General features: G+C 41.2%; 1 protein-coding gene across 2 annotated transcripts; it reads right to left on the bottom strand.

The window, feature by feature from the left end:
- Positions 1 to 39,812: 39,812 nt before the first annotated feature.
- FGFR4 (fibroblast growth factor receptor 4) lies at positions 39,813 to 66,313 on the bottom strand. 2 transcript variants are annotated; one of them, XM_077265727.1, is made up of 18 exons: positions 65,828 to 66,313; positions 62,734 to 62,885; positions 57,312 to 57,563; positions 56,554 to 56,646; positions 56,080 to 56,246; positions 55,865 to 55,988; positions 55,126 to 55,316; positions 54,258 to 54,396; positions 53,770 to 53,963; positions 53,409 to 53,554; positions 52,829 to 52,950; positions 49,650 to 49,760; positions 49,339 to 49,529; positions 47,649 to 47,771; positions 47,491 to 47,561; positions 42,115 to 42,252; positions 41,620 to 41,725; positions 39,813 to 40,904 (listed from the first exon to the last, which is right to left on the bottom strand). In XM_077265727.1, the coding sequence occupies exons 1-18, from the start codon at positions 65,923 to 65,925 to the stop codon at positions 40,743 to 40,745; spliced, it is 2,580 nt and encodes an 859-aa protein (XP_077121842.1). In that variant the 5' UTR covers positions 65,926 to 66,313; the 3' UTR covers positions 39,813 to 40,742. The 2 variants fall into 2 exon arrangements, with proteins under 2 accessions (XP_077121842.1, XP_077121843.1); XM_077265728.1 differs by lacking the exon at positions 65,828 to 66,313 and adding an exon at positions 64,049 to 65,094 and having other exon boundaries at positions 39,930 to 40,904.
- Between the last annotated feature and the right edge of the window lie 5,776 nt (positions 66,314 to 72,089).

Genomic DNA, 72,089 nt, shown 5'->3' with positions numbered 1-72,089 from the left:
CCTGTCGACCACCTCTATCCACTGCACACAAGCAGTGGGCCAAACGATACATGAAGACTGACTTCCAAACTGTTTTGTTCACCGATGAGTGCCGTGCAACGCTCGATGGTCCAGATGGATGGAGTGGAGGATGGCTGGTTGATGGACACCCCATGAAATCACGGCTAAGGCGCCAACAAGGAGGAGGTGGAGTAATGTTTTGAGCTGGAATCATGAGGAGAGAGATTGTCGGCCCCTTTATGATCTCTGAAGGGGTAAAGATGAACTCCATAATCTATGTGGAGTTTCTAAAACAACACTTCCTGCCATGGTTCAAGAGGAAGAACCATGCTTTCCGCTGCAAGATCATTTTCATGCATGATAATGCACCGTCTCATGCTGCAAAAAACACATCTGTATCTCTGGCTGCTATGGGCATAAAAGAGGACAAACTTATGGTGTGGCCACCATCTTCTCCTGACCTCAACCCCATTTAGAACCTCTGGAGCATCATCAAAAGGAGTGTCTATGATGGCGGGAGGCAGTTCACATCTAAGCAACAGCTCTGGGAGGGTATTCTGTCCACATGCAAAACAATTGAAGCAGAAACCAACCAAAAACTGACAAATTCAATGGATGAGAGAGTTCAGAAGCTTCTTTCGAACAAGGGGTCCTATGTGCAAATGTAACATCACCTAGAATAAAGTTTTCACTTGAAAACTGTTTGATTTCATTTTGTAATAAGCTGATAATGCTTATAACTTCACAATTGACAATTTTTTTGTTCAAAATTTAAAAAAAAGGTTGAAAACTCTGCTGTGCATAATAATTTGGAACATGCATTTTGAGTGTTTATTTCTTTTTAAAAAGATACTGTTTTCATAGGCAGTTTGTTCCAAAACATTGCAATTATACTAGAATAGTAGATGACTGGAAAATAACAATGACTGCAATTCAGATAGGTAATGTAGAGAAAATATGAGGAAATATTATTTGCATAATAATTTGGAACACAGTGTAAATAAGAGGAAAAAAAAGGAGCAACGCACTTGTGGAAAATTGCAAATGATAACTAAAATTTGACTAATCATGTCATACACATCTAATTTTAGCTAGCCATGGATTACATTTTCCAACATCATAGATCATATTAATGGCCGATGCAAATCTGCCGCCAGCCATTGTGAATGACAGTTCATCAACTTTGCACCCCAAAAATACTGTGGTGCCAGAAAAATGGCAATGATACATAACAATGCCAGTAAAGAATGCCTTATAATCCATGGTGATCTTTGGCAGTAAAATAACTAATAGGCATATTATTGGTCAAATTATTGTACCATCATGGGTATTCACAGGACTATGTTTATATACAGATGCTTCTCACAAAATTAGAATATCATCAAAAAGTTAATTTATTTAAGTTCTTCAATACAAAAAGTGAAACTTATATATTATATAGAGTCATTACAAACAGGGTGATCTATTTCAAGTGTCTATTTTTGTTAATGTTGATGATTATGGCTTACAGCCAACGAAAACTCAAAAGTCATTATCTCAGTAAATTAGAACACTTTATAACACCAGCTGAAATTTTCTTTTAAAATCTGAAATGTTAGCATACTGAAATGTATGTTCAGCAAACGCACATAATACTTAGTTGGGGCTCCTTTTGCATCAATTACTGCATCAATGTGGCGTGGCACAGAGGCGATCAGCCTGTGGCACTGCTGAGGTGTTATGGAAGCCCAGGTTGCTTTGATTGCAGCCTTCAGGTCGTCTGCATTGTTGGGTTTGGTATCTCTTATCATCTTCTTGACAATACCCCAAAGATTTTCTATGGGGTTAAGGTCAGGCGAGTTTGCTGGCCAATCAAGCACAGTGATGCGGTTGTTTTTAAACCAGGTATTGGTACTTTTGGCAGTGTGGACAGGTGCTAAGTCCTGCTGGAGAATTAAATTTCCATTTGCAAAAAGCTTGATGTCAGAGGGAAACATGAAGTGCTCTAAAATTTCCTGGTAGACGGCTGTGCTGACTTTGGCCTTGATAAAACAGAGTGGACCTACACTAGCAGAAGACATGACTCCAAAAAACATCACTGATTGTGGAAACTTCACACTAGACCTCAAGCAACTTGGATTGTGTGCCTCTCCTCTCTTCCTCCAAACTTTGGGACCTTGATTTCCAACAAAGTGCAAAATTCACTTTCATCCGAAAACAGCACCTTGGAGCTCTGAGCAACAGTCCAGTTCTTTTTCTCCTTGGCCCAGGTAAGACGCTTCTGACAATTTCTATTGGTCATGAGTGGCTTGATACAAGGAATGCAAAACTTGCAGCCCATGTCCTGGATATGTCTGTGTGTGGTGGCTCTTGAAGCAATGACTCCAGCAGCAGTCCACTTCTTGTGAATCTCCGACAAATTTTTTAATGGCCTTTTCTTAACAATCCTTTCAAGGCTGTGGTTATCTCTCTGTTTTTTGCCACACTTTTTCCTTCCACTCAACTTATTAATACAGTGCCTTGCGAAAGTATTCGCCCCCCCCTGGAACTTTTCAACCTTTTCCCACATATCATGCTTCAAACATACAGATACCAAATGTAAATTTTTGGTAAAGAATCAATAACAAGTGGAGCACAATTGTGAAGTTGAATGAAATTTATTGGTTATTTTAAATTTTTGTGGAAATTCAAAAACTGAAAAGTGATGAGTGCAATATTATTCGGCCCCTTTAACTTAAAGGGAACCTGTCACCCCCAAAATCGATGGTGAGGCAAGCTCACCGTCATCAGGGGCTTATCTACAGCATTCTGTAATGCTGTAGATAAGCCCCAATGTTACCAGAAAGAGGAGAAAAAGAGGTTAGATTATACTCACCCAGGGGCGGTCCCGCTGCGGTCCGGTCAAATGGGTGTCTCAGGTCCGCTCCGGCACCTCCTATCTTCATTCCATGACATCCTCTTCTGGTCTTCACGCCGCGGCTCCAGCGCAGGCGTACTTTGTCTGCCCTGATGAGGGCAGAGCAAAGTACTGCATTGTGCAGGCGCCGGGCCTCTCTGACCTTTCCGGCGCCTGCGCACTGCAGTACTTTGCTCCGCCTTCAACAGGGCAAAGTACGCCTGCGCCGGAGCCGCGGCGCGAAGACCAGAAGAGGATGTCATGGAATGAAGATGGGAGGTGCTGTACCGGACCTGAGACACCCATCGGAGCGGGACCGCCCCTGGGTGAGTATAATCTAATGTCTTTTTCTCATCTTTTATGTAACATCGGCGGCTTATCTACAGCATTACAGAATGCTGTAGCTAAGCCCCTGATGAGGTGAGCTTACCTCACCATTGATTTTGGGGGTGACAGGTTCCCTTTAATACTTTGTTGCGCCACCTTTTGCTATGATTACAGTTGCAAGTCGCTTGGGGTATGTCTCTATCAGTTTTGTACATCGAGAGACTGAAATTCTTGACCATTCTTCCTTGGCAAACAGCTCGAGCTCAGTGAGGTTTGATGGAGATCGTTTGTGAACCGCAGTTTTCAGCTCTTTCCACAGATTCTCAATTGGATTAAGGTCTGGACTTTGACTTGGCCATTCTAACACCTGGATATGTTTATTTGTGAACCATTCCACTGTAGATTTTGCTTTATGTTTGGGATCATTGTCTTGTTGGAAGACAAATCTCTGTCCCAGTCTCAGGTCTTTTGCAGACTCCAACAGGTTTTCTTCAAGAATGGTCCTGTATTTTGCTCCATCCATTTTCCCATCAATTTTAATCATCCTCCCTGTCCCTGCTGAAGAAAAGCAGGCCCAAACCATGATGCTGCCACCACCATGTTTGACAGTGGGGATGGTGTGTTCAGGGTGAGGAGCTGTGTTGCCTTTACGCCAAACATTTCGTTTGGAATTGTTGCCAAAATTTTCGAGTTTCATCTGACCAGAGCACCTTCTTCCACATGTTTGGTGTGTCTCCCAGGTGGCTTGTTGCAAACTTTAAATGACACTTTTTATGGATATCTTTGAGAAATGGCTTTCTTCTTGCCCCTCTTCCATAAAGACCAGATTTGTGCAGTGTATGACTGATTGTTGTCCTATGGACAGACTGTCCCACCTCAGCTGTAGATCTCTGCAGTTCATCCAGAGTGATCATGGGCCTCTTGGCTGCATCTCCTTTTTTGAGATAAAAGTTTAGAGGGCCGACCGGGTCTTGGTAGATTTGCAGTGGTATGATACTCCTTCCATTTCAATATGATCACTTGCACAGTGTTCCTTGGGATGTTTAAAGTTTTGGAAATCATTTTGTATCCAAATCCGGCTTTAAACTTCTCCACAACAGTATCAAGGACCTGCCTGTTGTGTTCCTTGGTCTTCATGATGCTCTCTGTGCTTCAAACAGAACCCCGAGACTATCACAGAGCAGGTGCATATATAAGGATACTTGATTACACACAGGTGGATTATATTTATCATCATTAGGCATTTAGGACAACATTGGATCATTCAGAGATCCACAATGAACTTCTGGAGTGAGTTTGCTGCACTGAAAGTAAAGGGGCCAAATAATATTGCAGGCCCCACTTTTCAGTTTTTGAATTTCCACAAAAATTTAAAACAACCAATAAATTTCGTTCAACTTCACAGTTATGTTCCACTTGTTGTTGATTCTTCACCAAAAATTTACATTTCGTATCTTTATGCTTGAAGCATGATATGTGGAAAAAGGTTGAAAAGTTCCAGGGGGGGGCAAATACTTTTGCAAGGCACTGTATGCTTGTATACAGCACTCTGTGAACAGCCAGGATTTTTAGCAATGACCTTTTGTGGTTTTCCCTCCTTGTGGAGTGTGTCAATGACTGCCTTCTAGACATCTGTCAAGTCAGCAGTCTTCCCGCATGATTGTGGAGCCTATTGGAATAGTCTAGGGGACCTTTTTAAATGCTTAGGAAGCCTTTGCAGGTGTTTATTGGTAATTATTCTAATTTATTGAGATAATGACTTTTGAGTTTTCATTGGCTGTAAGCCATAATCATCAACATTAACAGAAATAAACACTTGAAATAGATCACTCTGCTTATAATGACTCTATATAATATATGAGTTTTACTTTTTGTATTGAAAAACTGAAATAAATCAACTTTTTGATGATATTCCAATTTGTGAGAAGCACCTGTATCTCCCATCAGAAGAACATCTAGTTTTTCTGGCACCTGGGGCAAAAATTCAATTTGGCTTTCCCTCCTATGCACAGCTTTAGCACTTTCAGTAGTCATCATGTGACTGCTCATTTGCAATTTGCACTGTTAGACATGTGCCGACTAGCTGCTGTTCATAATTCTATCAATGTTCATTAAAATACTACAGCCACTGCTTCATTCAGAGAAGCAGGAAGAGAAGCTAGTTAGTTCCACAATAACAAAAAAGGAACCACTAGTAGCTGCCACCACCAATCATTTATAGAGGTCAATTGGACACCCCATTACACATAGCGTATGACTTCCAGGGTGCAGTTTACAAAGCAAAAGGAACAGAGCTATTACATTTTATATATTTAATCCAGAAATGTAGGCAGTGCTTATAAAAATGCACAAAGATGATAAAACTGGGAAAAAAACAATACAATATATACAATTACATAAAATAAAAAGGAATAGCAAAAGAGAATTACTAAACCTGATGTCACATAAATGGCTATTGTCCTCTCCTCCATCCCCTTCACTGTCCTCTCCCCCACATCCCTCATTGTCATCTTCCCACTCCCATCACTGCCCTTTCCCCATTCCCATCATTGTCCTCTCCCCACTCCCATCATTGTTCTCTCCTCTGCTCCCATCATTGTCAACCCCCCACTCCCATCACTGTCCTATCACCCACCCCATCATTGTCCTCTCCCCACTCCCACCATTATTATGGAATTCTTACCAAGAATATGTCCCTGTGTTAATACAAAGGTTGAGGGAGAATTCTTTGCTTGATAAATTGGAGAAATGTATTTTTCTGTTCAGGAAATTTAATTCCTGGGGTTTATTTTATTAGCTGATGGGTTTAAGATGGATCCTGGAAAGGTGCAAGCCATACTAGATTGGGTCCAACCTAGTGACCTTAAAGCGTTGCAACATTTTCTAGGATTCGCTAATTATAGAAAATTGTTATGGAGTTTTTCTCAGATTGCTAATCCTCTTACTGACCTCACACCTAAGGGGGCGGATCTCAAGGTTTGGTCACTGAACACTATTAGAATTTTGAAAAATTTAAAGAGTGTTTTATGTCTGCTCCTGTTCTAATCCAACATGATCTTCAAGAACAATTCACTGTGGAGATGGATGCTTCAGAGGTCGGGGTAAGGGCCGTTTTATCTCAGGGTTCCAAATCTCTGACCAACTTTCAGCACATGTGCATTTTTTTTCGAGAAAATTTTTGTCTGCTAGAAGAAATTATGATATTGGGAATTAGTTACTCACTGTTAAACTAACCTTTGAGGAAGGGAGGCATTTTTTGGAGGGGGTGGTTCATCAAGTCACTGTGGTCACTGACCTTATTAATTTAGCTTACATTGAATCAGCTAAATGGCTAACTCCTAGACAGACCAGATTTTTTTTTTCTCTAGATTCAATTTCTCTATCACATTCTGGTCAGGGTCCAAAAATGTGAAAGCTGGCACATTTTCTTGCAGTCATAATTCAGTTTCTTCTCCAGAACCTCCATTCTCCATTCACTTTCAGGGCATTGTGGTTTCTGTGGTATCCTCAGAGATGAAAGCAGAGATCTGTAAAGTCCAGTCGTTGGCCCCTTCCACTACTCGAGGGTCTAAATTATTTGTACCTGTATACCTAAGATTACATCTATTGCAGGAGTTTCATGATTCCGTCTTATGTGGTGATCCTGGGGTTACAGCTATGCATAAAGCTATTGCTAGGCTCTTTTGATGGATGTCCAATGATATTGAAGATTTTTTATCTGCTTGTAAAGTCTGTCATAATAGGGCTGGGGAATTGGCTCCATTGCCAATTTATAGATAGTAAGCTTGCAAGAAGGGACCGCACTCCTTTTGGTATCTGTTGAGTTATGTGTTATTGTCTGTACAAGTCCCCTATAAAATGTAATAATGTAATGCGCTGCAGAATATATTGGTGACATGGAAACAAAAATTATTATTATTATTATTATTATTATTAATTCCAGAAAGTCCGTGGACTCGTCAGTCCATAGATAACATCACGGATTTGTCTCTGGTGACAATTTGTCTCCAAACTCTGGAGAACTTTTTGTAATAAACTGGGTATTGACTTGCCATTTTCCTCTGCCTACCACCATAAAATCAGCAGCCAGATAGCAAAGACAATTCAATCTTTGGAACAAATTGTAAGGTGTTTTGTTGTGGCTCAGCAGGATGACTGGTCCGCTCTAGTACCTCTGACTGAGTTCTTTTTTAATAGTCAAGTCAATTCACTGGAACCTAGCCTGTTTTTAAATTATGAGTTTCATCTCCATTTTTGATGAATTCTCTAGGATATGTTCTGAGTTTCCTCGGGTGGAGTTCACCATACAGAAATTCAGGGATGTTTGGAGTGAGGTTCAAAAGAATTTGTGTGACACTCGGCATGAAAAACTGTATAAGAAACAGGCCATAGGAAAGGGAAGTCAGGCCCACTACTTGTTTTGGGACAGATGTGTAACAACATACACTGGTTTGCATCAGGAAACCCAGTTTAATGACTCCTTCTGTTGTTGTTTACCAGCTGTATTCCGTGACATGGTTCAATGTTTGGAAAGGTAAGATGTTGGGCTTCATTTTGACTTGATGTAACTCAAAACAGCAGCCTGGCTCGTGACTACCCACGGGGCACTTGAGTGCTTATTTCCATTTGTGATTAAAGGTTGTGTTCTTGAGTCAAGAACACAACCTTTAATCACAAATGGAAATAAGCACTCAAGTGAATCTTGACAGTTATAGCTCAATGACAAAGAGATGTTTTAATATATTTTAAAGTGCATTTTCAGATAACTTTTCAGAATAAGTTGATAGGTGTGTGTATATGAGGAATAACACTACTTCTAGCTATTTTATAACCTATAATTCTTTTACTCCCTTAAAAAGAACCTGACAGCTCATATATGCTGCTGATCCTTGGGCAGCAAGTATAAGACACTAGCTATATGATCTCAGGCAGGTATGCTTGACTCTAAACTGCTGCAACATTTCAGAGAAATATACACTCACTGGCCACTTTATTAGGTACACCTGTCCAACTTCTTGTTAACACTTAATTTCTAATCAGCCAATCACATGGCGGCAACTCAGTGCATTTAGGCATGTAGACATGGTCAAGACAATCTCCTGCAGTTCAAACCGAGCATCAGTATGGGGAAGAAAGGTGATTTGAGTGCCTTTGAACGTGGCATGGTTGTTGGTGCCAGAAGGGCTGGTCTGAGTATTTCAGAAACTGCTGATCTACTGGGATTTTCACGCACAACCATCTCTAGGGTTTACAGAGAATGGTCCGAAAAAGAAAAAAAATCCAGTGAGCGGCAGTTCTGTGGGCGGAAATGCCTTGTTGATGCCAGAGGTCAGAGGAGAATGGGCAGACTGGTTCGAGCTGATAGAAAGGCAACAGTGACTCAAATCGCCACCCGTTACAACCAAGGTAGGCCTAAGAGCATCTCTGAACGCACAGTGCGTCGAACTTTGAGGCAGATGGGCTACAGCAGCAGAAGACCACACCGGGTACCACTCCTTTCAGCTAAGAACAGGAAACTGAGGCTACAATTTGTACAAGCTCATCGAAATTGGACAGTAGAAGATTGGAAAAACGTTGCTTGGTCTGATGAGTCTCGATTTCTGCTGCGACATTCGGATGGTAGGGTCAGAATTTGGCGTAAACAACATGAAAGCATGAATCCATCCTGCCTTGTATGGAGCATCTTTGGGATGTGCAGCCGACAAATCTGCGGCAACTGTGTGATGCCATCATGTCAATATGGACCAAAATCTCTGAGGAATGCTTCCAGCACCTTGTTGAATCTATGCCACGAAGAATTGAGGCAGTTCTGAAGGCAAAAGGGGGTCCAACCCGTTACTAGCATGGTGTACCTAATAAAGTGGCCGGTGAGTGTATACTTTAAAAGCCACCAGAAACTGAGAAGTACTGGAGACTAGTCAAAGATGTCTGTCCCTATACACGCACGTATTCACAAACCTGTCAAACGAGGGCCACTGGGGACCCGCCTGCTGGATTAGTCTTCAGCGCCAATCAGTCCCCAGTGGCTCATAAAGTATGCTTCTCTCTGAAACGCCACAGCCTTTCAGAGTAAGACATACCTGTCTGAGTTCATGCAGCCAGTGCCTGATACATGCTGCCCGTGGATTGGGCTGCATGTATCAGATGTTATGCTCTCTTTTTTAAAGATATAAAATTCCAATGGTGACATTTCAACATTAAAATGCTTTATTTGTATTTTGGATTTGTCTTTTAAGTGGGGCTGATAACTAATCATAGTTACAGGGCATATTCAGTCTGCACTCTATAGATGATTTGGGTCTGTCAACACCCAGCAACTCTTACAGCCTCCAAGCACCCGGAAATCGCGTGATCACTTGGACGGGATTGGGACATGCTATCTAGAACACTTTTTTGTGCTTTGTATAAAAACAATAAGGAAGGTATAGATGGTAATAAATCATTTATCGTTTCTCTATAGCGACTCTGATTTTCTCTGAGAGATAGTTCCATACTCCAGCAGCTACAGGATTTCCGACAGCTCCCTACTCTGCAGGACATTTTAACATTTTCTTGCAAAACTGCTTTAAAATGTTGGAAAGTAGATATGCTATCTTAAATCTCACATTTAGTCTAAAAATTGCATGCTAAATAATTTATTAATACATCGTTATACTGGATGAAGCTTTGCATTTCTAACACAGAGGGCGGGATCCAAGGGATAGCGTTTCTCCTTGCAGAAAGTGATATGTCAAGCCTGACATGCCAAGGTGAGGAAACTTTTAAGCCTTGCAATGCTCCTGTAAGAAATGAAATAAGTTAATTGTCTCTTCAGAGAGGAAGAGGACTAGAACGCTAATGCACCTATTGGAAGCAGCAATCCTAAAAGTCAATATCAACCAGTCAATATGACTTAGTATAAAAGCCATATCATAATCTAAAATTCCAAGTATAGCAGCTGCCAGTAGAGGGGCCATTAGAGGATATTATATACTGGGGTCATACAGGATCATGGGGTGCATTACAGGATCATGGGGTTCATTAAAAGAGGTCTGGATACACATGATGAGCGCATTATACTGCCTCTGTACAAATCCCTAGTTAGACCGCACATGGAGTACTGTGTCCAGTTTTGGGCACCGGTGCTCAAGAAGGATATAATGGAACTAGAGAGAGTACAAAGGAGGGCAACAAAATTAATAAAGGGGATGGGAGAACTACAATACCCAGATAGATTAGCGAAATTAGGATTATTTAGTCTAGAAAAAAGACGACTGAGGGGCGATCTAATAACCATGTATAAGTATATAAGGGGACAATACAAATATCTCGCTGAGGATCTGTTTATACCAAGGAAGGTGACGGGCACAAGGGGGCATTCCTTGCGTCTGGAGGAGAGAAGGTTTTTCCACCAAAATAGAAGAGGATTCTTTACTGTTAGGGCAGTGAGAATCTGGAATTGCTTGCCTGAGGAGGTGGTGATGGCGAACTCAGTTGAGGGGTTCAAGAGAGGCCTGGATGTCTTCCTGGAGCAGAACAATATTGTATCATACAATTATTAGGTTCTGTAGAAGGACGTAGATCTGGGGATTTATTATGATGGAATATAGGCTGAACTGGATGGACAAATGTCTTTTTTCGGCCTTAAGGTACCGTCACACTAAGCAACGTCGCCAGCGATCTGTGACGTTGCAGCGTCCTAGGGAGCGATATCGCTGTATTTGACACGCAGCAGCGATCAGAATCCCGCTGTGAAATTGCTGGTCGCTGCTAGAAGGTCTGCACATTATTTGGTCGCTAGGTCGCCGTGTATCGCCGTGTTTGACAGCAAAAGCAACCATACCAGCGATATTTTACACTGGTAACCAGGGTAAACATCGGGTTACTAAGCGCAGGGCCGCGCTTAGTAACCCGATGTTTACCCTGGTTACCAGCGTAAAAGTTAAAAAAACAAACAGCACATACTCACCAGCGCGTCCCCCAGCCTCTGCTTCCTGACACTGACTGAGCGCCGGCCCTAAACTGAAAGTGAAAGCACAGCGGTGACGTCACCGCTGTGCTGTTAGGGCCGGAGCTCAGTCAGTGTCAGGAAGCAGAGGCTGGGGGACGCGCAGGTGAGCATGTACTGTTTGTTTTTTTAACTTTTACGCTGGTAACCAGGGTAAACATCGGGTTACTAAGCGCGGCCGTGCACTTAGCAACCCGATGTTTACCCTGGTTACCCGGGGACCTCGGCATCGTTGGTCGCTGGAGAGCTGTCTGTGTGACAGCTCTCCAGCGACCAAACAGCGACGCTGCAGCGATCGGCATCGCTGTCGCTATCGCTGCAGCGTCGCTTAATGTGACGGTACCTTTACTAACTATGTAACTATGTAACTATGTAACTATATACTGTGTTTTATTGAGCTACTTTAAACATAAAACATATACTGTACAGTATAGTAGGGTCTACTCATATGCTCTGTTTGGTGGTGGTTTGCTAGCAGCCAGCATGTTACACACAATGCTTTTACAAAAACAGCATAATGTGGGACTTTTGTGGCTTTAGCTTCCTAACCTATGGGCTGTAACACTGAGAACATTGATTTTTTTAGGTTAGAAGTTAACTAGTCCAAATCAGGAATAATGTTGCCCTTTGTTGACTGGGATTTCTAAAGGCAATAGATTTCTAGTGCTCAGATTTGTTCCATAATAGATATTGTAAACTCATGTCTAACTGCAAGCATGCAATCTGAATTTGTCTGCATGGTCATCTTCTCTGTTCTTTATTCTAAATCCCTTTGTAAAAACAAGTGTCCCATCCAAGGCTTGGATAGAAAGTCTCATGTTTGTTGAAGAACTTCTCATGGCGTCTCCTTGTTATGACAACTGATGGAAGGGCAAGAAAACTCCATCAGTGAGATTAACTGTTCTAAACACTGTTCAATCCTTCTTAATATTTGTCGTTCAGTATTCGTAGTATTTCGCTATATATAGAATTACTGATTTGGATTCCAATAGAATATAAATAGATAAGATTGTTTTACTGATTGATTTAATCTTTAAAAATTGCAAGAATGTTAATGACTTTAGAAGAATTTTTAAACTCTCATCAATGTATCTTCAATTCTTACAATGAGTGGCCATACACATTCAATGATCCAACAGATATTCCTCCTGATCCACTCCCACATACATGTAAGCTCAGTGCAGGCAAGCATGAGTATGTTCTGAATAAAGGGAGGAAAGTAAGAGCCTAACGGGCACCATTGACAACAGATTATTTCTTCTACTTATTGCCACATTACAAAAATTGTTCAATTATTATTTTAGGAACATGACGAAGAATTTAAGTTTTTGACTTAAACTAATCAGGAGTCCTCTATCAGAACTTACTATTGTTGCCGTAATATAAATGCTGAAGTGCACCCATTTTACTGTTATTTGAGCCTAAAATGAAACAAATAATGGCCCAGATGTAGTGGCATGTAAAAGTTTGGGCACCTGTGGTCAAAATTGTTATGGTGAACAGTTCAGCAAGTTGAAGATGAAATGATCTCTACAACATGTAAAGTTAAAAATTACACGTTCCCTTTGTATTTTAGGCAAAAAAATAAAAATTATATATATATATATATATATATATATATATAATATATATATGTATATATATATGTATATATATATATATATATATATATATATATATATATATATATATATATATATATATATATATATATATATATATATACACACAAACACTACCACTATGGTTTCAAAGTTTAGAGTCACCCAGACAATTTTGTGTTTTCCATGAAAACTCTTACTTTTATTAATCAAAAGAGTTGCCAAATGAATTGAAAATCTAGTCCAGATTTTGACAAGGTTCGAAAAAAAGATTTATATTTGAAATAGTTTTCTACTTCAAACTTTGCTTTCATCAAAGAGTGCTCCCTTTGCAGCAATTACAGCATTGCAGACCTTTGGCATTCTAGTAGTTATTTTGCTGAGGTAATCTGGAGAAATTTCACCCCATGCTTCCAGAAGGCCCTCCCACAAGTTGGTTTGGCTTGATGGGCATTTTTTGCGTACCATACGGTCAAGCTGCTCCCACAACAGATTAATGGGGTTGAGATCTGGTGACTGCACTGGCCACTCCATTACAGATAGAATACCAGCTGCCTGCTTCTTCCCTAAATAGTTCTTGCATAATTTGGAAGTATGCTTTGGGTCATTGTCCTGTTGTAGGATGAAATTGGCTCCAATAAAGCGCTGTCCACAGGGTATGGCATGGCATTGCAAAATGGAGTGATAGCCTTCCTTATTCAAAATCAATCTTACCTTGTACAAATCTCCCACTTTACCAGCACCAAAGCAACCCCAGACCATCACATTACCTCCACTACGCTTGACAGATGGCATCCGGCACTCTTCCAGCATCTTTTCAGTTGTTCTGCGTCTCACAAATGTTCTTCTGTGTGATCCAAACACCTCAAACTTGGATTCGTCTGTCCATAACACTGTTTTCCAATCTTTCTCTGTCCAATGTCTGTGTTCTTTTGCCCATATTAATCTTTTCCTTTTATTAGCCAGTCTCAGATATGGCTTTTTCTTTGCCACACTGCCCTGAAGGCCAGCATTCCGGAGTCGCCTCTTCACTGTAGACGTTGACACTGGCGTTTTGTGTGTACTATTTAATGAAGCTGCCAGTTGAGCACCTGTGAGGCGCCAATTTCTCAAACTACAGACTGTAATTTACTTGTCTTGTTGCGCAGTTGTGCAGCGGGGTCTCCCACTTATCTTTCTACTCTGGTAAGAACCTTTTAACAGGAGAAAAAATGAGTAATAAATATACCAAAAACCATAATTTAAATTTCATAAATATTTTTTATTATTTAATACCATGAATTTGTTTTTACAATCAATACATAGGTCTTTTTAGTACAAAAAAGTGAATAAAACTAAAGTGTCAGACAAGACCCAGAGTGGAGTATATTGGACTAAAAAGCACTTAATAGAGTGATAAGGGTTCGCTATAGTGCCCATATACAAGTATGATCAAATGTGCATGTGCACTTCACCATCTATAGGCACCTTCCTTCCACTCATATGTGTGTACTATATGCTGCGGATATCCATGGGTAATTCCTCCTTTGAGATCATAGTCCCTCTCCTATATAACAAAATATCCACATCATAAGTTACAAACAGTCAATCCCTCATTGGTGTGCAGAAAAAAGATAGTTTTAATTAATTACCCATGATAAGGTGAACCGTCCAACTCCAATCTGCGTCCTGGATCCCCAACGCACGTTTCGCATACAATTTGTGTTGCTTCCTCAGGGGGCGTGGTTTCAAGTGGTTACTAGTCCAGATTAAATAGTGCGCCGTTGTATCCTAGACAGAGGAATAAAGACAGCAAAGATGAGACCGTTCGCTTTATATCAACTTTTAATGGGGAGTGGGCATCTATGAGAGATTGCCTCAGTAGACATTGGGATGTCCTAAAAACAGATCCCACATTATTCAAAATTTTGTCAGAATATCCCATGATGACATCACGAAGAAGCAAAAATCTGAAAGATATTTTGGTGTCTAGCCATTATATGCCTCGGATCAGTAGAAATGTGTTTGGTTCAAGTGGTTGCCCTTTAGGATGTTTCCCATGTGGCGGCTGCATCTCTTGTAGAAATATATGTCGGGCAGTGGATTTTCAATCCACGGACGGAAAAAAAGAATTTCGGATACGACAGCACATTACGTGCAATACAACACAAGTTATATACTATGCGAAATGCAGCTGCCCCAAAGTGTACATAGGCCTTACTTCTAGACGCCTGGGTACACGAACAAGGGAACACGTCCGTGACATTATGGCGGCAGAAGGGGAGAAGGATCTCTCACAATTAAAAACTATCCCACGCCATTTCAAACAATACCACAAATGTAACCCCAAGTTTCTGCTGGTTAGAGGCATTGAACACATACAATGTGGCATTAGGGGAGGCAATATTCAGCGTCTCCTGGCACAAAAAGAATGCCGATGGATAACTCTCCTTGGTACTATGACCCCTGCAGGTCTGAATGAAAGTCAAGGGTTTTCGTCTTTCCTCTGAGTCTTCTTTTTGGATTAAATTGTCTCCAGATCCGGTCTATTAGCTTAGTCATATATCTACCAGATTTTAAGTGTGGTTTTCATATGTGTTTTTTATAATAAATGATTTTAATTGTTCCATTATAGAGTAATTACCTGTGTCCGTGATGTGGTGATGGGATGGGAGTGGGCAGTTGGTCGCTGTCTCCTACAGTCTGGGAGGAATATCCTGAACTGGATTCAAGCTTCTGGAGGTGAAAATGAATAAACATAAAACATAAACAGAAGAACATAGTTTGAAAATTGAAGGATGGATCACCTCTAATTATAGTATAACCAGAATTTGGAGCTTACTGTATGTGAAACTTGAGGACTTATATTTAGCCCCCCCCCCCCCCCCTTTTTTTGTGGGTAGGCTATGACTGCTGCTTTCTCTTTTTCCCTCATTACTATTTTTGTAATGTTATATTTATATAGGTATTTTTAATATATCATGTACATATGCGATGCGTAAGGTCTTTTTATTTATTTAATTAATGAAATTAATGTCACATATGTATGTAAAATTATAATGTTTAGCACATTGCACTTAGTTATAATAATGGCTGTAGATGCCTAGTATTTATAATTAATATGCACTGGACACTTTAATAATCTAATCTGCACATTTGTCAATGCAATTAATTTTGATATACTTTCTATTAAATAACGCGTTCTGTGCCCCTGGTAACCATTCTCCTGGCCTCTGTGCGGCTACCCATTCAGTGTGAGCGAGGTGCGAGGCCCGGCGCCGGTCCGCCCACGTGATCACTGAGGGGCGTCTGCTCGGGGCTTCAGTTGCTATGGTGATGGGACGCTGTGCGCGTGGACACTTTATCAATTTAAGTTGCACAATTGTTAATTAATTGCGATATATTTTCTATTAAATAACGCGTTCTGTGCCCCTGGTAACCGTTCTCCTGACCTCTGTGCAGCTGCCCATTCAGTGTGAGCGAGGTGCGAGGCCCGGCGCTGGTCCGCCCACGTGATCACTGAGGGGCGTCTGCTCGGGGCTTCAGTTGTTATGGTGATGGGACGCTGTGCGCGTGCGCACAATAGGTAATTTATGATAGGCGGCCGCCCGGTCATGTGACCGGAACGGCGCACTATTTAATCTGGACTAGTAACCACTTGAAACCACGCCCCCTGAGGAAGCAACACAAATTGTATGCGAAACGTGCGTTGGGGATCCAGGACGCAGATTGGAGTTGGACGGTTCACCTTATCATGGGTAATTAATTAAAACTATCTTTTTTCTGCACACCAATGAGGGATTGACTGTTTGTAACTTATGATGTGGATATTTTGTTATATAGGAGAGGGACTATGATCTCAAAGGAGGAATTACCCATGGATATCCGCAGCATATAGTACACACATATGAGTGGAAGGAAGGTGCCTATAGATGGTGAAGTGCACATGCACATTTGATCATACTTGTATATGGGCACTATAGCGAACCCTTATCACTCTATTAAGTGCTTTTTAGTCCAATATACTCCACTCTGGGTCTTGTCTGACACTTTAGTTTTATTCACTTTTTTGTACTAAAAAGACCTATGTATTGATTGTAAAAACAAATTCATGGTATTAAATAATAAAAAATATTTATGAAATTTAAATTATGGTTTTTGGTATATTTATTACTCATTTTTTCTCCTGTTAAATGATTAACTTATGAGTTATTATACCTACATGGGTCCGCATTAAATGCCTGGTACCGTATAGAATAATCTGTTTATTCTGTGTCTTTTCACAGCGTTTAAAACCAGTGTAAATATGGACTTCAGAGCCCGGGAGCAGTCGTGGCTAACACAATTGAATGATGTATTTTGTGATGATCCTAAAGTGTCTCTGGTAGGAAATGACAGAGACAGGCAAGAACTTTTTAAGAAATTAAAGGAGATTTTGAATAAAAGGATGAGAACCTGGTGGAACCGGGCATTTTTAAATAAATATTTGGAAAGAGGATTAATACCCCGTGGACTGAGAGTCCAAGTATTCCCCTCTTTCGAGATAGATGATGAGGTTTTTCGAAAGAGATGGGAGGAACTGGCAGATACATGCTCGAGGGGTTTTATGGGGCTATTATCACAGCTAAACCAAGTAGCCATTGAGGGGATGGACAAAGAAATAGATGAAATCCAGACTAAATTACAACAGGATGTACCAAGTGAGATGCTATCGGCATTCAACACCGAATTAGAACAAGAATTTACTAAATGGGAAAAGAACATAAGTGAAAATAAAGCAAAAAAATTTCAGCGGGATATCGGAGACTTACAAACCAATACAGTGTACAAATGGAACAGAAAAACGTATCGTTCTCGTGGATCCTCCCGCGCCAGATCAGCCTCCACTATTTCTTTGGCCTCCAGTGAGGAATCAATAAAGACTAGGCCGAGATATTATGATTTACGTAATTCTGGTCTCAATCGGGAGAAAAAGAGCGAGAGGCCAAAGAATACTAATAATTACCAGCAGAACAACAAAAAAAGTAAAAAAGGCCTAGAGGTAATTAATTTATCTGAACATACTCTCACTGGGGATCAAATAACAGTCCTCCAAAAGGGACTTACATTCTCTCCGACTAATAACTTTGATATTTTTACAGCTACCAAAGATGTCTACTTGTTTGCAAGGAAACTAATTTTGAAAAAGCTGTATGCTAAAGATGGATATGAGTCCACCAGTGATAAAGTGGAGAGGGAGGCACAACAGGCGCTGGAGGATCTTCTGAGTGAACAAATGGTTAAATCCACAGGTACGTTTCCCAGTAACTGCTATCCTAGGTCAACGAGGTTTCCCCCCTTGTCCCTGTGTCCAGCAGTGGAAATATTCACCAGATTGGTGATAGAGGATTTTCAAAAGATACCTATTAGACGCCAATTTGACAACTTGACGTCAAAACAGAGGCAAGCTCTTGATGAATTGAAAAATTATGATGACATAGTAATCAAGCCAGCGGACAAGGGGGGAAACATCGTATTATGGCCAAAAACTCTTTACGAAAAGGAGGCAATGAGACATCTCCGAGATAGGGTAACTTATGAGAAGTTAGATTATAATCCATTACATAAGTTTACCCTTGAGTTGGAGGCCATCCTAGAGGATGCCTTCGAACAAGGGATTATCCCGAAGAAAGTTTATGAGGGTTTACTTACTAAATTTCCCAAAATACCAACGTTGTATTTTATCCCTAAAATACATAAGAATCCCATTGATCCCCCCGGGCGTCCGATTGTGTCCGGCATGGGGGGACTCAATGACCCGGTATGTAAATTTGTGGATTTCTACTTAAAACCCTTGGTAGAGTCACTTCCATCATATGCACGCGACACATCGGACGTCCTGAGCAGGATCAATGGGATTCAATTGGATGAGGACATGATTCTTGTCACTGCAGACATAGAATCATTGTACACCTGTATACGTCATGATGACGGATTGGAGGCGGTCCGCTTCTTCCTGGGGTCCGGCAACCTGGATGGCCCTATGTGCGGATTGGTTATGGATCTGTTGTCATTTATCCTTACAAAGAATTTTTTTGTGTTTAAGGATATTTTTTACTTGCAGCAGCGCGGCACTGCCATGGGCGCGGCCTGTGCGCCCTCCTTTGCTAATCTCTTCCTCGGATACTGGGAGAGGGAGATTTTTGGCGGGGGGGGTGTCCGGGCCGCGGACCATGTGCAGTGCTGGCTGCGTTACATAGATGATTTATTTATAATTTGGCAGGGGTCTGAAAAAGACCTGCGTGAATTTATGCAGCAGTTAAATGACAACAGGTTCAATATTAGATTGACATATAACATGAGTAGGACAGAGGTTGACTTCCTGGACATTAAAGTGGAAGTGGACACAAATGGCTATTTGCAGACGGATGTGTACAGGAAGTCTACCTCTGTCAATTCTTTACTTCATGCTAGTTCTAGCCATCCATACAGCACTATCAGGGCCATCCCGGTTGGGCAGCACCTCAGGATGAGGCGGATCTGTTCCTCTGAATCCAAATTTGAAAAACAATCCTCAGATCTCCGTGAGAGGTTTAGAGAACGGGGCTACAGCAACAGATGCATCAAAAAGGGGTACACTAGAGCAAAATCTCAACCCCGTGATGCACTGTTGTATCCTAGACAGAGGAATAAAGACAGCAAAGATGAGACCGTTCGCTTTATATCAACTTTTAATGGGGAGTGGGCATCTATGAGAGATTGCCTCAGTAGACATTGGGATGTCCTAAAAACAGATCCCACATTATTCAAAATTTTGTCAGAATATCCCATGATGACATCACAAAGAAGCAAAAATCTGAAAGATATTTTGGTGTCTAGCCATTATATGCCTCGGATCAGTAGAAATGTGTTTGGTTCAAGTGGTTGCCCTTTAGGATGTTTCCCATGTGGCGGCTGCATCTCTTGTAGAAATATATGTCGGGCAGTGGATTTTCAATCCACGGACGGAAAAAAAGAATTTCGGATACGACAGCACATTACGTGCAATACAACACAAGTTATATACTATGCGAAATGCAGCTGCCCCAAAGTGTACATAGGCCTTACTTCTAGACGCCTGGGTACACGAACAAGGGAACACGTCCGTGACATTATGGCGGCAGAAGGGGAGAAGGATCTCTCACAATTAAAAACTATCCCACGCCATTTCAAACAATACCACAAATGTAACCCCAAGTTTCTGCTGGTTAGAGGCATTGAACACATACAATGTGGCATTAGGGGAGGCAATATTCAGCGTCTCCTGGCACAAAAAGAATGCCGATGGATAACTCTCCTTGGTACTATGACCCCTGCAGGTCTGAATGAAAGTCAAGGGTTTTCGTCTTTCCTCTGAGTCTTCTTTTTGGATTAAATTGTCTCCAGATCCGGTCTATTAGCTTAGTCATATATCTACCAGATTTTAAGTGTGGTTTTCATATGTGTTTTTTATAATAAATGATTTTAATTGTTCCATTATAGAGTAATTACCTGTGTCCGTGATGTGGTGATGGGATGGGAGTGGGCAGTTGGTCGCTGTCTCCTACAGTCTGGGAGGAATATCCTGAACTGGATTCAAGCTTCTGGAGGTGAAAATGAATAAACATAAAACATAAACAGAAGAACATAGTTTGAAAATTGAAGGATGGATCACCTCTAATTATAGTATAACCAGAATTTGGAGCTTACTGTATGTGAAACTTGAGGACTTATATTTAGCCCCCCCCCCCCCCCCTTTTTTTGTGGGTAGGCTATGACTGCTGCTTTCTCTTTTTCCCTCATTACTATTTTTGTAATGTTATATTTATATAGGTATTTTTAATATATCATGTACATATGCGATGCGTAAGGTCTTTTTATTTATTTAATTAATGAAATTAATGTCACATATGTATGTAAAATTATAATGTTTAGCACATTGCACTTAGTTATAATAATGGCTGTAGATGCCTAGTATTTATAATTAATATGCACTGGACACTTTAATAATCTAATCTGCACATTTGTCAATGCAATTAATTTTGATATACTTTCTATTAAATAACGCGTTCTGTGCCCCTGGTAACCATTCTCCTGGCCTCTGTGCGGCTACCCATTCAGTGTGAGCGAGGTGCGAGGCCCGGCGCCGGTCCGCCCACGTGATCACTGAGGGGCGTCTGCTCGGGGCTTCAGTTGCTATGGTGATGGGACGCTGTGCGCGTGGACACTTTATCAATTTAAGTTGCACAATTGTTAATTAATTGCGATATATTTTCTATTAAATAACGCGTTCTGTGCCCCTGGTAACCGTTCTCCTGACCTCTGTGCAGCTGCCCATTCAGTGTGAGCGAGGTGCGAGGCCCGGCGCTGGTCCGCCCACGTGATCACTGAGGGGCGTCTGCTCGGGGCTTCAGTTGTTATGGTGATGGGACGCTGTGCGCGTGCGCACAATAGGTAATTTATGATAGGCGGCCGCCCGGTCATGTGACCGGAACGGCGCACTATTTAATCTGGACTAGTAACCACTTGAAACCACGCCCCCTGAGGAAGCAACACAAATTGTATGCGAAACGTGCGTTGGGGATCCAGGACGCAGATTGGAGTTGGACGGTTCACCTTATCATGGGTAATTAATTAAAACTATCTTTTTTCTGCACACCAATGAGGGATTGACTGTTTGTAACTTATGATGTGGATATTTTGTTATATAGGAGAGGGACTATGATCTCAAAGGAGGAATTACCCATGGATATCCGCAGCATATAGTACACACATATGAGTGGAAGGAAGGTGCCTATAGATGGTGAAGTGCACATGCACATTTGATCATACTTGTATATGGGCACTATAGCGAACCCTTATCACTCTATTAAGTGCTTTTTAGTCCAATATACTCCACTCTGGGTCTTGTCTGACACTTTAGTTTTATTCACTTTTTTGTACTAAAAAGACCTATGTATTGATTGTAAAAACAAATTCATGGTATTAAATAATAAAAAATATTTATGAAATTTAAATTATGGTTTTTGGTATATTTATTACTCATTTTTTCTCCTGTTAAATGATTAACTTATGAGTTATTATACCTACATGGGTCCGCATTAAATGCCTGGTACCGTATAGAATAATCTGGTAAGAACCTGTTTGTGCTCTCCTCTGAAGGGAGTAGTACACACCGTTGTAGGAAATCTTCAGTTTCTTGACAATTTCTCGCAAGCAATAGCCTTTATTTCTAAGAACAAGAATAGACTGTCGAGTTTCACATGAAAGTTATTTTTTTTCTGGCCATTTTGAGAGTTTAATGGAATCAGTAAATGTAATGCTCCAGATTCTCAACTAGCTCAAAGGAAGGTCAGGTTTATAGGTTCTCTAATTAGCCAAACTGTTTTCAGCTGTGCTAACATTCTTGCACAAGGGTCTTCAAGGGCATTTTAACCATCTATTAGCCTTCTTACACAGTTAGCAAACACAAAGTACCATAAGAACACTGGAGTGATGGTTGTTGGAAATGGGTCTCTATACACATATGAAAATATTGCTTCTCTTGAAGCTCATCAAGAGAATGCCAAGAGTGTGCAAAGCAGTCATCAAAGCAAAAGGTGGCTACTTTGAAGAACCTAGAATATAAGACATAATTTCAGTTGTTTCACACTTTTTTGTTAAGTATTTAATTCCACATGTGATAATTCATAGTATTGATGCCTTAAGTGTGTGAATTTACAATTTTCATAGTCATGAAAATACAGAAAAATCTTTAAATGAGAAGGTGTGCCAAATTTTTGACGGATCCGGCGCCATAGGCTTCAATTCTAGCAAATGGCGAAGGATCCGTCGCTGTCTGTTTTTTCGACGGACACAAAAAACATTACTATGTCGGATGAAACATGAGGCAATCCGTCGCTAATACAAGTCTATGAGAAAAAACGGATCCGGCGGGAACTTTTGCCGAATCCATTTTTTTCAAAATTTGCCGAATTGTGACTGACGGCAAAAAACTGATGTGTGAAAGGGGCCTAACACAAGAACTCAAGGCAGATTTCTCATACAGGTCTGTGTCTGGCTCCTAGATCTTAACAACTCAGTTAAATATCAGAAAATGATCTTCCAGGCAACATCCTCCACATATCCTGAAGAGGGCATTTACATATAAGAAAAACGTGGATTTCTATGTAAAAATACATCAGATCGCAGCTAACAAGGTATCATTTTATTCTGTTTCCTATGACCAACATGCACATATAGACAGCTTAAGTGGGTTAATCCTACTGACACATTCCCTTTAAATATCATGAAGAAAAAAAGTTTGTGGGGTTTTTTTGTGAGCACACTTCCTTTAAAAAAAAGCCTTAAAAAGTAAATTTTTCACATTTTCAATACATTAGTAGGTAACGTAAATGGTGTCATCTTAAACTACAACTCATGCCACAAAGCACAAGCCCTCAAACAGCTATGTGGACAAAAAAATAAAAAAGTTACGTCTGTTGGAAGAAAGGAAGAGAATAACTGCAGAGAAAATATGAAAATTGGCTAAGATCAGAAGGGGTTAAGTTAATGCTGACCTTGGAGTCAATGAATAAATTAACCCCTTCATCACCAAGACAATTTTCACTATCCTGGCTAGGGACATTTTTCATTTCTGACCAGTGTCACATTTTATGGTAATAACATTGAAATACTGTACTTCCGTATATACCAGTGATTCTGAGAGTTTTTTCGTGACATGAAAATATCGAAAATTTGACAAAAAATTTGAAAATTTCACAATTTTCAAACTGAATTTTCATACCCTTAAAGCTACACTCACGCATTCAGTATTTGGTCAGTCAGTATTTTACATCAGGATTTATAAGACAAAATCAAGAGTGGATGAAAAATGCAGAAGTGTTAATGTGTTTCTAGAATATTGTTCCTCTGATTGTTCCACTCCTGATTGACAAATACTGATGTAAAATACTGACCTAATGCTAAATGTGTGAATGTGGCCTAAACCAGATAGTTATACCATACAATTCAGTTAATAAATAACATTTACCACATGTCTACTTTACATCTACATCATTTTTGAAACATAATGTTTTTGTTAGGATGTTAGAAATCTAAAAAATATATCAGTAATTTTTCATTTTTCCAACAAAATTTACAGAATTGTATAACGTTGAGACATGAATATTAAAAATCAAATTTTTCCCTCAAAAATGTTGCTTTAGCCCCAAATGTTTCATTTTCACAAGTGTACCTGAAGAAAATGGACTACTGTTTGGGCACATGTCAGGGCTCAGAAGGGAAGGAGCACGTTTTGACTTTTGGAGTGCAAAATTGGCTGGAATAAATAGCGAATGCCATGTTTGCAGAACTCCTGATGTGCCTTAACTGTAAAAACCCCACACAATGAGCATATTAACAACATAGGTGTATCACATAATTTTGTTCCATTGGGTGATGAAGAAAGAAAAATTACATTTTTGCCACTAAAATGTTGTTTTAGCCCTAGGTTTTTGATTTTTTTAAGGGCTAATAGGACAATATGGAGCCCATAGTTTGTTGTGCAATTTCTCCTGAGTGCGCCAATACCCTAAATGTAAATGGGAATGACTTTGCATGCACAGTACAAAGCTCAGAAGGAAAGGAACCCCATATTCTAGTTCAGATTTTACTGTTATTGTTTGCGGTTGCCATGATCCACTGGAAGAGCCCCTGAGATGCCAGAACAGCAGAACTCCCCAATAAGTGACCTCATTCTACAAACTACACCTGTCAATAAATTAATCTAAGGGTTCAGTAATCATATTGACGCCAAGGGTTTGTCACCGAATTTTACACCATTAGGCAGTGAAGAAAAAATTATTACCTTTTACCACATAAATATTGTTTTAGTCCCAGATTTTACATTTTTACATGGGGAAATTAATAAAAATTGCACCACCATTTGTCACAGAATTTCTGCTGAACGTGGCAATACCCCATATGTGGCTGTACAGTACTGCTTAGCCATACGGCGAGACTCGGGAGGGGCGGAGTGCTGTTAGCCTACTGGAGTGCAGATTTTCATAGAATAGTTTGCAGCCTCCATATTCAGAGCCCCTAAATGCCAGAAGAGCAGAATCCCCCCTCAAGTGACCCTACTTTGGAAATTACACTCCTATGGCAATCTACCGTATCTACAAGTGTAGTGATGATTTTGATTCCATGGGTATTTTCCAGAAACAAGCAACAATGGATGTTGCTGAGTGAAAATTACAAATCTGCTATTGTATTGCTTGTACATTGTAGTGCCAAGCTCGTGCTTATTGGAGACACGCACCACGTAAATTAAGTGGGCTGTCATTGCTAGAATACTCACAAATATGGATGCTAACTGTGATTTAGGCACATTATGGAGCTCAGAAGGGAGGGGGCATTTGGATTTGAGTGCAAAGTTAACTGGATTTATTTTGTGGGGTGTGGATCCATAGCGCGTTTTCAAATCATTTGTGTTATCACTAATGTGGAAATCTTCTATTTTTACATTGACAGATGACAAACCTAAGTAAGTAGGGACTTGTTTTTTATGGATTGAGTTAAAGGTTTTATTGGGAATATTTTAAATAACATTTTGGCCTCTGTTCAGTCGCATCTTTCATTTCAGGAGTGCAAAAGTGTGGTTGACCGTGCTTTTATGCACACTTAAAAAGACAGACAGCACTGGCTTATATAGGTCAGAGACAACCCAAAGTATGTCCATCTGCCTCATTATAGGGAATGAGGGCTCTGTCTAAGGCCAGGTTCGCATTGCGTTAACAGCAGCCCGTTCAACACATGCGTTAACGGGCTGCTGTTAATGCAAGTGCCGGTATGTCAGCGCGCTAGCACAGATAGAGCTAGCAGATGCTCTATCTGCGCTAGCAGTGACGGACCCGGTAACGCTGCAGCCCGCGTCCCAGGGTCCATCACTCAATGACCGCACATCACTAGCGATGCATTCGACATTGGACTTAATGGCGGCATTAACGGGCTGTGTTACACCACGTTATGCCACGGTGTAACGTAGTCCATCTAACGGACTCCTCTAGCACAATGTGAACCCAGCCTTAGGAAACCCCAGTGTAAGCGCTCAGCATACAGCACAGGATAAATCTGAGCCGAGCCTTACTGAGATCTTCGGGAGGCCAAATAAAATAATCAACAGCAGGTGAAGAATTGGTTTTACTTATGTTTACGTCGTTTCTTGTGCGGTATAAGTGATTAGACGACTTTTTTCTTCGGGTTCGTGCTATTAGAGCGATACTAGATTTATATAATTGTTTATGTTTGTCACACACTAAAAACATGCTTTTTTTAGAAAGAAAAATTCTTGCATCATCATATTTTGAGAGCTAAAATTTTTCTATATTTCCACAGTCAGAGTCATGCGAGAACTTGTTTTTTGTGGGATGAGTTGAAGTTTTCATTGGTACCATTTTCGGTACTAACCCATCTGTTGTCTCCAGAGAGGGTCCAAGTGTCTCAATCCAAACTGCTGAGCCTCATCTGGTTAGAAAGGCAAGGTCTGGGGATAGACCTGTCATGCTGTAAAGACACTAAAAAGACCCTTATCTCCAAAGACTCCCACCCTGACAAAGGCAGTCTACAGCTGTCCTTATGTAGACAAGCTCTCCAATTGCCCTGGGGGCAAGCAGCCCTGGGAGCTGTGGACTGCCCTTGTCAGGGTAGGAGTCTTTGGTGATGCCATTTTTAATGTCTATAAGGCATAACACATCTATCTCCAGACCTCCCCTTTCCAACCAGATGAGGCTCTGCAATATGGCTTGAAATGCTTTGACTCTCTCCGTGGACAACAAACAAGTGAGACTGTTTCTATTTGCTTTACTCACTCTTGAATAGTTACTCATGTTTATAGCTGGGCCCTGTTTCAGGTGCGGACCGCCCGTAGTAAGCTGACCACAATCATACAGTATGTTGTATGTACATCTGAGTATTCAGTGTAGTTTTGAGTGAATTTGACTGTTGGGCTAAACCCACCAATGTGGATTTGGTAATATACGTATACTGGTTTTCACCTGTTTATCACGGGTTCATAATACTGCGTGTGTGCAACCAATAGTTTTTAACATTATTATTAAAAGTTATGTTTTAGTAATACTCACCATTTGCTGATTTGCTGTGATGTCTATTCCCCTTTTATCCTCATGAGAGTTAAAAATTTAGGATTAAAGCGTCATTTTAGTAAAAACAAAATGTAACTTTTAATTTCTACCAGATTAATCCCTTAAGGAGCAGGGATATTTCCATTTTTGCATATATATTTTTTGCTCCCCTTCTTCCCACGGCCATAACTTTTTTACTTTCCACCAATAAGGCCATGTGAGGGCATGTTTTTTGTGGGATAAGTTGTACTTTTGACTGGCACCATTGATTTTACCATATCACTGGAAAACAGGAAAAACAATTCCAAATGCAGTGAAATTGCAAGTGCAATTCCACAATTGTTTTTTGGATTTTTTTTACCATGTTCACTAAATGCTAAAACTGCCATTATGATTCTCCAGGTCATTACGAGTTCACAGACACCTAACATGTCTAGGTTCTTTTTTATTTAGGTGGTGAAAAAAAAATCTTAAGTTTGTAAAAAAAAAAAATGTTGCCATTTTCCGAGACCCGTAGTGCCTCTATTTTTTGTGATCTGGGGCCTGGTAAGGGCTTATTTTTTGCGTGCCGATCTGTCATTTTTATTGATATCATTTTGCTGTATACGATCTTTTGATTACCCATTATTGCATTTTATTGCAATGTTGCAGCGACCAAAAAAGCATAATTCTGGCATTTCGATTTTTTTGTTCGCTACACCATTTACCGATTGGATTAATTCTTTTTATATATTGATAGCTCGGCCGATTCTGAACGTGGCAATACCAAATATGTGTATATTTGATTTTTTTATATTGTTTTATTTTGAATGGGGGGTGATTTGAACTTTTTATATTTTTTTATTTTTTTAGTATTTTTAAAAACTTTTTTTTCACTTTTTACTTGTTTCAATAGTCTCTATGGGAGATTAGAAGCTAAGATCATTCGATCGCTTGTGCTACATAGAGCAGGGCTGCAGCCCTGCTCTATGTAGCAGATATGCTCACTTGCTATGAGCGCCAAACAGGGGGAGGAGTCCAATGACAGACTCTGTCCTTCATTGGACGTTAAGGGGTTAAGATAATTCCTTTGAAGCACCTACAGGGTAAACAAACTTTCTGCATACGGTTTTGAATACAGAGAGGGTCCAGATTTAAAATGGGATCTTGTTTCACAAAAAGGCCCCTCAAAATCAAAATTGAAGTAGTCCCTAAAAATATAGATTTTAAACATTTTATTGAAGAAAAAAAAATAGAAATTTCTGCTAAAATATAACTAAAAAAAAAGATTGTTTAAAAAATGACGCTGAAGTAAAGTAGACAAGTTGCAAATGTTATTTGACAGCTATTTTGCGTTGTATGACTATCTGTTTTAAAGGTGTAAAAATTAAAAGTTTGAAAATCGCAAATTGTTGAAATTTTTTTTAAATTTTTGATATTTTCATACTTTAACTTAAACCATATTGACCTATATTTACTTCTATCATAAAGTATAATGTGCAACAAAAAATTAGTCTCAGAATTACTGGGATATGTTGACGTGTTCCAGCGTTATTACCACATAAAGTGACACTGGTCAGAATTGATTAACTTTGCCTGGTCAGGAAGGTGAAAACAGGTTATGGCATTAAGAGGCTTAAAAGTTTACTAAAATTTACAGCCATACATATTGACCAAAATTGTGAAAGAACATACCTCATCATTACTTAAAAGATATTTTAAAGAAGAAAGCATGCTGTACCTAAACAAGTCTTAGTCTTAGTAACAAATGTGTTCCAAAGTCTAGGTAGCCCACAAACCTCCTGTTACATTTGTTTGATGTGTGAATGTTGAAATTCCATACAGTGCATATTTCATAGTGCCAAATGTATTGCATACATTTTGGATATCAATAAATGCAACTGCTTAGCTACTGGGGATGCAAAATGTCACTGACTTTACATTAAGCTTTAATTTACACCTCTGAATGAATGTTTAGTTATGCCCTGTTTGAGAGTTAAAGACCCAACTGATTTATGTTTAGAAAATAATATATCCAACTACAAAAAGTGTAAATACGCTTGACAAGTCTGTAGCAGGAAACAAAAAGGTGTTAAAAGGGTGAAAAGTCAAGTAAAGGTCATCAGAAAGTGATGGTCTGAGGAAATGTACTACAGTGCCTTGCGAAAGTATTCGGCTCCCTGGAACTTTTCAACCTTATCCCACATATCATTCTTCAAACATAAAGATACCAAATGTACATTTTTGGTGAAGAATCAACAAGTGGAATACAATTGTGAAGTTGATCGAAATTTATTGGTTATTTTAAATTTTTTGGAAATTCAAAAAAAGTGGGGCGTGTGATATTATTCGGCCCCTTTACTTCAATGCAGCAAACTCACTGCAGAAGTTCATTGTGGATCTCTGAATGATCCAATGTTGTCCTAAATGCCTAATGATGATAAATATAATCCACCTGTGTGTAATCAAGTCTCCCTATAAATGCACCTGCTCTGTGATAGTCTCAGGGTTCTGTTTGAAGCGCAGATAGCATAATGAAGACCAAGGAACACAACAGGCAGGTCCGTGATACTGTTGTGGAGAAGTTTAAAGCCAGATTTGGATACAAAATGATTTCTAAAACTTTAAACATCCCAAGGAGCACTGTGCAAGCGATCATACTGAAATGGAAGGAGTATCATACCACTGCAAATCTACCAAGACCCGGCTGTCCCTCTAAACTTTCATCTCAAACAAGGAGAAGACTGATCAGAGATGCCGCCAAGAGGCCCATGATCAATCTGGATGAACTGCAAAGTTCTACAGCTGAGGTGGGACAGTCTGTCCATGGACAACAATCAGTCGCACACTGCACAAATCTGGCCTTTATGGAAGATTGGCAAGAAGAAAGCCATTTCTCACAGACATCCATAAAAGTGTCATTTAAAGTTTGCAACAAGCCACCTGGGAGACACACCAAACATGTGGAAGAAGAAACATGTGGAAGAAGGTGCTCTGGTCAGATGAAACCAAAATCGAAATTTTTGGCAACAATGCCAAACGATATGTTTGGCGTAAAGGCAACACAACTCATCACCCTGAACACACCATCCCCACTGTCAAACATGGTGGTGGCAGCATCATGGTTTGGGCCTGATTTTCTTCAGCAGGGACAGGGAAGATGGTTAAAATTGATGGGAAGATGGATGGAGCCAAATACAGGACCATTCTTGAAGAAAACCTGTTGGAGTCTGCAAAAGACCTGAGACTGGGACAGAGATTTGTCTTCCAACAAGACAATGATCCCAAACATAAAGCAAAATCTACAATGGATTGGTTCACAAATAAACATATCCAGGTGTTTGAATGGCCAAATCAAAGTCCAGACCTCAATCCAATCGAGAATCTGTAGAAAGAGCTCAGCCGTGGGTCCAGTCTCTCATTGACAGGGAGACTGGAGCTCTTCATTTGGTGCTATGTACCTCACTCACCCTGTCTGTGGCTCCAGATGATCGGCAGCTCCGTTCTCTGCTAGGAACCTGCATCCCCTTGGCAGGTCTCCTGGAAATGCTCTTAGGAGGCGCGCCCTGCTTCCTGCACATACTTAAAGCAGCAGGGCACCTGTTCTCTAGGCTGTCTGTGCTGTGATGCTCTGTGCATAAAAGGCATCTTCCCCTTGAGGGAGGTGCCTGGGCAACGTGTTCATTCTGTAGGATCGTTGCCTCCTGCTCAGGCCACACTCTGCTCTGCTATTATTCTAATACCTCTGTCTCCTCGGAATCCTCTTCTGGCAGTTCCCTATCCTGGATCCTTCTGGACACTCTGGTTTCCACTCCAGGCTGACCAAGCCTTTCCTCATGGAACCATCTAGATACCACTATCGACTGGATCAGCCTTTCTGGGATTACACGGATCTTCCGGGATTCTCTCCACCGACAGAGCCAGTATTCCACAGTCTCTTTTATACGGTCTGTACGGGTTGTCTCTCTGGTCCAGGATTCGCGGCATTAAGGCCTCCTTGGGTTGTGATGGAGGAATCCCTGTAAAGGGGTATACCTTGCCCGGTGCTCCACTACATGGTACAGTGTCGTGATCCAGGGGGTTCTCCCCGCAGGCATCTTTTCACTTTTGTTAAGCTTTCTTTAATAAATATCCTTAGTTTTCGAAGCTCATTCTCCTGTCTCTTGAGTATCGGGTATACAGCTACCACTGCACCATCAGTGGTCTAGTGAGTCCACTATACATCACCACGCCCTGTGGGCCTAACAACTTGACTGTTCACTCTGTACCACTTTTTCCTTCCTTCTAAATACTTGTCAAGTCTGAACTTATACAATCAGTGTTTGATACATGCCCATGGATCACGTAGCATGTATTAGCTGTCATATTTCCATTAAAATTCTGCATTTACTATTTTTCTTTATTTAGCACCAGCTACATGCTAGTATCTCATAGCTTGGAAGTTGGCTCAGTGTTTATGTTGTCACCTCCATTATGCAGGATATAACCTAGCCACTAAGGGCTCGCTCACTCTGGTATATATTCTCTCATGCAAAAGAATCGGGTTGATTATGCTAATGACTCAAACTCTGTCAGAGTCTGATCCGAGTGTTACCTCCCTGTGATCCCATTCTCTCACATGATAGAATCGTAGCACAGGTGCGGAGAAGATGGAAAACTCAGTTTCTCCACCTTCTCCATTGTCTCTGTGAGCATACATCGGATGCACTCGGATAATATCCTACTGCAGTTCGACATTTCACTCACACCCATAGACATGTATGGGCCTGAGTGAGCCATAGAAAATAAGTAATGAAAATAGAATGTTGTAAGTGAATTTCTAAATAGTAAAACAATATCAGAAGTGACAGAAAGTGCATGATTAATTTTAAAGTGAATGAATGAGAAGATCCCAATGTGCATAATAGGTAATGCAGGGGTGCAATACATTGAGTGGGATGTGGTAAAATTGACCTGTTTGATCTCTGAATCTCCATGCTGGAGATAGAGATCAGCTGATCAAGATCACGTGAAGTAGCGGGGCCCCAATGAGCATGTTCTGAAAGATCACACGAGCAATGATGAATGCTGGGATCTCCCAAAGGTAAGGGACCTATGCAGTAGGCAGTGCACATGTGCTGAATGACGTGACCCTGATGGGTGGAGCCGCATGAGCCATGTGCGCGATTACGTCCTCCTGTGACGAAGGTAAGTAGCTGGGCTGCTCAATGTTCTGGACAACATATTTAATGGGGGCTGAGTTGAAATGAGAGGGGTGTGTTACAAGGAACTGGAAGTGAGGAGTGAGTTTCACTGTTATAACGGGTGTAACTTCAGTGTGCGTGTCAGCGCTGATATTAGGAGAAATCTAATGAAACATGATATCTTTGATTGATTGGACCAGGTGACTTATGATCCTACTCCAAGGTATTTAAGAAGTTGATTGACATAACCCTATGCCACTCACATTTAGTATGCAGCTAGTGAGGGACATGGGAAAATAAGCCCAGCCATATTAGTTCTATCTACATGCATCCTCCTCTGGTGATGACCGATTGAAGGAAAACGCATCGGGAGGCAAGTTAGGTCTGCATAGGGCTGTCCCTTCTAAGGGCAGGAGTTTTGGTGATCTAGGGCTAACGAGTACTGAATAGGGCACATTAAGGCCAGGTCCGCATTTCTATCCCTGTGTGCTCCAGAAGGTATCTGCTGGATAGTCAATTGATATTTGGACCTAGCCCCTGACAAGGACTCATGGTAATTGTCTATCCAAGCACTGTCACAGCAATACAGAAACAGTTTAATCTATACTAAATCTATTGCTGAGTGAATGACCACTTTCAGCATGAACCTAATATTTTCTGTTGTGAATTAGACTTTTTGGCTCCCTCTTGTGGTTACTAGTGATATGACTCTGGGATTTTCTTCCCTCAGTTTGCACCCAGCTGGGTCATTAGTTCAGGGGTGTTGCTATATAAACCTCCTGGATCCTTAGTCCAGTGCCTGGCATCGTTGTAATCAGACACATTCTGTTTGCTCCTATCTGCTGGTCCTGGTTCGTGCAAAATTAAGCTAAGTCCTGCTTCTTTGTTTTTTGGGTTATTTGCTTGCTCTCATTTTTGTCCAGCTTGTACTAAATGTGATTCCTGACCTTGCTGGAAGCTCTAGGGGGCTGGTGTTCTCCCCCCGGGCCGTTAGACGGTTCGGGGGTTCTTGAATTTCCAGTGTGGATATTTTTGATAGGGTTTTTGCTGACCATATAAGTTATCTTTCTATATTCTGCTTTTAGCTAGTGGGCCTCTCTTTGCTAAATACCTAGCTCATTCTTATGTTTGTCTTTTCCTCTTACCTCACCGTTATTATTTGTTGGGGGGCTTGTATCCAACTTTTGGGGTCTATTCTCTGGAGGCAAGAAAGGTCTTTCTTTTCCCTTCTAGGGTTAGTTAGTTCTCCGGCTGGCGCGAGACGTCTAGAATCAACGTAGGCACGTTCCCCGGCTGCTGGTATTTGTGGTGCTAGGATTAGATATATGGTCAGCCCAGTTACCACTGCCCTATGAGCTGGTTTTCTGTGTTTGCAGACTTAGCAATTATTCCTGAGACCCTCTGCCATTGGGGTCATAACAGGTTTCTCTCCATTTCATTCTTAACTGACTCTCCCCTTTATCAATGTGGATTGTGTGTAGTCAGAAACTGCTAGTGTGATTTTTAATATATCTCAGTAAAAGTTAAGTTTTAATTTTGTACATACCCTGCTATTCAGTAACTTGCTTGCTGAGAGATAGGTGTAGTAGATGCCTGGTAAGGTGGACTAAACTTGTAAATAATGGAAGTCAGAAGTAGAAAATATGAAAAGACATTTGGGTGGAGCTGAGCCCACTCCTTGAGATATTTTGTGGATATTGCTAAGTAAAGGGGTTGTCTGAGAGTTTTATATTGATAGCCTACCCTTAGGAAATAACAGCAAGAGAGACAATGTATAGCCAGTTCACCCGATATGGTTCTCATAGTCCAGGAGCATGGAGATCCATTCTGACCAATTGTGTATGTCAATAAGAAAGGAGAAAAGCTTGCTTCCAGGTCCCGCTAAAACTTGACTTTATTAGAAAATGTAAAACTGGTTAATAACTGAGCATGGACAAAGGAGGCTGATGTGCTTCTGAAATGCGTAGCTACTTTTGATGATCATATTTTTGGAGTCCATATATACTAACAAGTTCTACATTTTCTAATAAAGTCAAGTTTTTACCGGGAGCTGTAAGCAACCTTTTCTCCTTAAGACAGGTCATCAATATATGATCAGTAGAAGTACGACACCCAGGAACCCCAACGATCAGCTGTTCTTGGTGCCAGCCAGATGTCCTGAGTTGCAGAGCTCCATCAACTGCATAGTGGTGCGGTCAGGTACTGCACATCTGCCTGTTATTGATTCAAATAATTTGCAGATCTACAGTACCCTCCTGGGACCATTATTCTGTTGACAGAACTCTGAAGCTACGTAACTCAGCGCTGCAGCTGAACAGTTATTCAGCTGGAGTGCCGGGTGTCGCTATTGCTGACCTATGACAAGGATAGGCCATCAATAGAAAAGTTCCGGACAACCCCTTTAAATAACCAAGCATCTATGGCCTCTGACTGAGCCAGGCTTAAAATCATAAGGGAATAATTTCAGTAGCGTTAGCAAAAACAGGACTTTGAGTATACGGCGCTCGTGGATTGGTCTGGTGTGCAGATGCTGGATTTTAAATTTTTAACATACAGCACAATCTACAACAAGTTTCATTTTTTACAATGTATTGCAAGAAATAGTTTAGACATTACCATTGGATAAAAATGCCACAATGTCAAAGCTAGATTACCTGGATTTACCTTAAAATTGTATGACTTTGCATCTGAGGAAACTGCCAATACTGCCCAGTGATTCCAACTAATTTACTTTTGTACCCACATATAATTTTAACTCTGACAAATGTAACATCTTGTGGGACTGTGGGTTTTGCATCTAATTAAACTTTTGTGTAGGGGCTGATTTAGATAGGATTGTTTTTTTTAGCCTAATTGTATTGTCACTCAATAAGGTGCCACGGTCTAATAGAGTGCTCCCTGCTGAAAATGAAAAGGTCAAAAGGTAGACATCTGCATGTGTGTCACAGTCCCCACTGTCATGGAACAGGAAAATCTTCATCTGTTTTGATAAAACCCTACATTTTTAATAGACTCAGCATTGAGTATACTAGAGATATAAACTTATGATATTCACACAACAGCTATTAACCTCTTAACCCCCAGAGCTTTTTTCGGTTATGCGTTCTTCGTTTTTCGCTCCCCTCCTTCCCAGAGCCATAACTTTTTTATTTTTCCGTCAATATGGCCATGTGAGGGCTTGTTTTTTTGCGTGACGAGTTGTACTTTTGAAAAACACCATTGGTTTTACCATATTGTGTACTAGAAAACGGGAAAAAAATTCCAAGTGCGGTGAGACTGCAAAAAAAGAGCAATCCCACACTTGTTTTTTGTTTGGCTTTTTTTGCTAGGTTCACTAAATGCTAAAACTGACCTGCTATTATGATTCTCCAGGTCACTACGAGTTCATAGACACCAAACATATCTAGGTTCTTTTTTATCTAAGTGGTGAAAAAAAATTCAAAACTTTGTTAAAGAAAAAAAAAATTGCGCCATTTTCCGATACCTGTAGCGTCTCCATTTTTCGTGATCTCCGATTGGGTGAGGGCTTATTTTTTGCGTGACGAGCTGATATTTTTAATAATACCTCTTGGTGCAGATATGTTCTTTTGATCACCTGTTATTGCATTTTAATGCAATCTCGGGGAGACCAAAAAAACGTAATTCTGGCGTTTTGACTTTTTTCTCGCTACGCTGTTTAGCGATCAGGTCAATCCTTTTTTTATTGATAGATCTGGCGATTCTCTTGCGCGGCAATACCAAATATGTGTAGGTTTGATTTTATTTTTATTGTTTTATTTTGAATGGGGCGAAAGGGGAGCGATTTGAACTTTTATATTTTTTTTTAAACATTTTCTTTCTTTATTTTGGCATGCTTCAATAGTCTCCATGTGACTAGAAGCTGGCACAACTCAATCAGCTCTGCTACATAGAGGCAATGATCAGATCACCTCTATTAGCAGATTTACTCACTTGCTATGAGCACCGACCACTGGATGGCGCTCACAACAATCTGGCACTGACAACCATAGAGGTCTCCAGGAGACCTCAGGTTGTCATGCCAACACACGAGTGACCCGCGGTGACATAGGATAAAAGCCAAAATCAAAATCTTAATTAGCAGACACTCGTCAGTGCAAAGTGTGAGCTTTGGTTTGGCTGGGAAAGGCATCACTCTCCGCAAGGAGAAACGTTAACCCTTGGATCCCGGGCAGACGCCCCTCACCCAGCCAAACCAGATCTCACACTTTGCGCTGAAGAGGGGCACTACCCCGAAACTGTGTCTGCAAACTGAGATTTTGGTTTTGGCTTTTATCCTAAGTCATGTGACAAAGCTCGTAAGAGAATCGATGGTGACTTTTAGGATTTAAAGCAGAATTTTTTGTAAAGTTTTTTAAATGCATTTTTTTTTCTTATTAAAAATCTTAATGCCAGCAATTTATTATAAAGGCTACTTTCACAGTGTTTTTCTTTGTGGATTTCTGACATTTTTTCCCCAGCAGGCTTTTCTACAGCAAAAATGCCAGAATGCACATGTATTCCAAACAAAATTTTTAAAAATTCTGAACACTCTTGAAATAATTGATAAAAGGACTAAGTAAATGTTTCCACACTTCACAAAATCAGATTGGATCTTTAAAAAATAAAATAAAATAAAAATACAATGAAAACAGACCAGAACTACAGCGGTGAGAGCCATAATGTCTGTGGGCATCAACTAACCCACATTTCTCCAGCCTGAAAACAATTGCTCAGCAAATAGGATTTCTTTTGTCACTACTTATTTTGGTCTCTTTACAAATGGTCTTGCAGATTCATCTTTCATGTTCATCCAGAAAAAAGTTAAAATAAATCAAACTATACAGGGTTATTGTGAGGGTTACTAAAGCAGCTCTTGAGCACTTACACTTTCTTGGAACTCAACCATGGTCTAAGGGAGACCTACATTTCAAGGCATCCCATAAAAATGTATGTAAAGAAGCAAGTAACCATGGGAACTTGGTCGTTTCTCCATAATAAATTGCATAAAAAAAAATGGCAACATGCAATCCATAAATGTTTTATTTCTAAATTTTAAAAACTAGTTCAAGATAGAAAGTGAACTATACTTACGGAGAAAAGTTACAGATTTACATGTGTAAAAGTGTTTGAAGGGTTGACAAAGGCTACACATTTATTATATAATGTTGCAATACCCTAAAAATATTTAACAAAAAGAAAAAAATACAAAACCCCACCGAAATTGCTGGCAAAACCTCAGTTGTGTTTTAGTTAAATATTCAATTCCCAGTATTGTTTTTTAGTAAATCTGTAACCCCCCAGCTGTGTAATTGCATGTGTTTGTAAGGGGGAGCAGGTGTGTGTGTGTATGAAGGCCTCTTTTCATTAAGATGCAAGGGAGGAGCCGCATTAGATAATGTGTAGCCAGAGCTCCCCAGGCTGCTAAGCCTGTCCTTCTGGACATAGAACAATGTCATGGCGGCGGGGAAGCAGTTGCTTCTCCCTCAGGACAGCAGTGTCTTGCCAGGTATTCAGTCAATGTGCAGCATGCATCAAATGTTACTATTGGGAATGGCCAAAGGGTCTGCAGCCAAGTAACTAAACCCCTGCCTATCCATTGCTATCAGAGATCAATCACAAGCCCCCTGCTTACTGCAAAGGGGCTAACAGTCTACAAGTCAATCATTTGCTTCCCCCATGGAGATCTTCCAAGTAGAAAACAAAAATTCTAATCAATCAAACTTTTTGTGGATTTAAAACATGAACTTTGATTAACCCTAGACCATTTAAGGTGACACATATGTTGGCTGGTGGAACTCCGGTCAATGCTTTGAGCGACTGCGTCACAAGTTTGTTTCACAATGATGCAGTCCATTGGCTTGCGGCAAATCCAAACATTTAGAAATAAGCTTATGTGATCATTTTATAAACTAAATTAACATAAAAATAGAAGTAAACTATTTAACCCCTTCACCCCCGGAGCTTTTTCAGTTTTTCCGTTTTTCGCTCCCCTCCTTCCCAGAGCCATAACTTTTTTATTTTTCCGTCAATTTGGCCATGTGAGGGCTTATTTTTTGCGGGACGAGTTGTACTTTTGAACGACATCATTGGTTTTAGCATGTCGTGTACTAGAAAACGGGAAAAAAATTCCAAGTGCAGTGAAATTGCCAAAAAAGTGCAATCCCACACTTGTTTTTTGCTTGCCTATTTTGCTAGGTTCACTAAATGCTAAAACTGACCTGCCATTATGATTCTCCAGGTCACTACGAGTTCATAGACACCTAACATGACTAGGTTATTTTTCACCTAAGTGGTGAAAAAAAATTCCAAACTTTGCAAAAAACAAAACAAAACAAAATTGCGCCATTTTCCGATACTCGTAGCGTCTCCATTTTTCGTGATCTGGGGTCAGGTGAGGGCTTATTTTTTGCGTGCCGAGCTGGCGTTTTTAATGATCGCATTTTGGTGTAGATACGTTCTTTTGATCGCCCGTTATTGCATTTTAATGCAATGTCATGGCGACCAAAAAAACGTAAACCTGGCGTTTCGAATTTTTTTCTCATTACGCCATTTAGCGATCAGGTTAATGCTTTTTTTTTATTGATAGATTGGGCGATTCTGAACGCGGCGATACCAAATATGTGTAGGTTGGGGTTTTTTTTTATTGATTTATTTTGATTGGGGCAAAAGGGGGGTAATTTAAACTTTTATATTTTTTTTATTTTTTTCACATTTTTAAAAACTTTTTTTTACTTTTGCCATGCTTCTATAGCCTCCATGGGAGGCTAGAAGCAGGCACAGCCCGATCGGCTCTGCTACATAACAGCGATCATCAGATCGCTGTTATGTAGCTCAAATGCAGGTGTGCTGTGAGCGCCGACCACAGGGGGGCGCTCACAGCCACCGGCAATCAGTAACCATAGAGGTCTCAAGGACCTCTATGGTTACAATGGAGGAGCATCGCCGACCCCGATCATGTGACGGGGGTCGGCGATGCGCTCATATCCGGCCGCACGGCCGGATGCGGTAGTTAAATGCCGCTGTCTGCGTTTGACAGCGGCATTTAACTAGTTAATAGCGGCGGGTGATCGCGATTTCACCCGCCGCTATTGCGCGCACATGTCAGCTGTAAAAAACAGCTGACATGTCGCGACTTTGATGTGCGCTCACCGCCGAAGCGCACATCAAAGCGGGGGTCCCGACATGTGACGCACTATTCCGTCACATGTCGGGAAGGGGTTAATAAACATAAAACCAATGGTTGATGAGATTTCTATTGATGCATAGAGTGGTGTAATCACTGGGGCATGCCATAAAATATCCCATTATATGGATTCCCTACGATAAATGCAATAAATCTAAAGACTTTTCTTCTGAACCAATGGAGACTCAGCTCCTGGTGGCACTTGTCAGCAGGGCTGTGGAGTCAGTGTCCATTTTGGTGGAGCTGACCCCGACTCCTAAATTTAATAATTCATTTTGTACAGGGGTTGAGTACAGGATGTGCTGAATATTTTTTCATAAGAATTTGGTAAACTTATGAAATGTCCTATAAATGTGTGTTCCTAATCTACTGACCTCGGCTTTTAGTATAGACGAATCTGTGCTGCACATTATGTACATGATCAGTAGTGACCAGTGCTGGAGTCAGAGTTGTGGGGGTATCAGGGAAATTGAGGAGTCGAATGTTTGGCTTTCAGACACCACAGACCTGCTTGTCAGAGAAAACGAACTCCATTGGTCTGAATATATGTCATACCGTGATGTGCTATCAGACTGAATGATTGGGAAGTTAAAAAGTTTAATTACCGTACTAATAAGTTAACCTTTCAAATCTACAAGATGGGAAAAGGGAGGAAAACCCCCCACAGCAAACAGGTAAATAAAGTTTTCACAAGCAATTGTTAGTTTGATATAATTTAAGTCTTTATATTAAAAGTTACTTTTTTTTACAATATATAAAATAAATCAACTTGAAATATGAAACTTTTGGTAAACTGCAAAAGAGCATATTCTGTTTTAAATATATCTATAGTGTATAAAAAGCATTCTGGTTGTAAAGATCCTTCAAAGTCCAAAGTATGTTAATATAAAAATATCAGGGAGATAAATTATATGGCTGCTAGAAGAGAAGCCATGAAATACTGAAACAAGGCTTTAGGTCCTCACTTCAACATATGGAGAATGACCTATTAAATCACATTAAAAACAAAAACGGAACATAAATATTTCTACTAGAAAATATCTACAAATTTTCGAACCATTAAAACTCCAGGCACTTTCGGGCCACTTGTAATTCCAGATTGCAGCTTGGCATTACAAATGCAGAGAATATTAGCAGGCAGGTAAAGCTATGTTCCCAGCAGCACAGCGCTCCCCAGTAGCTTTCTGACGTCCTTTAGAACACGACTGGGAAAAGCATTCCTGCCAGTGGTAGTCCGTCACATCCACAACATGGTGTCTTTCTACATATTCCCAGACATGGCTTGACAGAGCCAGTCGGGCTCACAGTGCTTTGCATCCGGAGGCTTGAGGGCAGCACCAACTTAACTTCTTTTTTCTCCCAAGCAAAACAGAAAAGCAGCACAGGGTTTCACCAGTGTCTACAAAACTAGACACGGTTCAGGTCTCTTTAATAAATTAGGTTCCCAGGAAGCGTGTATGCAGTATTCATAATGTCCATACTCCTCCTTTATGAGCATTCATAGCTTTTCAGGTCCCCAGATGAGAATGAACATTGTGATAGTTGAAGACGCACAAAGGAGATTGCACAGGGTCATGGGTAAACACAGAGTCATCAGAAGAGGAACATGTGCTTGCAGTGTCTTCACAGGATGGAGAATACTGTTCAAAGGGCATCGATAAGTCCAAATACTAAGCAAAAAGAGAAAATCAAGATGAGAACCATGCTACAATATAACTTTAATCAAAGCTGGTATGCTATAGTACAGGGTGGGCCATGTATATGGATACACCTAAATAAAATGGGAATGGTTGGTGATATCAACTTCCTGTTTGTGGCACATTAGTATATGGGAGGGGAAAAACTTTTCAAGATGGGTGGTGACCATGGCGGCCATTTTGGATCCAACTTTATAAATGGCCCACTCAGGTGTATCCATATAAATGGCCCACCCTGTACATATAATAAAAGCCTAAAGAGATGAACTGGAATAGTAGCCGGAATGCCTGAAACGTGTAGGTGCATATTCACACTGGCCATTAAACAGACAAAATCTAAGAAAAAGCGAGTAAATATCCTGCAGGAAATAGCCACAGTGCATGAAACATGTAAAAGATATCCCACAGCGTCAAGGTGACCCAATTCAGGACAGTCCTAACCTTTAGTATTAAAACCTTACCATATGTCAAATGACATAAATATGAATAAGGGTAGAACAGGACTGAGATAATCATGATGAGAACCAGGCTAAAATATAACTCAAACCTGATATGCTAAAGTGTAGTATATGTAAGCTGGCCAAAGTAAAATCTCTCCACCATGCCATGCTGTGCCTTAAGATTCCTAGGAAGGAAAAAGGCAAATCTACCTATACACGCAAATATTAATAAAAATAGTAAATCTTACCTCCTCTGAGACGGCAGTGAGGATTCGGTCGAGCTGTTCTACTAATTGTTTGAATGTCGGTCTTTGTGATGGGACAGCATGCCAGCACTCCCTCATCAACATGTACCTACAAATGAGGCCATTCATTCATTAATGGATCACAATAAATTATACAAGACACTAACTTGTGTTTCATTTCCTTACTTCTTAATTAACTAAAGATTGTTGCAAAATAAAGAAAATTGTTCATAATATTATGATTTAAACACAAACGAAAAAGTAGCAAACTATATAAACAGTTCTCAAGCAACTGGTTCCATTCACTGAATTAAAGCAAATAATTTATTGATTCGTCAGCTCAGCTTTGCCAATATCTACCCCGCCCCCAAATATCGCAATTGCAAATGAGGCCACACATTGAAGATATTAAAGCATGGCTAACCAAAATGATGGTCGACATATATAGCACATATTTTCTGTAAAATAAAATATAGAAAGTCTAAAATAAATACGTACAGCTCATGAGTACAATTTGATGGCTTGTCCATTCTATGTCCTTCTCGTAGCAGTTTGAACAGCTCCTCCACTGGAATGCCAGGATATGGAGAACCACCCAGAGTAAAGATCTCCCAAGTTAAAATTCCAAATGACCATCTATTTTAAAAAAATATAAATAAATAAATACCCTTGAGAATAACATTTGCGTTAAAAAAGGGTTTCCAATTTGAGAAAATAAAGTTTATGCATTTTATGTACTTTCTGGATTAATACTCTAGCAATTCACTAAGCTTCAGTAGTCATGCAGGGGGTGACAGCATGCGCAACTGAGCTCAGTGCGTCCACAACTGAGCACAGTGACTACCTATGGGACACCTATAGTGTCATGACAGTCGGGTGACCCGGGACCAGGGCCCTGTCCCTACCACTAGGGAGCGTCCTAGCTTGCCCTATTCCCCGGGATACTTCTGAAGGTGAAGATGCCAGGGCTTCCACCCTTGCCTTATCTCCTGAATCAGCACTTTGCCTGTTCACTTCCCCCACCCAGGAAAGAGGGGCGCACTACGGTGCACCAGAGTAGACCAACCCGACAAACAAGGCAAGACAAACAAGGGTAACTAAAAATACCAGGCATACAAATATTCACTCACATATAACAGAGGAATGCAACGGGGAGTGGAGGATGGGGGAAAACCAAAGTAAGAGGAGGCAAGAGAATTATCACACTTACAAACCCACGCAACAGTCACAGATAAACCCACCAAACTCCTCATATAAACACCTCTTCTCCAAGCCATGCAGCAAAAGCTAGCTCTGATATGGGTTTGAATCAGGACCCAGATTAAAAAGGGGATAGGAGTGGCTAACCAAGCTCAGCTGAGAGCTCAAACTCCCAGAGTCTCCAAGATGTCCGATTAACCCCTGTACTGCCAAAAGAAATAAACACCATTTAATAAGGAGAAGTGCTTCTTTTCAGCGTAGGTGTAGGAGCAATCAGACCATGCAATGTTCTGGCTCCACGCTGTTGCGGTAACCCCGTGACATATAGTCAGCCAGTCAGAGCTCAGTAGCACTTGTTGTCAAAATTTTTCTCAAGCACAGAAGCTCAGTGAGTGGCTAGAGGTTTGACGTTACCACTCTAGTCAGCCAATCACTGAACTCAGCAAGCAAAACGTGATATTTTTTTCATATTTTTGTGGCAGGACATTGTTAATACTTTGCTTTTGCAGAGGTACTCAATTTTGTTTTTCTTTTACATAACTTGTCCCTTATATCATAAAAGATTTCTGGGGGACATTTTTTTCCTTTTTGCTCATTTTTTTCCATTGCAACTGGGGCATCTATAGGGGCTCTAGTTAAAGAGAAAACAGCTTCCTATATTGACAGATGTCACTGGCAGAGCTAATCTGGGTTTGTTAGCACCCAGCAGCTTTGTTATGCTTGGAAGAGACCAAAGGATCATGGGATTACTAAGACTAAGATTACATGAGACACATCAGTAATGTCAGTGCTTCAGATATGGCGATCACTGAGCACTATGTAGTCGGCAAAAGAGAAGACAGAATTAGTGATAAACTGCTTCTGTCTTCTCTGCAGTGTCGCAAGCTCCGCAGTGTCGCAAGCATATTATAGATTGCAGAAATAGAAGTTTTAAAGTTAACGTTTCACTCGATTCATGCTGCTTATACAATTGCAGGCAGCATTTTAGAGAAAACAAAATTTGAAGAGACCGCATAGGGAGAGACCCGACAAGCCTCACTATATCGGATGGCTCTTTAAACTGTTTTTTTATGGAATGCTGCAGAGAAAAAAGACATACCTGTCAGCAATTACGCAGGCAGACTGACCGATGCTGCTCATAGTCTGGGCAGCATGAAATGAGTTCCCTTAACCCCTTCATGACCCAGCCTATTTTGACCTTAATGACCGGGCCATTTTTTGCAATTCTGACCAGTGTCCCTTTATGAGGCAATAACTCAGGAACGCTTCAACGGATCCTAGCGATTATGAGATTGTTTTTGTTTTGTTTTGTTGTTAGTAGTAAATTTAGGTCGATAGTTTTTGCGTTTATTTGTAAAAAAATCGGAAATTTGGTGAAAATTTAGAAAATTTCGCAATTTTCAAATTTTGAATTTTTATTCTGTTAAACCAGAGAGTTATGTGACACAAAATAGTTAATAAATAACATTACCCACACGTCTACTTAACATCAGCACAATTTTGGAACAACATTTTTTTTGGCTAGGAAGTTATAAGGGTTAAAATTTGACCAGCGATTTCTCATTTTACAAAACCATTTTTTTTAGGGACCGCTTTACATTTGAAGTTAGTTTGAGGGGTCTATATGGCTGAAAATACCCAAAAGTGACACCATTCTACCACGGACCCCTCAAGGTGCTCAAAACCACATACAAGAAGTTTATTAACCCTTCAGGAGCTTCACAGCAGAAGCAACATGGAAGGAAAACATGAACATTTCACTTTTTAGTCACAAAAATGATCTTTTAGCAACAATTTTTTTTATTTTCCCAAGGGTAAAAGGAGAAACTGGACCCCGAAAGTTAGTGTACAATTTGTCCTGAGTACGCCGATACCCCATATGTGAAGGGGGGGGGGGGGGGGGGGGGGGGCACTGTTTGTGCACATGGCAGGGCTCGGAAGGGAAGGAGCACCATTTAACTTTTCGAATGAAAAATTAGCTCCAATCGTTAGCGGACACCATGTCGCGTTTGGAGAGCCCCTGTGTGCCTAAACATTGGAGCTCCCCCACAAGTGACCCCATTTTGGAAACTAGACCTCCCAAGGAACTAATCTAGATGTGCGATAAGCACTTTGAACCCCCATGTGCTTCACAGAAGTTTATAACGCAGAGCCGTGAAAATAAAAAATCATTTTTCTTTCCTCAAAAATTATTTTTTAGCCCGCAATTTTTTATTTTCACACGGGTAACAGGAGATATTGGACCCCAAAAGTTGTTGTGCAGTTTGTTCTGAGTACCCCATATGTGGGGATAAACCACTGTTTGGGCACACATCAGGCTCGGAAGGGAAGTAGTGACGTTTTGAAATGCAGACTTTGATGGAATGGTCTGCGGGCGTCACGTTGCGTTTGCAGAGCCCCTGATGTGCCTAAACAGTAGAAACCCCCCACAAGTTACCCCATATTGGAAACTAGACCCCCCAAGGAACTTATCTAGATATGTGGTGAGCACTTTGAACCCCCGAGCGCAGAGCCGCAGAGCCACACAAAAATACGTTTTAAGCCCCCATTTTGTTATTTTGCCAAGGGTAACAGGAGAAATTAGACCCCCAAAGTTGTTGTGCAATTTTTCCTGAGTACGCTTATGCCCCATATGTTTGGGTAAACCACTGTTTGGGAGCACGTCGGGGCTCGGGAGGGAGCACCATTTGACTTTTTCAAAGCAAGATTGGCTGGAATCAATGGTGGCACCATGCCGCGTTTGGAGACCCTTGATGTGCCGAAATAGTGAAAACCCCTCAATTCTAACTCCAACACGAACCCCAACAAACCCCTACCCTAATCCCAACTCTAGCCATAACCCTAATCACATCCCTAACCCCAACACACCCCTAACCACAACCCTAACCCCAACACACCCCTAACCCTAATCCCAACCCTAACCATAACCCTAACCACAAGTCAAACCCTAACCCTAACCCCAACACACCCCTAACCCTAATCTTAACCCTATTTCCAACCCTATCCCTAAAGCTATGTGCCCACGTTGCGGATTCGTGTGAGGATTTTTCCGCACAGGTTTTGAAAAACTGCATTTTACTTGCGGATTTACCGCGGATTTCCAGTGTTTTTTGTGCGGATTTCACCTGAGGATTCCTATTGAGAAACAGGTGTAAAACGCTGCGGAATCCGCACAAAGAATTGACATGCTGCGGAAAATACAACGCAGCGTTTCCGCGCGGTATTTTCCGCACCATGGGCACAGCGAATTGGTGTTCCATACATTTACATGGTACTATAAACATGATGAAAAACTGCTACGAATCCGCAGCGGCCAATCCGCTGCGGATCCGCAGCCAAATCCGCACCGTGTGCATATAGCCCAATTCTAACCCTAACCCTAATTGCAACCCTAACCCTAGTCCTAACCCTAACCCTAGTTCTAACCCTAACCCCAATTCTAACCCTGGCCCTAACCCTAGTTCTAACCCTAGTGGAAAAATAAAAGTAAATATATTTTCTTTATTTTATTATTGTCCCTACCTATGGGGGTGATAAAGGGGGGGGGGGTTATTTATTTATTTTTTTATTATTTTGATCGCTGTGATAGAACCTATCACAGCGATCAAAATGTACCTGGAATGAATCTGCCGGCACTGCGCATGCGCCCGCCATTTTGGAAGATGGTGGCGCCCATGCAGAAGACGGACCGACAACGGGACGGACACCGGAGGTCGGTAAGTATGCGGGGGTGGGATCGGACAGCGGGGGGGGGGGTGTGAGATCGGACTGCGGGGGGAGGGGACAGGAGGACGGAGGGGAGCGGAGCACAGGACAGGACAGGACAGGTGGATGGGTGGCAGATCGCGGTCTCCAGCCATGGCCGATGATATTGTAGCATCGGCCATGGCTGGATTGTAATATTTCACCAATTTTCACTGGTGAAATATTACGATTGCTCTGATTGAAAGTGAAACGTCACTTTCAACAGCCAATTAGGGTGATCGTAGTTCTGGAATGCTGTAGATAAGCCCCCGATGTATCCTATTATCCTATAAGATGAGAAAAAGAGGTTAGATTATACTCACCCAGGGGCGGTCCCGGTCCGGTCCGATGGGTGTCGCGGTCCGGTCCTGGGCCTCCCATCTTCATCAGATGATGTACTCTTCTTGTCTTCACGCTGCGTCTCCGGCGCAGGCGTTCTTTGTCTGCCCTGTTGAGAGCATAGTACTGCAATGCGCAGGAGCCGGGAAAGGTCAGAGAGGTCCAGCGCCTGCGCACTGCAGTACTTTGCTCTGCCCTCAACAGGGCAGACAAAGTACGCCTGCACCGGAGCCGCAGCATGAAGACAAGAAGGGGACGTCATCCTATGAAGTGAGGCCCCGGACCGTGACGCCCATTGGATCGGACCGCCCGCCCAGGTGAGTATAATCTAACCTCTTTTTCTCATCTTTTAGGGTACATCGGGGGCTTATCTACAGCATTCCAGAATGCTGTAGATAAGCCCCTGATGGCGGTGGGCTTAGCTCACCGTCAATTTTGGAGGTGACAGGTTCCCTTTAATTATGGATTGAAAAGGATACTTTATATAACTATAGCAGTATATATGTATATTTTTTTTACAATGACATTAAATTGCTTGTTATATTGAAAAGTGTTATTCTTAAACACTTATAAATTCAAACTAAAACTTACATGTCGCTTTGGTGAGTATAAACACGGTCAAAAAGAGCTTCAGGTGCCATCCACTTCACAGGAAGTCGACCCTATTGGAATAGGTCACTTGAATTAGACATTGGAAGATGGACCAGAAAACATGATAATCATATATGGTAAAAAGTAAAATAACCCACATTGCTAGTCTTTTTGTAGTAATCGATATCATGAACACCTCGAGCAAGGCCAAAGTCTGCAATCTTCATGACATTATCTTCAGCTACTAGAACATTTCTGGCTGCTAGATCTCTGTGTATGCACTTTAGGAAAAGGGAAAGAAAAAGCAAAAAAAAAACAGTCAAGGTCAGAATAGAAATATATAAAAAAGGGAATCTATTAGCAGGTTTTTACGACTCGATCTGCATAATGTAGGGCAGAGACCCTGATTTTAGAGATGTATCACTTACTGGACTGCATGCTGTCATTTTGGTAAAATCAGTTTTATCTGCTACAGATCTATGCTCTGTATAATCCCCATCCACACCACCGATTTACAGCTTTCTGTGTACACTGAGCATAGGTGTAGCTATAGAGAGTTTATGAATATCGAGGACTAAATGGCAGCAGGTTTAATAGTCTCTCAGTGATAATCTCTTGTTGATAAAAACAGTAATTTTATCAAAACTACTGCAAGCAAAATAGTAAGTGACATCACTGGAATCATTGTCTGCCTACATTATTCTGCTCTCAGATTAGGTGACAGATTCTCTTTACAGATAAGGCCTCTTTCACACTTCAGTCTTTTGGCGTCAGTTTGAATCCGCCGTTTTTGTCAAATAGCGGATCCGCCATTTTTTTGGGGCGGATCCGCTATTTTCCTTTAGGGCTCATTTCCACTGGCGAGGAAAACGGACGAGTGCAATCCGATAAAAAATCGGATTGCACTCGGACCAATGTTATTCAATAGGTGTCTTTTCATTTGCGATTTTTTTCTCAGCCGAAATCGGACTGAGAAAAAAATCGCAGCATGCTGTGATTTGCTGCGAGTCTCGGACGAGACTCGCCAATGCAAGTCAATGGGTGCGAGAGAAAAAACGGACGGAATACGGACCATCCGTATTTCGTCCGTTTTTTACGGATACATCACCATTCTGTGGCCTAGAACACTGTCCATGGTCCTGTAAATGACTGTTTAAAAATAGTTGCAGAGAAAAAAAACGGATTGCATACGGATGTCATACGGATGTAAAACGGATGGTGCGATTAAAAATCGCATTGCACTCGCATTACACTCGCATGACAATCACATACGCTACATCCCTTTTTTCGGTCCAGATTACGGACCGATTTGTCTCTCGCCAGTGGAAATGAGCCCTTAGACTTGCATTAGCGACAGATTGTGGCGGATGGTCGTCCGTTCCATCCGCCATGTGACGGATCTGTCGAGATTTGGCGGACATCATCTAGACATTGACGGACATTATAAGGTTTTTTGTCCGAAATGGTGGTTCGCGACGGATCCGTCACGTCCGCCATTCCACAGAATGGCCGCCTATGGGCGACGGATCCGTCGTGACCGTCATTTGGCGGATCCGTCGCCCCAATCCGCTTTTTCAATTGCGCATGCTCCAAAAGGTAGATCCTTTTCCCAGACAACCCCCAAGTAACGGATCCGTCAAAAAAATTGATCCGTTAGAACTGTTTTCTCAACAATTGTGACGGATCCGTTGATCCGTCACTATGTCGGAGCAGACTGAACAACTGAAGTGTGAAAGAAGCCTAAGATACTAAAAAAGAAAAAAAAAAAATGTATAAAATCTTTTAAAAGCACAATATAAAAGTAACAAAAAAGTACATTTCTTCATCTATCAGCTTGCTTTAACTTACCTTTTTGGATTCTAGGTATTCCATGCCACGGGCAACTTGATAAGCACAGGACACAAGATCCTTAAAGGACAACAGCTCTTCAGGCACCTTGGTTACATCAAAAGCATCTTCTGGTGTAGGAGGGCGTCGGGCACGCAGGAACTCGCGCAGGTTTCCCTTAGAGGCATACTCCACAATAACAAAGAGGGGACCTAAATAGAGACGTAATAACGTTCACTTTTCTACAGCTTGGGAAAAAAAAAATAACCTCCGTCCATTTTATTATTCTACAAATCCAGCAAAACTATACTTGCACATGACATGTCACTTACCTTCCTGGGTACATACACCAAGCAGGTTGATTATGTTCTTGTGCTTCCCTATAACTTTCATCAACTCCATCTCAGAGATGAGATCAGATAAGTCTTTATCATTACCGTTATCTGGATAAAGAAAAATGGATACTTTGGTCAAAACATTTCATAATTCATATCAGGTCTACAATATCTTGCTCCCAAGTGTACAGATATAAATAATAAAAATATGATTGATCAGATTGATGGACATGAAAACTGAACAACAGTGAACAGAAAAAACACGACATTAGCGTGAACAGAGCCTTAAAGGCCCCGTCACACATAGCGAGATCGCTAGCGAGATCGCTGCTGAGTCACAAGTTTTGTGACGCAACAGCGACCTCAGTAGCGATCTCGCTATGTGTGACACGTACCAGCGACCCGGCCCCTGCTGCGAGATCGCTGGTCGTGTCAGAACGGCCTGGGCCGTTTTTTGGTCGTTGAGGTCCCGCTGACATCGCTGAATGTGTGTGACACCGATCCAGCGATGTCTTCACTGGTAACCAGGGTAAACATCGGGTTACTAAGCGCAGGGCCGCGCTTAGTAACCCGATGTTTACCCTGGTTACCAGCGTAAATGTAAAAAAAACCAAACAGTACATGCTCACCATCTGATGTCCGTCAGGTCCCTTGCCGTCTGCTTCCTGCTCTGACTGAGCGCCGCAAAGTGAAAGTGAAAGCAGATCACAGCGGTGACGTCACTCAGTCAAAGCAGGAAGCAGACGGCAAGGGACCTGACGGATATCAGATGGTGAGTATGTACTGTTTGTTTTTTTTTGGTAACCAGGGTAAACATCGGGTTACTAAGCGCGGCCCTGCGCTTAGTAACCCGATGTTTACCCTGGTTACCCGGGTGCTGCAGGGGGACTTCGGCATCGTTGAAGACAGTTTCAACGATGCCGAAGTCGTTCCCCTGATCGTTGGTCGCTGGAGAGAGCTGTCTGTGTGACAGCTCCCCAGCGACTTACCAACGATCACGGCCAGGTCGTATCGCTGGTCGTGATCGTTGGTAAATTGCTATGTGTGACGGGGCCTTTACTATAAATATAGCAATGAGGGGGAACGGGAATAAGGATATCCTTATACTCCCATGCGACGGCACAAAAGCAAATTTAGAGAAAGCTTTCCTGAAGTCACAGTACTGAATAGGATGTAGTGATTGGCTGTAAATGCAGTTGTGTGAAAAAGTGTTTGCCCCCTTCCTGATTTCCCATTATTTTGTATGTTTGTCACACTTAAATGTTTCAGATCACCAAACAAATTTAAATATTCGACAAAGATAACACAAGTAAACACAATTCATTATTTAAATGAAGGTCTTTATTATTAAGGGAAAAAGAAATCCAAACATTCAGGGCCCTGTGTGGAAAAGTGATTGGCCCCCACCCTTACAAATAAATTAATTGTTATCACATCTTTGGGAAGTGGAGTACAAATTCCCTAGCCACACGCAGGCATGATTGAGAACAGGTGTGTCTGTAATCAAGAAACCACTTAAATAGGACCTGTCTGATAAAGTGATATAGGCCAAAAGATCCTCAAAGTCTAGACATCATGTTGCGATCCGAATAAATTGTGGAACAAATGAGAAACAAAGTAATTGAGATCTATCAGTCTGGAAAAGGTTATAAAAAGAGATGAGCGAATATCAGGTCAGGGCTTATTCGGCAAGCTATAGCGCTTACCGAATAAGCTGCACAGGGAACCTGGCTTCCTGGATCACTCCGGCTGCTAAAGCTGTTCGGCACCGCGACTGCATGTGTCTCGGCTGTGTGACAGTCATGACATATGCACGGAAAGCCTGTTTGTTGGGCTCTCCATGCATGTGTCATGACTGTCACACAACCGAGACACATGCAGCTGATCAGCCGGAGCAATCCAGGAAGCCGGGTTCCCACTGCAGCTTATTCGGCAAGCTATATAGCTTGCCGAATAAGCCCTGACCCGATCAGATTCACTCATCTCTAGTTATAAAGCCATTTCTAAAGCTTTAGGACTCCAGTAAACCACAGTGAAAGCCAAATATCGTCGAAAACATGGAGCAGTGGTGAACCCTACAAGGAGTGGCCAGCTGACCAAAATGACCCCAAATGCACAGTGACAACTCATCCAAGAGGTCACAAAAGACCCCACAACAACATCCAAAGAACTGCAGGCCTCACTTGCCTCAGTTAAGGTCAGTGTTCATGACTACACCTTAAGAGACTGGGCAAAATTGGTCTGCATGACAGAGTTCCAAGACGAAAACCACTGCTGAGCAATAAGAACATTGGCAAATGTTCAGTTTTGCCAGAAAACATCTTGATGATCCAAAAGACTTTTGTGAGAATACTCTGTGGACTGACGAAACAACAGTTGAACTTTTTGGAAGGTGTATGTCCCATTACATATAGCGTAGAAGTAACACAGCATTTCAGAAAAGAAACATCATACCAACAGTAAAATATGGTGGTGGTAGTGTGATGGTCTAGAGCTGTTTTGTAGCTTCAGGACCTGAAAAGCTTGCTGTGATAAATGGAACCATGAATGCTGCTTACAAAAAATCCTCAAGATTGTCCAGCCATTTGTTTGTGAGCTCAACCAGAAGCACACTTGGGTTATGCAGCAGAACGATTGAAAACACACCAGCAAGTCCACCTCTGAATGGCTTAAGAAAAAACAAAATTAAGACCTTGGAGTGGCCTGGTCAAAAACCTGACCTTAATCTGATTGAGATGCTGTGGCATGACCTTTAAAAGGCAGTTTATGCTCAGAAACGATTCAATGTGGCCGAATTACTACAATTCTGCAAAGATGAATGGGCCAAAATTCCTCCAGAGCATTTTAAAATTGCCAATTATCACAAACGCTTGATAGCAGTTGTTGCTGCTAAGGGTGGCCCAACCAGTTATTGGGTTTAGGGGGCAATCACTTTTTCACACTGGACCCTGTAGGTTTGGATTTCTTTTTCCCTTAATAAAAGACCTTCATTTAAAAACTGCATTTTGTATTTACTGGTGTTATCTTTGCCTAAAATTTTAACTTGTCTGGTGATCTGAAACATTTAATTGTGACAAAATGCAAAAAAAGATCAGGAAGGGGGCAAACAATTTTTCATTCAACTGTATATTGCCACGTGCACCGAGCCCCACAACAAAATGCATGGAACTGCTCACCTTTAAGCATCTTTACAGCTACAGTTACAGGTTTTTCAGGGCGATCTTTGTCAAGACCATAGGCCTCGGCTCTTACTACTTGACCAAAACAGCCCTCTCCTAAAGGTTTTCCTAAAACAAGCCTAGATGGATAAAAAAGAAAACAAAAAGTGAGCAACTAAAAGAAGTTGAAACTAAAAACTTGATGAGGTTCTCCATGCTTTGGTTTCAAGACTGCAATCAGTCTCAGGATTCTCCTGTGCTAGCGTGGGGCCGCATTTTCACACATTCGGTAATGTACAGACTAGATGTTCATGGACTTGTTCAATGAAAGTGAATTGAGCAAGGTTGAAGACATCTAGTTGGAATGTGGCTGTAAGTACGAGTGACATAGAGTGACTGTGGACTTGAACTCCAAGCCTGGATAACACCTTTAATCTACCAAATAAAATAAACAAAACACCACAACATTCATGCATTTTGTACAATGATTTCAAGTTGATACAGCTAAATGTAGCCAATTTTCTACCAATGCTCTGATCATTTTTTTTGTCTCTTCAGCTGTTTCCAGCTGGCTGGCTTTAACACAAAAAAGACAAACCTGTCTCTGGGAAACTCCCACTTGGCATCTAAAGGTAACTCCACCTCCATTACACCAGGGAGCATTGGTGCACAGCTGGAAGACAAGCGAGTAATGCGGATCAAAGGAGCACTAGACTTTCCTGAGGAACTCGACTCCAGGGAAAACTGTTGGAGGAGAACACATTTAATGAATAATCAACCAAACTAATTATTTTTAATTCTAAGATGCAAATGCAATCAAATAAATCAATGCAACAAAGCAAACAAAAAAAAAATATTGGAAAAAGTCAAAAAGCTATTACTTTTTTTTCTGGTATAGGAAAGTAAATAATGGGTAAAAATATACCAATTGCCATCATAATCTTTTAACTATTTCTTACCTGCCGTATAAGAGGAAACTTTGCGAGCTTATGGACAGGGGGCGGCTGCAAGGTTTGCTTGCTGTGTGGTGTTTGCATACGGCACAGAATTACAATGACAACAGCCATTGCCACAGCAATGAATCCGGAAGCATATATAATTATATCCACATATCTGGACTCTGCAGGCTCTGCTTCCTCCAAGAGGTCTTCATCTGTGGGAGAGAAGAAAATAGACAGGGTCAGTGCCACATCTGTGACCTTGACCTTCTTTATGGCCTTTGTCTCCCTCCTTAGCTATTCCCATCTGTTAGCCTACTCTCACCCCACATATTTCCTCCTATTCTGACCAAATCACAACTTGAGATGATAGCTCACGACTTCCTTTACAGATGTGCCTTGGCTGAAGTTACAATAGTATATTTCATTACTACAAACTTTATATAGAAATAATACACACACATTCCCCCTCCGAGTATGGCACATGTTCACAGGCTTTCTTTACTTACTAGGCAGAACGGTCAGCCAAGCAGACTGATAAGAGAGACCAATTGAATTTCCTGCTAGACATGTGTATTCTGCAGCATCTTCCATTGTGATGTTCCGCAGATGAAGCACCTCGATTTCTGAAGTGTTGATATCTGCTGTCTACAATAATTGAAAAAAATACACAATTATAATGAATGTATTTAACAAGTAATCTACTTAGTATTTCATATAAGTAGGACACTTAAATGTCATTTTCATAAAGAAGCAACATTGATCAAATATGTGAAACATCCTAAATATTGAAAGATTAGGCTCATGATTTTCTTGCAGGTAGCGGTTAGTGATTGAATTAGGCTGAGGAGACTGAACAGATTACATTGAACTCAATACAGAGTGACTACTGTAAGTGAATATTTACAGTCAAGGCATCAAGTTAACATCATTTTCAGATAGCCATCAAATCTCAAAATCTTAAAGGGCGAATTGAAAATAGTATCTTGATCTGCAAGAAAAATGTTGTAGAACAGGAGGGGCTGATCACATTGATAAATATTTTAGAAAATAATCAGCAAAACTTGCATTTAATGTAATGAAAGTCCAGTGGGCGGTCCTATTGAGTGATTGATAAGTCTCTCGTGTGACGTGCATGCAGATAGTGGTCAGTAACTAGTAGAACCGCCCACCGGATTTATACATTTCAATACATAAGATACAAGTCTTACTAAATCTTTTCCCACACCTATACATCATTCTACTCAGCTTCCCCTTCTCAATACCATGATGTCTTCGGATCGGACGGCATGTATAACGTGACAGGTTCACTTAAGAGTTTAAACAAACTGAAAAGGTACTGATAAATGAAAAAGCCCAAACACTAGACAAATCTACCTTAAGGATTTGTACGTAGGGTGCATCATCAGGGCCAAAGCGGCTCCCATTCACTTCAATATGTTTGAGCCACTGGATGTGTGGCTGAGCGTCACTGTACACCTTACAAAGGAACTCCACGTCACTGCCCACACGAGCGGTGGTATTTGCTGGGAGTCCGGCTTGCAGGATCGGTCTGTGCGAGGACCTCTCTTTGGGGACCACCGAAAGGAAAATAACAGTTAGTGCGGATAAATAAAGCACAGGTATGATATTACATTACGGTCTTCCATTTACAACTGATCGCCCTTAATAAAGTCAATTTGAAATTACAGTTCAAAGTCTGAAGATAAATTTACACTTATAAAAAGATTTTGTAACATGACTCCTGAAGTAAAACCGCCTACAAAATCTAATGTTAGCATTAAGAGGACAAACAGCCATAAAAGATGGACTGCAGTGCAGACAGTATCTCAATAAAGGCAGATAGTTAGACAGTTGTAGTAGCTAATCAGAGGGCCGGCTGGAGAGCAGATAACGACCCTCATTAGCTTTATGACACAAATAGTATCTTATTGACTTTGAAGCTCCAGAAAGTTTGAGCAGAGCTAGGACACATCAGTTATTTTTAGGGCTCCCTGTTCGCACATGCCAGTCACATTTATATGCCTATTTCTCCATGTAGTCCTGTGAAACTACTCCATGTCATAGCTAAAGAGCACTTAGACATTACAATGAAATATTGCATAAATCTACTTACCTAGTACATCTAATATGTACGTATAGCTGATACTGCCAACCTTGTTCTCCACCACGCAAGTGTAGTTGCCTCGATCTGAAGGCACTACGCTCTCCATGACCAGACTCCAATGCTGGTGCCTTAGCTAGAAGGAAGTAAATCAATAACATTTCATTCATTACATGTTGGCATAATTTAATGTCAGTAAGCCGTCATTTTTCAGTGTTCACTCTCACCTGAATACCCCCTATACGATGCTCCCCTCTGAATTCTTTGCCATTTTTCATCCATCGAATGGTTGGGAGTGGGCTACCACCAGCTGCACATCGAAACTTCACAGTATTGCCAGCTGGTAAAGCATACAACTTTTTCTCCATACGGCGTGGATGGGTCCAATTTGGTGCTGAAAGACAATAACATTATTAGCAATCATGTCAGCTGATGAAACAGCTATACGAATACTTCTAGGACTACTAAATAGATGGATGAAGTATTTACAGCGGTGAAATACTGCTGCACATACAACACTACTCTGCTTATCTGTAAAGCCCAGGGCAGAGGTCACAGGCTCACCTCTCAGGCCATCACAGTCTGCGGTGTGGTATGTGGACAATGTCTGCTACACACTAACATTAGAGTTTATTGCCTTGATTGGAAGGATGGAGGTCATTATAACCTCTAATTAGTAATTCTGACAGGCGAGCACTCACCTTTGTAGGTATCCTCAGGTTCTTCGCTCAGATCATCCTGGAAATCATCCCTGCGGCCATCCTCATCATCTTCATCCCCAGATGACTCTGAATCTGAGAACCACAGAGAACAATATGAAGAACATGGAGCCTCAAAGGCATTGTTCTTTTAATCCTAATATTAGTAGCAGCAATGCATAATTATATGAGGCTTTACAGGTCATGAACATCCTGCTAGAACAAATTAGTGCTGCCTTAAAGGCAAATTCATTGAGAAAGGCCAGTATACAATGCACTAAATAAGAATTCTGAGAGTGGTCCCTATAACAACATGCATTTAGATATCTATAAATAAATATTATATATATATATTTATATATATATATATATATATATATATATATATATATATATATATATATATATATATATATATATATATATATATAGCTCTGCCACTCTCTGTATGATATATATAGAGAAGAGACCCCGAGTACAGCGATGTGTAACTTACTTGGCTGCTTGTTTTGATACAATCATTGTATGTGATTCCAGAAGTCTCATTCACTTGACGGTATTGCAAAACACTGTTTTTTCTGCAGCAAAAATGCAATGTGTGAACAAGCCCTAAGCAGCCCAGTAGGTGACCCTCACTGGAATCGAGGTCCCTGGCACCACTGTATAAGCTTCTCAAATTAGGTAGCAAATATCTGCTGGCAAATTCCCTTAAACGCAGTAAATACACAAATCAACCAATTGTAAATCCTGATAACGCTCACCTATTACAGATATGGAGAACCTCCGCAGGATTTGGCCGGTACCACGGACCACACATACATACAGTCCCGAGTCTTCATAGGTTACATCCCTAATTTCCAAAACATAGCCTTCTAAACGTATCTTGCCTCCTGTCTGTAGTCGCTCCTGTTCTCTATACCAATTAATGCTACTACTATAATTGGTGTCACAGGAAAGACGCAAACCATTTCCAGGATCCAGAAGATGATGTTCTTCAAGCTCAGGTGAGGACTCTGCGGCAAAAGAGTAGTGAATATTTTCAATATTTTCTCTACATAGAATTATGGATAGATCAAAAGTTTGAAAATGTATTTAATTATAGAAGCGTCCAGGGAAGCTAATTAGGCACCAGTCCCACCTTAGCGGTGTATATCCCTATAAAACCCTCACTTGCAGAGCAATATGCCATGTGTCTCATATACAACCCCTGGCAAAAATTATGGAATCACTGGCCTTGGAGAATGTTCATTCAGTTATTTAGTTTTGTAGAAAAAAAGCAGATCACAGACATGACACAAAACTAAAGTCATTTCAAATGGCAACTTTCTGGCTTTAAGAAACACTAAAAGAAATCAAGAACAACAAATGTGGTAGTCAGTAATGGTTACTTTTTTTAACCAAGCATAGGAGAAAAATTATGGAATCACTCAATTCTGAGGAAAAAAATATGGAATCACCCTGTAAATTTTCATACCCAAAAATAACACCTGCATCAAATTAGATCTGCTCATTAGTCTCCATCTAAAAAGGAGTGATCACACCTTGGAGAGCTGTTGTACCAAGTGGACTGACATGAATCATGGCTACAACACGAGAGATGTCAATTGAAACAAAGGAGAGGATTATCAAACTCTTAAAAGAGGGTAAATCATCACGCAATGTTGCAAAAGATGTTGGTTGTTCACAGTCAGGTGTGTCTAAAATCTGGACCAAATGCAAACAACATGGGAAGGTTGTTAAAGGCAAACATACTGGTACACCAAGGAACACATTAAAGCAACAAGACCAAAAACTTAATGCAATATGTCCCCAAAACAGGAAATGCACAACAAAACAAATGAGGAACGAATGGGTGGAAACTAGAGTCAATGTCTGTGACCGAACTGTAAGAAACCGCCTAAAAGAAAAGAGATTTACATACAGAAAAGCTAAACGAAAGCCATCATTAACACCTAAACAGAAAAAAACAAGGTTACAATGGGCTAAGGAAAAGCTATTGGGGACTGTGAATGACTGGAAGAAAGTCATATTCAGTGATGAATCGCGAATCTGCATTGGGTAAGGTGATGATGCTAGAACTTTTGTTTGGTGCCATTCCAATGAGATTTATAAAGATGACTGCCTGAAGAGAACATGCAAATTTCCACAGTCATTGATGATATGGGGCTGCATGTCAGGTAAAGGCACTGGGGAGATGGCTGTCATTACATCTTCAATAAATGCACAAGTTTATGTTGATATTTTGGACACTTTTCTTATCCCATCAATTGAAAGAGCAAAAACTGTGAAAACATTCCTTGAAAAAAGACACATAAGGTCAATGTCATGGCCTGCAAATAGTCCGGATCTTAATCTAATTTAAAATCTTTGGTGGAAATTGAAGAAAATGGTCCATGACAAGGCTCCAACCTGCAAAGCTGATCTGGCAACAGCAATCAGAGAAAGTTGGAGCCAGATTGATGAAGAGTACGGTTTGACACTCATTAAGTCCATGCCTCAGAGACTGCAAGCTGTTATAAAAGCCAGAGGTGGTGCAACAAAATACTATTGATGTTTTGGAGTGTTTTGTTGTTTGTTTGTTTTTCATGATTCCATAATTTTTTCCTCAGAATTGAGTGACTCCATAATTTTTTCCCTATGCTTGGTTAAAAAAAGTAACCATTACTGACTACCACATTTTTTGTTCTTGATTTCTTTTAGTGTTTCTTAAAGCCAGAAAATTTCCATTTGAAATGACTTTAGTTTTGTGCCTTCAATTTCAACCAAAGATTTTAAATTAGATTAAGATCCGGACTATTTGCAGGCCATGACATTGACCTTATGTGTCTTTTTTCAAGGAATGTTTTCACAGTTTTTGCTCTATGGCAGGATACATTAACATCTTGAAAAATGATTTCATCATCCCCAAACATCCTTTCAATTGATGGGATAAGAAAAGGCGGTTTCTTACAGTTCGGTCACAGACATTGACTCCAGTTTCCACCCATTCGTTCCTCATTTGTTTTGTTGTGCATTTCCTGTTTTGGGGACATATTGCTTTAAGTTTTTGGTCTTGTTGCTTTAATGTGTTCCTTGGTGTACCAGTATGTTTGCCTTTAACAACCTTCCCATGTTGTTTGCATTTGGTCCAGATTTTAGACACACCTGACTGTGAACAACCAACATCTTTTGCAACATTGCGTGATGATTTACCCTCTTTTAAGAGTTTGATAATCCTCTCCTTTGTTTCAATTGACATCTCTCGTGTTGTAGCCATGATTCATGTCAGTCCACTTGGTACAACAGCTCCCCAAGGTGTGATCACTCCTTTTTAGATGGAGACTAATGAGCAGATCTAATTTGATGCAGGTGTTATTTTTGGGTATGAAAATTTACAGGGTGATTCCATATTTTTTTCCTCAGAATTGAGTGATTCCATAATTTTTCCCCTATGCTTGGTTAAAAAAAGTAACCATTACTGACTACCACATTTGTTGTTCTTGATTTCTTTTAGTGTTTCTTAAAGCCAGAAAGTTGCCATTTGAAATGACTTTAGTTTTGTGCCATGTCTGTGATCTGCTTTTTTTCTACAAAATTAAACAACTGAATGAACATCCTCCAAGGACCGGTGATTCCCAAATTTGTGCCAGGGGTTGTAGGTGGTGCTCACATTAGACTCTCATGTACAGCACCATGGAATTAATGGTGCTATATAAATAAATAATAATAATAGTTTCAAATGACGCATCAGAGAAAATTGAAGAAAAGTAGCACTCGCGCAGTATCCGATTCAAGAGTCCTTTATTTCCAGTACACTGGACCAGGATCTGACTGAGCGAAGGGCCGTTTTGCGCAGCTGCACTTCGTGAGGTTCACCCTGATGAAGCGCAACTACGCGAAACGGCCATCGTTCTCCTTCCTACCCCTGCACACACCCTGCCCTCCGCTCAATCAGATCCTGTTCCAATGTACTGGAAATCAAGGACTCTTGAATCGCATCCTTGGTGAGTGGTACTTTTCTTCAATTCTCTTGGATGTATTATTTCATTATAGACGTTGCCTGTAATGCATGCTACGGCTTTATATACTGAAGTCAATAACGTGAAATAAGAAGCCAGAAATGGCTGCATACCTTGCCAAAAAGTAACATTCTTCAGTCTTGGGTCAATAAATTTGTGACCTCTGTGGCACATAGGTCTTAAGTATGGGATTCAATCCCTTATCCCTATAGCACCACGCCAAGATATAGGATTTCACAGTGCCAAGTCATAAGCAGACAATTCAATTATTTCACCCCTATAGTGCCACTCCCAGAACACACTTGTGTTTATTTAACCATTAGATGAACTCTGTTGCTTTTTGGGGTCTCGGTGTGAAAAAGACACACTCCAGAGGGGTGCCGTTTCTCACACGTCAGCCAACTTTACCATTCTGAACTTGTATTTTGACCTCGCGGTCACCTTTTGACCTACAAATAATACATCTCTTGGTGTAAAGCAATAAGACTTGTGTGGTCCAAAGACTCAATCCACTACAGGAAACAAGATATTGACTATTTTAAGCATATTTCATATTCAACCTTGGCAAGAAACATCCCGTTTAACCATTAAGCAGTATATAAGATGTCAGCGGAAAAAAATCCTTCTCATTGTAGTAACTCAAGAAAAATTTTCAGACTAAAGGTACCTTCACACGAAACGACTTTACAACGAGAACGACAACGATCCGTGACGTTGCAGCGTCCTGGATAGCGATATCGTGGTGTTTGACACGCAGCAGCGATCCGGATCCTGCTGTGATATCGCTGGTCGTTGATTAAAGTTCAGAACTTTATTTGGTCGTCAGATCGGCGTGTATCGTCGTGTTTGAAAGCAAAAGCAACGATGCCAGCAATGTTAAACATGGAGCGAACGACCTGTGAGAACGATAAGTGCGTCACCGCTACGTCACAGGATCGCTCCTGCGTCGTTCTGGAGCTGCTGTGTTTGACATCTCTACAGCGATGTAAACAGCGACACTGCAGCGATGATCGGATCGTTGTCGTTCTCGTTGTAAAGTCGTTTCGTGTGAAGGTACCTTTACTAGAATAATTATTTGGCATTGGTGCCATTTGTTGGTTGGGTTCAGACCATTGTCAAATTAAGGGAATCTGTCGGCAGGGAAAGAGCCGGATTCCAACAATGTATAACTTAGGCTACGTTCACATTTGCGTTGTGCGCCGCAGCGTCGGCGCCGCAACGCACAACGCAAACAAAACGCAGCAAAACGCATGCACAACGCTGCGTTTTGCGCCGCATGTGTCCTTTTTTTGATTGATTTTGGACGCAGCAAAAATGCAACTTGCTGCGTCCAATGCGCCCGGACGCATGCGGCGCAAAACGCAAGTGCGACGCATGTCCATGCGCCCCCATGTTAAATATAGGGGCGCATGACGCATGCGGCGACGCTGCGGCGCCCGACGCTGCGGCGCCGACCGCAAATGTGAACGTAGAGTTACTGAGCTGCTTGTGCAGTTTTCTATGATATAGGCGTAGCATTGGGCAGAATGCTGAGCAGCATATAACCCGTTCACCCCCCTATTGACAGACCCCTGTGTACACTGCACATTGTCAGAAAGCTGTCAGTCAGTGGTGGGGACAGATGAGACTGACAGCTGTGCATGTGAGACCTAGTCCTGCAGTGATAATCGCCTGTTGATAAAACACTGATTGTACCGAACCTATAGCCCAGAGCATAATAAGTGACACATCTTTGAAATATGGCTCTTTTGTCCAATGTTATGCTGCTCCCAGATTCCCTTTAAGGTGACCACAGACGTAAGGTTTATCTTTAACCAACCAAATTATTTTAACAAAAATGACTAACATCTCAGGAATTAGCAATGATCTCTTCTGACCAAATGAAAACTGCTTCTTAGGTTGGAACCCTTGTTCATGCTTCAGAATGTCATCAGTGGTAAATGTCATACTTTACCATCACCAAGAAAAATACATGAGGTGGGAAGCAAATCTAATATTTCTCATCATGCCGTTACATTTATGGAGCTTTACTTCTAGTGATGACTGTTGACGATTTTCCACCAGGACTTCCAAGCCTCAAGACCTTAGAACTAAATGCCGAACAGACTACCGGGATTTCTATATTATTTTATCCAATCTTTTGGAAGATTTTGAAGGATTTTTTTTCTTTCTTCTTTTAAATTACCTTTCAATCTTTCTTCTTCTGACATTGCTGGTCTGCAGGATGTTATGGTGAAGGCCAGAAGACAAATCAGACACCTTAATAACTGCTGCATGGTAAGGACTTTTAGAGATAGTCTCGACAGGACGTGTCTGTTCCAATGAAGTGTGGAAAGGCTAAAAAAGAATGGAGAAATAAATCTTTACAAAATACGTTAAGAAAATTCACATTTGGTATGATATGTATTTTATACGTTATGTGGCCTCAACATCACTTCCAAATACAGATAGTTTAATAAAAATGTACGGATGTGTATATAATTCTACATATTCTATATTTATAGAATATGATACAAAAATAGTTAGATATCTGACCTACTTTTATCCAATCCAAAAGGACCCAGAGAATATTAAGCTGGTCGAATCTGCTGATATCGACAGGTTAAGTTGACACTCTTAATGTGTATGGGTGCACTGGCCAACCAACTACCGTCAGGGAAGATGTTGACCAGGCAGGTCTGAATTTGGTCTTCCGATAGCTTTGTTCTCCTGGAGATAAGCCACACCGGCAGATGTGTCAGTGGGTATCTCACCAAGAACATAGGAGCTCTGGGCAGAACCAGCGCTCCTACGTATGGCAGAGACAGCTGTTTGCTGAATAATCGGTCCAAGCATCGTTCGGCCGACAGCTAACATGTACACCTGGCTTAATTATAGAATGATATAGAATCAGATATCTGACCAACGTTTGATCAATCAGACCAATATCAATCTAATTCTGGAATATATTAGATATCAGACCATCATCCGTCCAATTAGACCAATCTCAAGCTAATTATAGAATCAGTTATCTGTGCAATCAGATGAATATCAGTACCATTATAGAATATCGTAGAGAATAGGATTTCTGACCAACTTCTGTCCAATCAGCACAAAAACAATCTAATTATAAAACATGCTATAGAATAGGATATCTGACCAACTTCTGTCCAATCAGACCAATATTAACCCAATTATAGAATATAAAAATGTCCAAAAATCCAGGATCACTAACTTATACAATGAGAAATCTCAGCAAGCTCTGTCCGATCAAACGATTATCAAATTATGGAATTAATTAAAATCAGATATCTGACCAACTTCGGTCCAGCCAGACCAATATTAATCTACGGTAATAATATAGAATAAAGATATCTGACCAATTGTTCTAATTGAAACAATATCAAATTATAGAATGATAATAAGATATCGTAAAGTATCTGACCAATTTGTCCAATCAGATGAATATTAAACTGTAGAAGGATATAGAATGGGACAACCAACTTTTGTCCATTACTAACCCAAATTGGCCAATGGATCTGACAGCAATCTGTTTCATCTGCAAAGCAAAACTGATCTGACGTGCATTAAAATCAGTCTGCCGATCCCAAGTCCAATATATCCACCGATGGCTTCACGGAAGGCATCATAATCCACTTGAAAACATGGCACACCAGATATCGAGTCAGATTTAACACCGTAATGGCCATTACATTCCTGTGACATCTCTCGAATCCACTGGATTTGGGAACACAGATGTGAGATTATGCCATACACACAGTATATACAGCGCAGATCGATTTCTCATTAGATCACTGATCCCCTTGTCCAGCAGATCAGCCGGCAGGGACATTAGGGAATAGAGAAATTAACTGTATGTAGGTGGGGGTAGAATTCCCCTCCAGTCGCTGCATTCCAAGGGATATCAATGTGTAACTAGCGGCAGGGACCCGGGGCTCCAGCTTAATCTTTGAACACAAAACCACAAAGGCCTTTGTGCGCCAAGGCTACCCTGGTTATAGATTGACAGAATAGCTATGGTACCAGAGTGAGAGTTTACACAGAGCAGCTCCACAATCAGCAGAGATAAGGAGAAGTAAACCGAAAATCAGACAAGACAAACCCCAGAGACTGCCAGACCCTCCCGCTTACATGCCAGCACTGGTTCCGAGAGCACTGCCACTTCTGGATCCAAACTAGCCATTGTAGTTAGTCACATTTATTACTTTCTAAAATGCCAGGAGCCCAAGATAAGAATCACTGACCAGAATGAGTAGCCACTTTAGTATAATAAATAGCCAACAATATGAAGCTTGTGTCACTACATAGGTGGACATAATGCCAAATGATCCCAAATCAGTAGCCACTTAGCATAATCAACAGCCAGCCAGATCCAACATCGCCTGTCACTATGATCCTATACATGAAAAAGCAACTGGTCCCAAATGAGTAGCCACTTTAGCATAATCAATAGCCAACTAAATTAAACTTCTGCCATCACTATGATCTTGTAAGTGGACATAATGGCAACTGATCCCAAATCAGTAACCACTTCACTATAGTCAACAGCAAGCAATGAGCAGTTGGTAGGATCATATAGGTGCACAAATTGGCAACTGATCACAAATCAGTAGCCACCTGAGTATAATAATTAGCCAACCCCATAAAAACTTTGCAAAGTCACCAGGATCCTGTAGGTGCATATAATGGGAACTAACTCCTAATCAGTAGCCGCTTCTCAATAATCAATAGCCAGCGATGTGCAATTTCTGCAGTCATTGCGATCATAATCATGCACATATCCCAAATCAGTAGCCACTTCAGTATAATAAGTAGCCAGTCACATACAGAATCTAGTCACTATCGTCCTGTACATGCACATATCCCAAATCAGTAGCCACTTCAGTATAATAAGTAGCCAGTCATACAGAATCTAGTCACTATCGTCCTGTACATGCACATATCCCAAATCAGTAGCCATGTCAGTATAATAAGTAGCCAGTCGCATTGAGAATCTAGTCACTATCGTCCTATACATGCACATATCCCAAATCAGTAGCCATGTCAGTATAATAAGTAGCCAATAACTTCTGCTGTCACTGTGATCTTATACCTGCACATAAAAGCCACTGACCCTACGCGAGTAGCCATTTCAGCACACTAAGTAGCCAGCCACAGGACACTATTACCTCCCCATCCGATATCGGAGGACTGATGACAGTATCCCCCCACAGATAGAGAGTACTGGCACCTCTCCCCGTGCCCACTGCCCCCCACAGCACGGTGTAGAAGCCCCTCACCTGATAACTCCCTTATTGGCTCTCCCCGGTGATGAGAAGTGTCCCGTCACCATAAATCCGTCATAGTAAACAGCTCCACTGCGACAAATCCTCCTCATGCGCCAAACATCCTGCGCCTCCGTCCCACAGTATAATCCCGGCGGTCTGTCCGGAGCGGTTGGTGCAGGGGCTCCAGCCTGTAGATAGCCGCCCTGTTGTAGATAGTCGCCCTGTGCCAGCTCCTATGTGCCCATACAACACCGCCCTGTGCCAGCTCCTATGTGCCCATACAGCAGCCTCCTCAGCAGCCTAGTGCGCGCTCCTCCCGTCTCAGCTCACACATCCCAGCCCCGGAGCTCGCTCAGGTTACACGCACGAAGTGTCCACTCTCCCCCACAGCAGTAACAATGGACTATAAGGGTGCAATGCTGCAGGGAATCCCACCACAAACACCGCCCCCAGGCCCTGCTGCTCGCCCTCCCTCCTCTGGGTTTATTCACTGCCCTCCCCCCATTCTCCTCACCCTTTCACACTCAAATTAGCTAACTTCTCCCCCATCTTTGTGCGGGAGGATTAAACTGCTTCACTTTGCTGCCCAGCTCTGGGCTTTCTGAGTCCCAGCATGGCTCCAGCCTCTCCATACAATAGCCCTGGACCTAATGATGACATTCCTAGCAGTTACGTGAGGGACCAGGGTGGCTCATTGTCACAGGCAGTGCCAGCTCCCAAACATCTTCACCAACATGGAGCTGCTTCTGTGGAAAGACTGGCACCAATAATGGCGACTTCCCTGCCCATTGACGTGAACAAGTCCAAATTTATCATTTGTGTCAGGAAAGGAACATATAATTCCTTTCAAATCAAGGATATGTCTCACAGAAATCCACTTGCACTGTGGAAAATATGGCGCTTTTACGCTACCTCATGCATTATTCTTGCACTGTAATAAAAAAAAATTATAGCTACAGGCGTGGTATTCGCCATTAATGACCGAGAAGAAAATGTGTCTTATAAATGACAAGAAGTTGGACAAATGGAGCAGATTTCCAGTGTCGCAACCGAATGATTATAACTCCATAGACATAATGCTTAGCCTAAGACCATGTTCACACGTCAGGTTTTGGTCAGCATTTTACCTCAGTATTTGTAAGCCAAAACCAGGAGTGGGTGAGAAATGTGGTGACGTGTTTCTGTTATACTTTTCCTCTGAGTGTTCCACTCCTGGTTTTGACTTACAAATACTGAGGTAAAATACTGACCGTGTGCACGTGGTCTTAATATTCATTATGTCTCCAGCCTCAAGATTTCTCATCATTCAGGCTATGTGCACACGTCAGGATTCTTTACAGAAATTTCCTGAACAAAACTGGACTTTTTCTGCAGAAAATACGCATGTGTTTTATCGTGTTTTTTTTTTGCGTTCCCCAATTCAATAATATAGCGGTAAAAATGCAAAAAATCCGCAAAATTCATGAACATGCTGCGTTTTTTTCCATGATGCAAAAAAAACCCGCAACATGTGCACAAAAATTGCGGATTGCATTATAATAGGATGCTTAATGTAAGCGGGTTTTTTCGCGTTTTTATAGCGGAAAACCGCCGAAAAAAAAGCGAAAAATCCTGAACATGTGCACACAGCCTCACAATAAAAGCGTCACACAGCTCCTCAAGGGCTCACACACACACACACACACACACACACACACATCTGTATAGGCATTAGACATAAAATATAAAAAATATATATACATTTTTATATTTCTTTACTTTTTATTTTCTTCTGATTACATGTGGGAGTTTTTTAGTAACTATTTTATTACTTTAGCCATAAACATTTTCCTATGCCCAATGATAGCTTTATCCATTATGCTAACACTACGCAGTCCTAACCTTAACCCTAATTAGGGTTTAAAAAATGTAAAATATTATTAGGGTTGTTTTCTCTCTTTTTTTTTTTTACATGGGACACCTTTTTAAAATCAGGACAGTTTTCCTAGCAGGTCTCTGTTACTGCTCTCAGAGAATTAACAGTTAGGCTACTTTCACACTAGCGTTAACTGCATTACGTCTCAAAACGTCTTTTTTTCGAAAAAACGGATCCAGCAAACGTTTTTTCCCCATAGACTTGTATTGGCGACGTATTGCGACGGATTGACATACGTCGTGTACGTTTTACGACGGATGCGTCGAAATTTGGCGATACGTCGTCGGCAAAAAACGTTGCTTGTAGCATTTTTTGTCTCCGCCTAAAAAACGTGTCGCGACGCATCCTGCGGCATGCGTCGTTGGCTACAATGGAAGCCTATGAGCGACGGATGCATCAGGACACGTCGTACGACGCAATGCAGCGCTGCAATACGTTTTTTTACACTGAGCATGCTCAGAAGCTGGATTTTGTTGCCAATTGGCCAGACACCCCCAAATCTATATAAACCTGGCCTGGGCCTTCAACCCCACATATATGGCCACGTATATACGTGGCACTTATATAAGTGCCACGTATATAAGTGCCACGTATTTAAGTGCCACGTATATAAGTGCCACGTATATAAGTGCCACGTATATAAGTGCCACGTATTTAAGTGCCACGTATATAAGTGCCACGTATATAAGTGCCACGTATTTAAGTGCCACGTATATAAGTGCCACGTATTTAAGTGCCACGTATATAAGTGCCACGTATATAAGTGCCACGTATATAAGTGCCACGTATTTAAGTGCCACGTATTTAAGTGCCACGTATATAAGTGCCACGTATATAAGTGCCACGTATATAAGTGCCACGTATTTAAGTGCCACGTATTTAAGTGCCACGATATTTCAGTGCCACGTATAACCACGTAGTTATAGTATTTATAGTACGTGGCACTGAAATACGTGGCACTACGACTGTCAGAAAATGTTCATTAAACAGTTAGGTGTGAGGTTAGGGGTAGGGTTAGGGTTTGGATCCCTTTATCATTATCCGTAGTTCATTAATCGGATGAATCCACAGTCGTCTCCATCTCCGTTGCTGCAGAAGCATCCTACGTCTTTCCGCTGCCGCCTCCTTCTCCCGCACTATGATATCCAGGTGATTCGTCTCAAAGATAACGTCGGTAACCAAACTAGCAATCCTCCCAAGAACACCTTCCATCGCTGCCACAAAACTAAAACCCTCAAAGATGGGCTGTAAAAACAGTAACTATATAGTTTTCCATATTTTCCAGTAGCCAATCAAATTTGGGAGCCTCCCATTTTAAAAACGGATCCGTCGTAAAAACGGATGCAACGGATGGTAAAAACGGATGCAACGTATGCAGTATTTTCGACGGAAATGTTTAGCGGATTTGCGACGGATCCGTCGAAATGCTGTATGCGTTGCATACGTTTTTCACTTTTTTTGACGTATCCGTTTTTTCGGCAAAAAACGGATTTGCGACGTAATGCAGTTAACGCTAGTGTGAAAGTAGCCTTATTATGGGGAAGGACACTGCAGTCTTTGTCATCTCCGTCGCTGCCTATATAGACCGCAGCAGAGAAGTTGAGTTTTGCATTGCTTGCTGCACTCTGCATAGGCAGCGAATGAGATGAGCCCACTTCGTCATACTGAGAGCTTTATTACATCAGTGGCTGCCTCTGCCGAAGGCAGCAGTCAAGTTGAGTTTGTAATTGTCTGATGCATTCTGCATAGGCAGCAATAGAGATGACAAAGCACACTTCCTCATACTGAGAGCTTTGTAATCTCAGTTGCTGCCTATGCAGAACACAGCAGCAGTTTACAATTTCATTCACCAACCTAGATACCATAACAGATACTTTAATCATCCAGTTAGCTTGAGGGGTGGGGGGTAGCAACTATGCCTCTGAATAAGTGGGGGTGATATGAAATTTTGCACCCACATAAAATTTGGCCTCTCCTCCATCGCTACGCCACTGGTCCACACTGATCTGCTCCAAAATCCCAAACAAAACAGCTTCAGATTATCGTTGATTTCAATGTGAAAACATGACTATGTCACATGGCGCTGCTTGTCATGTGAAAAAAGACGCAAGTGTCAATTCTGGAGGGGATTCTGCTTGAATAAACGTTCCAAATCGGACTATTGAAGCAACTGAAGCAGAAAAAAGGTCCCATACCAAAAAAATGTGTAAAAACAACAACAACAAAAAACATTTATTTTTAAAAAGGATTTTTCATCCAGAAAAATCCAAGCCTTAAAAAAAAAAAAATAAATAAAAAAAAAACTGTGAATATTGATTAAATTGGTTTATGAAGCAGTTTTGAAGACAGTTTTAGAATTTTTTATTCCATGTGATTTATTGTAGCATTTCGATATGTTCACAAAGAGCTTTTTGACATGGACTTCAAAGCGGATTCGCTTAAAAATCCAACATCCATATGAAAATACTTTGTGAACATACCTTTTGGCTTGGAAGTGTCAAGTTTGAAATTCGCAAAGCGATATGTCACTTTTTTTTATCCCAGCACAGAGGTTTTCCAAACCTTGTTTGAAATAAACTCAGCGAAAAAAAAAAAATAAAATAATTTGCAGTTTGAACAGCGATGGGGATTTTCTATTGAAATCAATAGGAAAAAACTTTAAAGAGTATTTGAAGTTTATGTTGTGTAGATCGTGGCACAGATCTGCTTCAAAATCAATGTAAAAAATAATCTGCGTGGACGTACCCTAAGGGTATGTGTCCACGGTCAGTAAACGCTGCTTGTTTGACGCTGCGCAGAGCTGCCCAGATGTTCCAGCATAGTGGAGGGGATTTTTTGTTATCCCGTGTCCACTATGCGTGGAAACCCGCACGTGGCGGGCCTGCGACTCCGGACATGCTGCGCGTCTTTTCAGATCGCAGCATGTCCGTACACCTTGCGGGGACGCAGCGTCCCCGCAAGGCATAACACAGGGCCCTATGGGAGGGGGGGGTTGATCCCGGATGTGTACAGTTAACACATCCGGCATCATCGCGTCCCAGAAGGGGGCGGGGCTTAGCGCCGAGAGGCTTCGCCGCTCCGGCGATACCGCCGGCCATCCTGAACGTGGACACGCAGCCTTAGGGTATGTGTCCATGTTCAGGATTGCATCAGGATTTGTTCAGGATTTTTCATCAGTATTTGTAAGCCAAAACCAGGAGTGGGTGATAAATGCAGAAGTGGTGCATATGTTTCTATTATACTTTTCCTCTAATTGTTCCACTCCTGGTTTTGGCTTACAAATACTGATGAAAAATCCTGACCAAATCCTGATGCATTCCTGAACGTGGAAACATACCCTTAGGCCATATTCATTCTTACATTCGTGATTTTTCACGTAAGCAAAAAAACGGTCAGTAGTGTTTTGGTTTTGATTTTCATTATTGTTTCAGTTTTTACCATCATGTTTCATCAGTGATTTTCATGTATTAAAAAATAACGGACACTGCTTCTAACAATGTTAATCATGGACAAGACAAAGATAGTTCACAATGCCGTCTGCGTGCTGTCCGTAATTTTCACAATCCCTCAGACTTGTATGGGTCATTTTGATCCATTACGCTGATCAAAAACCAGACGTCTGCGTGATTTTTTAGATTTATAATGGCTACGTTCCGATCTGTGAAAACCACGGACACCGCATGTAGGTGAAAATCAGATGTCTGAATGAGGCTTTAGGCTTGGTTTACACATTATAACAAAACAAGGCATAATTAGAACGGAACAATCAGAGCAATAAATAGTGCTCAGAAGACCCGCAACCAAAAAAACAAACTCGCTCTATATAAATCATTGAAAGAAGGAGTACCAACAGAGCCGTAGAATAATGCAAAAAGTGTAAATATTTATTAATTCACAAGCATAGAAATGCATAAATCCATAATATACAAAATAGAAAAGGGAAGGTTAAAACAGAGTGAGTCCCATGCCGAGATCACGCCAGATAGAAACCCCCATACATATGGTGCTGCTAGGGAAGCAAATACATGTTCAGGCCATGTCACCACTGTGGGAGACCGATGCACATACCACACTGATTAATGAGGGTGACAAGAGGCTGCTTACCGTTACGATGCAGGGGGGCGGTGTGAACCGGGCAGGGACCGATCTGTGGAAGACCCCAACGCGCGTTTCGCAACGCGAATATTTAGCTTTCTCAAGGGGAAGTACAAAACGGCAGGTCAGGACTCTTCAAATAGTGCACAATCTTCCCACGTGACCATGTCACGTGGGATGCCTGGACCAATGACCGCCGGTGGTACGGCGCATGCGCACCCGCGTCGCCCCCATCCCACATCAGAGCTGGCGTCAGGCGTCACC

This window comes from Ranitomeya variabilis, chromosome 5, assembly GCF_051348905.1.
Source record: "Ranitomeya variabilis isolate aRanVar5 chromosome 5, aRanVar5.hap1, whole genome shotgun sequence".
Taxonomy (NCBI): domain Eukaryota; kingdom Metazoa; phylum Chordata; class Amphibia; order Anura; family Dendrobatidae; genus Ranitomeya; species Ranitomeya variabilis.
Note: the sequence above shows the minus strand (reverse complement) of the source record. Positions and strands in the feature narration are given on the sequence as shown.

Coding starts and splice junctions, on each gene's coding strand:
- FGFR4 (XM_077265727.1), bottom strand. CDS start 65,925: ATGAGGAGGATTTGTCGCAGTGGAGCTGTTTACTATGACGGATTTATG. Junction 53,964..54,257: donor TTGGCTGACCGTTCTGCCTA/GTAAGTAAAGAA, acceptor TCTCTCCCACAG/ATGAAGACCTCTTGGAGGAA. Junction 53,555..53,769: donor AGTTTCCTCTTATACGGCAG/GTAAGAAATAGT, acceptor CTCCTCCAACAG/TTTTCCCTGGAGTCGAGTTC.